At 44.7% G+C, this 60,948-nt stretch overlaps 3 pseudogenes across 2 annotated transcripts; 1 reads left to right on the forward strand and 2 right to left on the reverse strand.

Moving 5' to 3' along the window:
- Nucleotides 1-15,391: 15,391 nt before the first annotated feature.
- LOC143683445 (zinc finger protein 268-like) lies at nucleotides 15,392-54,046 on the reverse strand (annotated as a pseudogene). The gene is made up of 4 exons (XR_013175432.1): nucleotides 53,802-54,046; nucleotides 44,478-44,679; nucleotides 30,552-30,622; nucleotides 15,392-15,811 (listed from the first exon to the last, which is right to left on the reverse strand). The product of XR_013175432.1 is annotated as a zinc finger protein 268-like (transcript).
- Nucleotides 26,280-28,934, forward strand: LOC143683432 (intraflagellar transport protein 81 homolog pseudogene; annotated as a pseudogene). The gene is made up of 2 exons (XR_013175430.1): nucleotides 26,280-28,364; nucleotides 28,764-28,934. The product of XR_013175430.1 is annotated as an intraflagellar transport protein 81 homolog pseudogene (transcript).
- On the reverse strand, nucleotides 46,933-50,637 carry LOC143683441 (MICOS complex subunit MIC60 pseudogene; annotated as a pseudogene).
- Nucleotides 54,047-60,948: the final 6,902 nt, after the last annotated feature.

Consider the following 60,948-nt stretch of genomic DNA (forward strand, 5'->3'; position numbering starts at 1 on the left):
TTCAGCAGCCAATGCCACATTTTGATGGCCATCTCCCCAGCCATCACCCTCTCTCCCTTCCCTTCCAGAGGTCTCCTGACCCACCCAGCCATTAATTTGCAAATAGATCAGTTTCTGCTTCAAAGGGAAGATATTTTTTTCCCTGAGATCTACCATTTTTAAGTATTCTCAAATTATTCTCCGGAGTCAATCTGAGATTTAAGTGTTTGGTGCCTGTTGAGTGTGGATTCTCCACTTCCATGTTCATTTCCACTCACAGCCCGGCAGGCTGCCCCGCCCGCCCACATCCCCACCCAGACCCTTTCGTTTCTCATCAGGCTGCTGAGTTTGGCAGGGGTGTGGAGGTGTGGGGTGGTTCAGGGGAGAGCCAGGACCTTGGTACACCCCCTGAAACTCTCAGGAAGGGGGGGATGGGGGACGGGTGGATCACGTTTCTCCACCATCCACCCACCCTCCTAGGTTGGGAGGAGATATTTATAGACAAACCCCGAGCCAGCAGTCAATGGTTGTGCAGAGCCCCTGGGCCAAGCGAGGAGAGCCTAAAAATCATCTCAGGTCAGGAGGGGCTTAGATATCAGTAGTGGCAGGCGCGCTAACGGTGATGGTGATGGGGCTAACAACAATAACACATCTACCATCTAGTGTTTGTGTTCCTTGCATGACTTTAAAAACCATTTTCAAGCCCATCAGATCCTTTACACCAGCTCAGGAGGAGATCAGGGGAGAATTCTCATCTCTGTTTGCAGCCAGGAAATCAAGGTCCAGAGAGTCCGCTGCATTTGCCCAAGGTCTTGAAGGATAAGTGGGTGGGTGGATAGAGAGGTGATGGGGTGCGGTGGGTGGCAAGATGGGTGGCTAGGGGATTAGGTGGTGGGTAGATGGTGGGCAGTTAGAAAGGCGGATAGTTAGTTAGGCAGATAGTAAGATATGGTGAGGTTAAGGGATCATAAGGTGGATGGGTAGGTAACTGAGTGGGAGGGAGGTTGGTCAGAGAGGTTGGCAGAAAGACCACACAACTTCAGCCTGTATCTTGTCTGTCCACTTCTGGCCACTCTTAGCAGTAATCACTGGGCTCAGAGGATCCAGTTAGCTGTATTTTAAATTAAGCCAGTGCCATTCCTTAATTATTCCCTGTGGTTCTCACAGCCTCCACGGCAAAAGAAAGGGCTTCTCCTCTGTCTTTAGCATGACATGACTGTGTTTTTGGAGCTAAACCTCAGGACATCTGGTGTGACTCCTCGGATGGAGAAGCAACATCAGGCAGGCCCAGGAACCAATGCTAAGCTTTGGCTGCTGTCCCACTGGACTGGGACATGCTGGCACTCTAGCCATGGCGGCTAGCACTGGGGGGAGGGGGACTGCACGGATGCAAGGACAGACCTGCCCTTCCTCTCAGCTCTCTAGGATGTCCTCGAGCTCCAAGGGGAGAGCACAGCCTGCGTCCCCTCCCCCAGACTTGGTTGTTAGTTCCGGCATGTTCCCCCTCACCTAGGCCCCCCAGCCAAGGTTGCCTGGAAAGTTCCACTGGGAACATGTACAGGACACCTTGGGTCTAATGTAACATTGAATGGCCGAATCTCCTCCAGCCCCCTGTGTTAATACGAAGCTATTTCACTGGTTCTAACCGGTCTCACTACTAATGACTGCAGGGCCGAGTATGGACAGGAAGAAGTAACAAAGGAGCCAATGGCGGCCCACACTTGGGTGGCCAGAGGTCAGCCTGTGACCTCAGAGGGCAAGGCCCCATTGTGTCCTCCTGGAAGCCTACCACAGGGTCTCACCCAGGGCAGCACTTAAGCCACAGTGGCTGAGTGCATGGATGAATGACCGGCTACTCTGCTTGGGATTTAGGGGCCTTGGGGGCAAATGGTTCCTGAATGACCTGCAAAGACAAACATGGACCTCTTCCCTGTCCCCCAGCAGGTCCCACTAAGAGTCAGGGCCTCATTCACTGCCTTCCTGACCTTCCCAGCCCATCAGACGTGGTGTGAAACCTTCTAGCTGTATCAGCCAGAACCTGCCCAAGGCAGTGTGACGGCTCCTTCTGTACTGCACCTCAGAGCTCCAGGGGTGGGGCGGTTTGGCGGGGGGGGGGGGGGGGGGGGAGCCACCTGGAGAAGCCTATGAAGATGGTCAGGCAGGGAGAGACCCTAGGGAGCCTAGCATGGCCCTTGACCCCAAAGCCCTTGTAAAGGTTGGGAGAAGACAGCCAACCGTGCCAGAGAAAATAAGGTCTGGCTCTGCCTCTGGGCAGCTGCGCAGCCTTTCAGGAGTCCCTTTGCTTCTCTGAGCCTCAGTTTTCTCATCCGTAAAATGAAGGGAAGGTCTAGAGAGTCCCTGAGGCCCTTGGCAGCTGGCATCCCAAGGGCAGTGGCTGCTGGGCCCACACGGTGGAGGCAATTTCCCAGATCACTGAGTCCCACCAGGCCACATTGTGTGAGGGCCTACCCTGGGCATTAACCATCTGGAAACACTGCCATTCATCTTTTTGAATATCTGGTTAAAACACTCACCTAATCCAAACCTAATCCTTTCAGCTGGGGAGAGAATTGAAGGAAAAAACGCAAGCAGCCTGAAGCCGGAATGCTAACAGATGGGTAAAAAGTAGGTATAAATTGCACCCACTGTTGTCAATTCAAGCTCTCCAGATAAAGTGATATGAAAGGTGTTTCATTTATAGGAGAAATTAATCGCCAGCTGTAGGACTGGCTGGTGCAAAGAAACCACAACCACACAATGTGTTCCATACGTTTTCCTGTGGAATCCAGCCCCTTCCATGCCAGGGGCTCCTGCCTGTCTCCAGACCTGCAGGCATCAAGGTAAAGCTGAGCCTGAACAAGCCACTGTCAAGTGGGGATGCTGCCAGGGAAGCAGCAAGCAAGGCAAGGGGCCCAGGGAATTGGGAGGTAGAATGCTGACTCCTCTCCGTACCAGCCCGCCCAGCCCTGACCTCGTAGGCCTCAGTTTTCCCATCTGTCAGGGCAGCTGCTTGTGATGAGGCTCTTGTATCTGTGATTGTCCTGTCAGCACCCTGGGCACAGGTCCACACCATAGTCCTCTTTGTACCCTCCTCCTTGCCAATCACCCCACAATGGACACTCAGGTCCAGTGTCAGTGGGGAGCACTGATAACTGGACAACATTCACATCATTTACTGTGTGACCAACTCACTCTGTGCCTAAAGTCACCCGCTCCATCTCTCAGCCTCATTCTCTGCATCTGTAAAGTGAGAGGCGTGACCAAGCAGGCCGCAGGTCCCTTGTAATGTTGAGGTTATTTCTGCCTGTGTCATTGCCTGTGGAGAGCGTCTCGGCAGGGAGACAGGATAAGGACTAGCTCTCCCACGCTGCACCCGGCCCTCACCAGAGACCATTGCGTGGGGGAAGGAGGAGTGCGCCCAGGAAGAGGGAGCTGCTCCGAGGCCTCACCTTGGTCCACAGGGCACAAGATGGGGCTTGGAAGGAGAAAGGGGTGATGGCAGGCTAAGACAGTTTGCACCCCTATCGCCCCAGTTTCTGTGTGCCTAGCAGTGACCTCCCCCCACTGCCCCACCTCTACCGGTCCCCGGCTCATTTGGCAAAATGGCCTTTACCCCAGAAAACATTTTTGAGAAGGGCAGCTCTCAAATCACCCGAGCTGTGCACTCTCGGGAACTGAGCGCCGCGCTTGTTTCCCCAGCCCCTGCTAGCAGGGTGTGCCGGAGTTGGGATGGCTGGGCAGCCTCCAGCATCGGAGAGTTTGTCTCTGGTTCCTGCCTTCCTCACTTTTGGTCTACTTTCCTTCTTGGGTGGAAGGGCACGGGGTGGGGCCTGCGGTCAGAGGGTTGATCTAGGGTCCAAGCAGTCACTGCTAGTGGCATGTGCACACCGTGTCTCCTGCCTGGCCCCCAGCCCCAATGCGTGCACCCGCTCTGCCAGCTGCTTGCCAGGCCTGCGGCATCTTTGCATTCTGGGGGGAACATAGGGGAGTAGGGGGCAGGTGGAAGGATTTCCATCCTATGCCCCTCCCCAAGCATTTATCAGAACTATTAAGACAATGAGCTAATATTCTGTTCAGATTTAAATAATAAATTAATCTGCATTATCCTGAGGAGGCCTGAGAGAGACTTAATTATCTGGTGTACTTTAGGGTGGAAATGAAGGTTGGGAATCGCACTGGGAATAGACAATGTCACCCATGCTCACACTGAGGCAGCAGTTAGGTGTCAGGCCCCTGGGCAGAGGTGGGGAGGCGTCCCACATCCCTCTAGCCCCAGAAACTCCCTCTGACCTGGTGGGGAGGGAGCCTCCATTTCTGCCCATCCCTTGGGGAGCCTGAGGAGTGGGTGAACTGGCTCCTCCTGGCACACCTCGTTCTCCAGAGCCCAGCACGGGGCAGGTGGCAGCTCATGGTGTGAGCACCTGGATGTGTGGGGTGTGAGAGGCCGGGGACCCTTTACAGCCTGAGTGCTTTGCTGGGGAAGTGCAGGGGCTGGGTGTCTCCAGCAGTCAAATGGGATAATAGGTTGCTTCCTGGAAAACAGAGGTCAGCAGCCCCGGCACCCGCCCCGCCCTCTGCCCTCCTCTCTGTGGGAGCCTGGGTGGCCTAACTCATTGTCTGAGCCTCATTTTCCACATCTGTGAAATGAGCTTGATAATATCACCTGTGCCCAGGGTCACGGGAGGATTAGATGCCCAAAGGTGTGGAATTTTTAGCATGGTCCTGGTGCAGCAGGAAGAACCCTGCAGGAGTGGGAGCTGTCCTGGTGCCAGCTGCAAGTGAGAACTTGGCTGCAGGAGGTTGCGAGGCCGGCGCTGGCTCCAGGGGCGAGGCCGTGGGCACCGCGGGGCTGCGGGATCCAGCGGTGAGAGCAGGTGGGAGGGGTCACGCCTGCTCCCTCCAGCTGGGCGGGCAGCCGCAGGCTTCCAGCTCACTTTTCTCCCCTGCTGTTTCCTGCCGCTCCCTGGGAGAGTTGCTTTTCACACCCTGAACCAGCCTGCCAGAGAGAGGACTATTTTCAGCCACAAAGATGTGAAGTCATTCCCGCTGCCTCCACCCCGCCCACCTGTCCAACCCCACCGCAAGGGGCGAGCCCGAGGCGGGGGGAGCCTGCAGCTGGTGGTTCTGCAGCATCCACACCGCTGGTCCGCACCACCCCTCCTCGGCCATCCTGGCACGCCAGCGGGGCCTGGGCCCCTTTCCTTAGTGCCACCAGTTTTCTCACGGGGACGCTGAAAGAAGTCTCCCCAAAATCCTGCCTACCCCCACCCCCCCGCAGGTGCTCTCCAGGTTTGGGGAGGAACTCTGCGGGAGAGTGAGGTCTCTCCTGGGTTGTGTCCCTCTGTAAGACACCCCGGGATGAGCTGGAGTGCCAGGCACTAGGGATGTCCATGGAGGGTGCAGCCTCCTCCGCCTGGGAGCTGCCTGGAAGCCTGTGCCCAGGCCCGTGTGACAGTGGGGGCCAGGTGGCGGAAAGTGAGTGATGAGTCCCCACAGGGAGCCTGGGCTCGGAGAGCTGTCTAATTTGCTTAGTTCAAAACACGAGAGGTTGTCTCAGTCAGAGCTGCAAAGAAAGCTGAGAATAGGGGACCGTCCTCAAAGGAGAGAAAAACTTAGTGGTCAAGCTGTGTTGGCATCCTGGGCAGGAGAGCAGGGGACAGCAGGTGAGAAGGGATGCCCAAGGAGCCGCTGCCGGCTGTGGGAGGAGCAGGCGAGCTGAACCCTGCGACCTCACCCCCGACCCCAACCCCAACTGGAGACAGCGGGCAGAGAGGGTGACAGGCACATACGCACCAGCCAGGTCTGGGAATTGGGCGTGTGCTGGTAACCTGTGAGCCAAACAAGGCACAGTCTCTGGGGTTTGCAGAGGCTCATGTTCTTCTCTTGGCTTTGAGGAAAGTTCAGCTGGAAAAACTCCAGCTTGTCTCCCCTAAGCTAAAAAGGGGGTTTGTTCTCAGGATGCTGAGGTCAGAGTCCTAAGATGGTGGGGAAGGCTGCCCCTCCCCAGCCCTTAAAGGAAACCCAGGGAAGCCCAGGGGCTGAGAGAGAAGAGGGCATTAGGATGGAGGGCAGAGACTGTGGTGCCTGTCACCACCACCCCTGGAATTGTCCCTCCTGTGGACTCGTTCCTCTCCCCTGCCCCAGGTTTGGAGGAGGTGGGCTGAAGATCTGAAGTCCACACCCACCCCCCACTGAGTGCCATTCTTCTGCTGAGAAGGTGGGGAATAGCAAAGGACACCAGATGGGAAGAGAGGGGGAGGGGGGGGAGTTCAAGTTTAGGGGCTGCATCCCAGCCAGGCCTGGGGGAGATATGGGCAACTGGAGGGCGTGCAGGACCTCCTTTCCACCCCCTCTGTTAGGAGGGCACATACAGATTAGTGGTGTCAGTGTTCACGGATTGCCACCAGAGTCTCCTGGCATCCACAGACCAGACCTGGAAGTGCCAGCAGGACACAGTGCCTGAAGGGCCCCAGCTCCTGGTCCTGTTGGTCCTGCGGTGCTGTTGACCCACTGGAGAGGAAGGCCAACCTCACCCAGAGGAGGAAAGGGCAGGGGGAACCAGGGCAGAGCCCCCTGTTTTGTCAGCTTCTTCCCTTGGAGACAGGGGCTGTAGCCACCTTCCCCACCTGAAGGGGGCTGATGGCAACTCTGCCCTCCCCAGTTGGGCATCAGGGCTAATTCCTGGCTCTAGGAGGATTGGTGGATTCTTTTGGATGGTCCTTGAAAGTCAAACCCCAGTTGTCACAACTGCAGTTAGTAGACTGTAAAGGCCAGAACCCAGCCTTCAGGGCCCCCCGCGAGCCTGCTGCCTGAGTGGGTGCGCCCTCTTCCAGTAGCCCGAGGCCTTGCTGTCTGCACCCCTCATTGGGCAGCTAATCGGGGATGGCCTTGAAACATCAGTCGCTTCTCTTTTCATTCTGAGCTGTTAGTTAGCTCTCGCATTATTAGCTTACTTTCTATGGCCTATGTTTTAGAGTTTATGTGCAGCTTCTCTTCTCTCCAACAAAACTATAGCTCATTGAGGCCAGACACTAACCTGTTTTTCTCGGTCTCACCCTTGGCACCTAGCACCCAGCACCTTATGTGCGGTGAGTACTCAATGAAGACTTCTTGGTTAAAAAACCACAAAACTCTGCCTCTTGCAGGAATTTCCAGTTCTGATGGAGAGAACCCATCACAAAGACTAATTTCAACAAAGCAAGCCATCTTCCAGGGACTCCAGATGTGTGCTGTCTGTTTCTCCTTTTGGTCTCAGAGTTACAGAATTCTAAGAGAAGAATAAAATCGTGTGGTCCAGCCTCATACCCACCATGGGACCTCCTCTTGCCAGCCTTTCTTACAGTCTTTGCTTGTACACACTTGCTGGCAGGGAACATCCCCCTGGCCAGGTGGACCACCCCATTGGTGGTCAGTGCTCACAAGACTTTCCCAGGCAAATTTGGTCATGGCTACAACACCCCATTTGGAGATAATTTCCAAAAACAGAGGTTCAGATAAATCGGACCTTATGTTACTAGCACTATAATTTGCCTGCTGTGTGCTCTGACCTGCTGGACACTCTCGAGTCCCAGACTAAACTTCACATGTGACCATTGTCCTCAAGCAGCATTCAGTCTAGAAGGGGTCCAGACAAGTGTGCAATAGAAAATCAACGGCCCACACAAAGGAGAAAACATCAACTGCTAAATTGCTACATTGCACTGGCAAGAGCACGGGACTTCATGTCACAGGGCTTGGGTCTTGTCACTGGTTACCTCTAACCACTGGGTGGTCTGGAGTCGCTCCTTCCCTAGGCAGGTCCACAGTCTCTTCAACTACAGAAGAAAGGGTGGGCTCAGATGATCTATAAAGCCCTCTCTGGCTCTCACCTTCCTACAAGCACAGTCACTCTTGGGGTACAGGAGATCAGTGTGTGAGGCGCTGAACTGGAGAAGTGCAGGGGGTGGTCTCCCGCCCAGAGGCAGTCCCAACCACAGTTTATATCCCTCTGCACCTCTGGCAGCCTGTTCCCCCAAGTCAGCACAGACTGGTTCTGTATAAGTGTTGGAAACAGGTGATTGTGGAATGCAATACCTGTCTTGTGCATACCAAGAATTGAACCAGGAAATGGACATACCAGGAAAATGGACGTTAGAAAGATGCTTGGCTGTACTTACAAGCTCATTTCTAAGCTGGAGCAAATCAAAAGTGCATAAAACACAGAATATGAAAGGACATAGTTAAGAAAATCATTAGCAGTCTGGGGCAATCGAAGAAGCCTTCCTTAAAAGGAGGGAATAAAACTGTAAGTGTGAGGGGATGGCTGTGTTATGAGGCAGCAGAATCAATCTATTTCACAGGGGCTTCGTGGAGGGGCAGCAGGACGCACATGGATTCTAGTGACTGTTCTCTAGGGGCCACAACAGGAGCCATGTAAGTCCCTTGCTTTAATAATACCAGTCACCAGGAAACATTAGATGGGTCCTGTGGTTCTCAGGGATGAAATGGACACAGTGTGAGCCTCTTTGTACAGAACATATGAATTTTTTACCAAAAAAAATTTATTTTACCAAACCATATGAATAAGAATAAGTTTTGTTCTCCCTGGCATCTTTCATTTTAAATAGGTTTGCTTAGCATCTTACAGCTCTTCCCAATCACTCTACTGCTGGAATTTCCTTTGCATGGTCCTGGGTGGGGCAGCAACAGTCCAGGTGTGTAGGCCGGGAACAGTTCAGGTGGGTAGGCTAGGAACAGTTCAGGTAGACCTTTGTTGACTTTCTTTGTTGTTTAAAAAGTTGGAGGCAGGTGAAACCTGCCACAATTTATTCATTGTTCTCTCATTTCACTTTTCAAATAAGTAGGAGAACAAATGCCATGTTTCCCCCCCCCCCCACTTCCTACTCCCCCTTCCAAGCCCAGGCAACATTGGCTGGGAGGTGACAGGGACTCTTTTAGGGCAGGGGCCAGGCCTGGGGAAGCTCTAGAATCTGTGCTTAACACCCCCCCCTGCCCCCACTGCCTGACCCCATCATTGTCAGGTGACCCTATAATACACCTATCTGTTGTACAGATAAGAAGGTGAGGTCCTCCTGGGAGCTGGACTCCATAGAGTGACTCCAGGCTGCTCCTCAACCACTGTGGCCTGGAGTTTGGGCACCAGACAGGAATCAGCCCAAAGAGAGGACCAGAGGGACTCAAGGTATAGGAGGCTGTGCTGCCTGGCCTCCCTGTCCTGTGGCTCCCATGTCCCATAGCCTCCCAGCCCAGGTCTCATCCCAAAGACAGTAACAGACAGGCATCCTTCATGCCCTTACTTTTCACAATTGGTGGAAAATTCAATGTTCAAGGTGCAGTGTCCTATGTCAGACTTTTACAGCTTTTCCACAGAATGGAAATCTCAGACTCAGGAGGCCTAATTATGTGAGTGTGGACAAGTGCATACTGGGACCTCAGTCTCCTCATCTGTAGAGTGGGCATGATGGTACCTGCCCAGACAGCCTTGTGAATGTGTTAGGAGGATGAGACGAGAGAATAAAGGGATTCTTTGAAAAGTGTGAAGTGCTGTGCTCACCTGCCAGGGAAGTTTAATAATGCAATCTTATTGTGGTGGCAGGGGCTTCCTGAGGTTTCACATAATTTAAGGGAGTGAAAGCAGCTGCATAATAGAAAAGGAATACAGAAATCAGACGGGGACGATATGCCTACCAGGGAAAGAACTACTTGCTGTCAGTGTAATGACTTTGTAATCAATGAATTGGCCATTTTCAGGTGGGCATGAACCAAGTGGTAGGGGTGACAAAGGAGGTGGAGGAGGGTGGGGAGGGCCCCAAAACCCATGGCCACTCCTGGCACATGGCCTGCCCATGATACCCCAACCAGAGTGGAATCTGGAGTCCCTTACCCCGTTCTCCCTTTGCTTGGCCCAGAACCCCTGCCTGACCCAACTGCACAGGCATCCAGCAGTCAGGCTTAGGCTGTTTCCCAGGAATGAGAGAGGAAGCTGTAACAGGAAGGGGGGTGCAGGAGGGAGGCAGCCTGACCCAGAGACACCTGCATTTATAAAAAGTGGCTGGCCCCACCTTCTGGCCAAGTGAGATCTGCTAATGTGAGCATCCTGCCAAGATCCCCTAGGAGTGAGGAGAAGCCAACGAACACTTTCCCTGGGGAGTGCGGGCTGAGAGGGCAGTGCCCAAGAGCAGGCCATGGGAGAGGGCATCCTGGATGGAGAGCACAATTTTGCTCACCCCTCAGAGTTGGGAACTGGAGGGGACCTGACAGACAATCCCTCATCTTCCTGGAGGAGGCTGAGGCCAGAAGGGGACGTCTTGCAGCTCTTCCAGGGTACTGTGAAGACAGGTAAACAGGGCCCTGGGCTCCCTGCTGAGGGCCCCTCCCTTCTCTTCCCCTGCTATCTCCAGAATTCTCACCCCACCCAGAAGGACTGATCCCAGTAGGTTCTAGATGCAGGCACTGCCTCTTCCGTCTCTTGCTTGCCAACCATACCCTAAACCATAGTTATGGGGATCAGGTTCTGTGCAGGGTTGAGTTTGGTGCTTGGCTTTAGGTTTTGTTTTAAACCCTAGCAAGCCTGAACTGGTTGGAGATGGCTATACACCATCTTTGGTGGCTCCAAACCTCCTCCCTCTGAGTTGTGTGCGGGGTGGAAGTGGGGGAACCCACTGCAATGTTGTTACAGTATTTGCATTTATATGCAGCACAGACCCCAAGTCTCCAGGTCTCTGGGTGCCTCTACAACCCTGAGTATACGTAATTTATTTTTATTGCTATTTAATCAGTCTCGTGTTGAGATGAAAAGTTTCCAAGGGCCCCCAGGTCATTATGGAACTTTCAATTCCTCCCTCATTGACTGAGTAGAGGAGGCCCCAGCCTCCGCTGCATAGGTGGGGAAGGGGGTGCACTGGGTGGTAGTGGGTGTGGCTCCTGCCCAGGAAGCAAGCTAAGCCACTGAGGCCAGGGTGGCTGGAGGCAGGGTGCAATGCTAGGGTCCATCTCCAGTGGAGGTGGTGGCCAGGAGGGGAGTGAGCAGTGAGGCCCACACAGTCTCTGGGGAGAGATGCTGAAGGAGGAGGGGACTGAGATGAAGTTCAAAGACTTAGGCACGGGGAGGAACTGGCTGGCCCAGGTTTTAGAGCTAGGGGACCGAGGGCCTGGCCAGGGAGGCCAGTGAGCTAAGTGGGGAGGCAGGAACTGCAGGTGGGTGCCTGCTTCTGGAGCCCAAGGAGGAAAGGATGAGGTCCACGAGTGCTATCTTCAGTAGCGATCTGGGCCAAAGCGGAGAGGGAGGCTGTTCTGGGTTCCTTAAATAAGCCTCAGAGGAAAGTTTCCACACATGGCCAAAGGGGAGCCCCCGGCTAACCAACATATCCACCTCAAATCATTTTTAAAACATGGTGGGTTATAAATAAATAACCAAACAAACAGACAGTGGTGTGAACAGTTCTTGCCTCTGTTTGATAGAGGTGAGAGTCTAGCCACTGCATGGGGTGGCACTGCCCACATGGAAATTCCAGCAGCCCTGATGTACACACTCAGCAGATGCACACACAGGTATACACATACAAGCAGCCACACGTATGCATACGAAGACACACAGACACCCACTCTCAAACATGCACACACAGACATGTATAAACACCCACAGACACACAAGCACAAAGACGCACACACAGACACAAATACAGATATTCCCAGACACACTAACACACAGGCACACACACATCCATACTCCATCCGTCAGGCTTCCCTTTGTGGCTGGTCACACCCATGGAGTGCATGTGACAAGAGGAGGTTGGACAGAGAGTGTGGGAGTGGGAAGTGTGAACAAATGTGTTCTCCCTGCAAAGCATATGGTCAGGAGTCATAGCTGTCCAGATGGCAAGGTAGAGAGTACTGCTTCAGAGCAAATACTCAGAAGAAACACCCATTCAGCCAGTGCCATCCCCCGCCCCTTTTATAAAGCAAGCAACCAGAGGGCATTAGGACAGTCTTGTCCTGAAGGAAAAGCGGGCTCACTCTCCATGCTGTGGTGTGAGTCTGGAACAGACCCAAGAATGTCTTCATGACTGTCACCAAAGCTGGTTTCTGGTGAGTACTGCCACACACAGAGACACACAGGCGCCCGTGCCTCCTAGAGGACACACTGGCTAAGGAAGGCCTTCAGCCAGCATTTCCTGTGAGCCACCATCCATGCCCCTGGTGGGATCAGGTGACTTCAGCAAGCCCTTTGCTGCATGCTTGCCATGTTTCCGACATGGTGGAGGAAGACAGAGAAAAGCAAGGCATGTCTCAGCCACCATGGGGCCCCAGGCAGGAGAGAGCCGGCCACTCCCTCCCCATTGCTGCCCCTGCAGACCACGTGGGGAACCTGCTTCAGGATCTCAGTCAGGCTCTCTTTCTTCACCTAGCCGTAACGCAGCCGACCTTCTTGCTTTGAGAGTAGATTTAAATTGTGTACAGCGCTGAGATTTTTGGGAATTAGATGATCCTTTTCATCAGGGGTTGGCAGTGGCTATGGTTTGGGAAGACTAAAAGCAGTCCTTAGAAAGGTTTATGTGCCCCATTAGCTGTACAGGAATTGGCAAAGTTCCTTTGGATGTGTGAGTTCCACCAGAATGCTGGAAGAGAGCTCCCAAGAGCCCCTTCCTCTCACGGACCTCGGCCTCCATGCTAAGGTGGGGCCAAGGAGGACCTGGTGACTGCGAAGCCGCCCAGCTGCTTGATTAGCCCCATTGAGTGCAAATCCCTGCAGGGGCAGCAGCTGTGCTCAGCAGGCGTGTGGGGGTGGGGTGGGGGAAGGAGGCGAAGTCTGTGCTCAGAGCCAATTCCCCCAATCCCCAAGCACTGCTGCCCCTGCCGTGAGGGTGGGCGTGGGGTGAGGGTGCGGGTGGGGGTGGGGGGGGTGGGCCTAGGGGACACGCTCACCTGCACTCGCTGGAGGGATCGCGGACGCCCACGCACGGCGGGTCCACCCATGTCCCGCGTGTGGCGCCCAAGGGGGTAGCGGGGCCCGGCGGCCGCGCTAGTCCTGGGGCTTCGCAGAGCACAAGTTCACGGACACAAGTACCGGAAATTCCCGGACGGTGCCGCAGGCCGAGCCGGGGCTGCCTGACAATGACCACTTTTAAAAGAAAAAAAAAACAGGCAGTTTAGGGTCCCCAGCTCTAGGGAGAGACTCAGGAATGGGGCAGCGTCCCAGTGGGAAAGCAGAGGGAGGGCGGAGGGGGATTCTGTAGGGCAGGGCGCGCGGTGCGGAGCTGTCGGGGTGGCGGGCCTGACCGTTTCGGGGTCCACAGGGCGGGTCTTGCTCCGGGCGCCGCAGGTCGCAGCGGCTGAAAAGCGCGAGTCCGCAGAACGCAACTGTCTTCGCGAGTCCCGTCCTCTTCGGAAAAGACCCTGCTCTCTTGGCTTGAGGATTGATTCCAACATCTTTTTTTGGTCCCTTAAATATGTAAAGTATGCAGGAAATGTTTCTATTAAGGAAAAAAGAGTACTTTTTCCTCTACAATAAAATCACTGATTGTTGCAGAATGAGCAACAGAAATGTGCAGGACAAAATAGATGGGCATAGAAAGTTGTAGAAATCTTGTTGGAAGTCAACTTTATGGGTTGGGGTTAAGATTAGCTAAGATTTTTAAGGCTTTATAAGAATTTTACTAATTTTCTTATCAGGTGTATCTTCATGCAAAACCGGAATTTGGTTTTCACTCAGTTAAAAGAACAACGTTTTCTTGAATTCCTCGTTGTTAGTGAGAAGGTGTAAAAGGTTTTTAACCATCAGGAAAAGAAATATTTTTTCCCGGTAAGGTTAATTGTTCAAAAAGGTATTAAAGAAGCCCAGATTTGGAGAAAAGACAAAAGAAGATGCCGCCGAGTCTGGGAAAGGGGGCCGCTACCGCGACTCCCGCGCCCTCCCTTCCCAGAACAGAGGGACCTCCGCCCTCGCCCCTCGGGGGTCCCGCCCCTCAGGCAGCCCCAGGGCCCCCCGGCCGCCCCTCCGGAGCCCTTCTCTGCCCACCGCGCATCCTGCCAGCGCGGGGAGTGGTGACCTGCGTTCCAGTGGGGCTGTCCTGGGGTGGCGCACCGAGGACCGGCCCCGAAGCCATCTCCGAGGGAGGGTCTTCGCTACTGGCTGAGAGCCTGGGCGGACCCACCAGTGTCCTCGGGCCAGCCCCGCTCACGGCCCGCCTTTGCGACTCGGGTTTTAACGGGAAGGCGGTCACCGTCTTGGACGCCCAGTCGCGGGCAGCTTTTCTGCCACCGCGTGGCGCCCCAGCCTGAAGTGTTCACTCTCTGGCCGCCCCGGGCTGGACGTTGGAGCTGCCCCGGACCTGGGGAAGGGGCCAGCGTGCCGCGAGCCTCCCGGGCGCGTGGGGAAGGGGCGGCCCGTGGGCAATCCGGCTCAGGACACGGAGGTAAGCGGGGCGCTGAGTCGGCACCGGGAGCCCCGCTGGGCGCTGGGCCTGCCCGAGGGCGCGGCGGGGACTGCGAGGTGGGTCTCACGGGGTGGACCCTTCAGGCGCGCCCACCTTCCCGCCTCGGGCCTCGGGCGGGTGCTCGTGGGGCAACCTGGCCTCGTGCACTAAGGAAGGGAGAGGCTGCCTGCTGGGCGCAGGGAGCGCGATGCTGACAGTGCCTGGGGGTCCCTGCAGCCCACGGCAGGCTGGAGGTCGGGTCTCCCGCTGTCGCGAGGAGAGTGTCCCGGGGGTCCCTGTAGCCCACCTCAGACCGGAGGCTGGGTTTTGCGCTGCCCCGAAACAAGGGGGGCGCAAACCCGTCGCTGCCAAGTTCACGCAGGGCGGTGCCTTTAATTCTTCTGGCCCCATCCTCAGACCCCGGCCTCTATCTGAATTTCTGCCCCACTCCCCGTACCCTGTGCTTTTATAAACAGCCTTGAAGTGTTTGGTTTTAAACTCTTAAGATGTGGGATTGCATTCCTTTCCCACCCAAAACACTGAGGGTCCTCCCAGGACATCGGGGTTAGGCTGCATAGCACAGGGCTGGCCACAAAGTAGGTGGACATGGGGAGACCTCTTCCTCGTCTGGGTCAGAAAGAGATGCCCAGAGACCCCAAACCCAATCTTGCCCTTACCCTCCCTTGCCTGCACGCGCCGACCTCGTGCTCGCCACCTGCTGGGGAGAAAGGGTAAATGCAGGCAGGCTGACTCCCTATCTTTCTACGTTTTTATTGTATCTTATTTTCCTAACATTCCATTTTCTTTTTCCCATTTTTAAAATACATTTTTTATTTATAGTATAATTATTTTTTATTTTATATCTTTTCATTTTTATAGAAATGTTATCTTTTTATCTTTTTATTATTTTTTGTTTCTTAATTTACTGTTATTATTGGATACAGATCTTGTATTCTTTTGCCTGAAGCGCTCAATGACCAATTCCTGAGACGCCCGGGTTTCAAAGAGAGAAAGAATTTATTACTATTCGTGTAGCAGGAAAGCAGACAGCCTAACGGCCTCAAATCTGTCTCCCCGACTTTCGGGGGGTTCGAAGTTTTTAAGGACTTTAGCGAGGGGGGGGGGTGAGGACATTTCGGACAGTAAGTTCAAAGCAGAAAAGAAGACACTGTAAAGGAGGAAGGCAGCGCCATGGTCCATTGCAGAGCCTAGCAGAAGTGGTTTACAAACATGAGGCCTGAGGCTAGTGTCCTCACCGAGACCAGGGCGGACAGGAAGTGACCAGGTAACGGGCGGTCAGCTCTCACAGTCACAGAGGCGCCAGAAAGGAGACTAGGGCTCTCACAACCCTTTCAGAGATCCAGAGGCTCAATTAGAGCTTAGGCTTCCGGGTATTCGCCTCTGTCCACAGCAACACCCTAAAAGCAAAAGGAACATGTCTGTAATGATTCAGCAATCAAAATTCCCCTTAAACCCTGATTTCTGGGTTACAGCCCTGACTCCACGTGGGGACCCTGGACACGGACCACCTGCTCCCGCACGGAGCAGGGGTCAACCCCGGGGCCGTCAGCTCGGCCGCCACCAGGTGGCACCAGAGCGCAGGTCTGTTGGCAGGGTCTGCGCTCCTCCCAGGGGCACGGGGTGAGGGGTGGGGGGTCCTTGGTGAGTGGAGGTCCATGAAGCTGAGCCCATGCATAACCCCCATCCCTACCACCATGACCACTTTGTTCATGAGCCCGTTGGGCAATGGCCGGAGTGGCTGGGAAAAGAGGCTGACCAGCATCCACAGAACGGGTCATCTCATCCACTGGATTATTAAAACCTTCCCTGCTGACATCACCCTCTGGCGCGCATTCACGTGGGGCACAAAGAGCTTCATGTTTTTAGCCCACTCAGAAAGGCCTGGCCACACAGCTCTTCCCCAGACCTCTTTGTCACCAATTTTCCCATCATGCCGAGGCAGTTTACAAGTTCAACCTCAGTATTTTTGTATTACCTCATGAATTCCTGTGTACCACTTCAGTATTATTGTTGTGTAACTTTATGAATTTACGTGTATTCGTAAATGAATTATGAATTTATGCATGACTATGTATTCCTGAAGTATGTAAATAGTAGGGAGTAGATCAAAATGTCTGCGGCATCTGTCTCCTTGGGTCACGTCTGCAGACCAGGGGTCCTCTGTACATCTCAGACAAAAGAAAGTTCCTACCTTTCCAGTGTTTACTGCCTGCTCCCATAGCGACTCCCGCTTTGCTCACTAGCCTGTGAAATCTGGAAACCCAGAATATTTGGGGCCCAGACTTTGGACAATGAGTCCTCTGGGTCTGCCAGACATAAAGTTGAGGCCACTTATCGAGGCTCAGGTGTGTTCTCGGGAAAAAGGAGTTTTCATTACTTCAATGCTCCTTCCAAGTCCCTGACTGTCCAGCCAAACCAGTAGCAACAGCCCATGAGTCAGTATACAAATGCACCCCTGGCCAGTCCTTCTTCCGAGCAAAATGAACAACCAGCTGCACTACTCAAAGTTCTGCACCACTGGGAGGATTTCCCCTCACCACTGTCCTTCAGAGACATCCTGGAAAGGGGTTGTAGTGCTGCAGCTGTCCACTTTCGAGTGGTACCTGCATATCATGCCGAACCATCTGTAAACCAGGCCCGAGTTTTCTCTTCCTCAATCAATTCACTGTAAGGAACTCCCCAAGAGGCCATAGCTCTGGTCTGGGAAAGAGAAGGTAACACGGCAGGAGTGGAGACCATGGGCATTTGGGCCACTTCCTCTGTAACTTACTTATGCCTTCAGGACCTGCTCTAGCCATATCTCGTACATACCATTTCCATTTTCCTATCTCATATATACCATTTCCATTTCTATGGTAACTTGGTGGCCCATGATTAGCATTCAATCTCTACTAAGGCCTAGTACCAAGTCAAAGGCTGTTTCTCCAACAGAAAGTAGTTATCTGCAGCAGATGATAAGGCTTTTCTCCAAAATTTAAGGATCTGCATTGTGATTCTCTTATAGAGGCCTGCCAAAGTCTCCAGACAGCATCTCTAGTTGCCACTGACACTTCCAGCACCACTGGACCTGCTGGATCACGTGGTCCAAGTGGCAGAGCAGCGTGTATAGCAGCCTGGACCTGTTGCAGAGCCTCTTGTTGTTCCAGCCCCTGCTCAAAACTAGCAATTTTTCTGGCCACTTGGTAAGTGGGCTGAGTAGCACACCCAAATGAGGAATGAGTTGTCTCCAAAATCCAAAGAGGCCAACTAGGCATTGTGCCTCTTTTTGTTCATAGGAGAGGCTAGATGCAGCAACTTGTCCTTCACCTTGGAAGGGATATCTCGACATGCCCCACACCCTGCACCTAGAAATGTCACTGAGGTGGAAGGCCCCTGTACTTTTGTTGGATTTATCTCCCATCCCCTGACATGCAAATGCCTTACCAACAAGTCTAGAGTGCTGCTCTACTTGCTCCAATCATGATAATATCATCAGTATAATGGACCAGTGCATGTCTTGTGAGAGGGGGAGATGATCAAGTTTCTTGCAGACAAGATTATGACATAGGGCTGGAGAGTTGATACACCCCTGAGGTAAGACAGTGATGGTATATTGCTGGCCTTGCCAGCGAATGCAAACTGTTTCTGGTGGTCCTTACTAACAGCTATTGGGCAAAAGCATTTGCCGGCTTAATAGCTGCATACCGCGTACCAGGTGATGTGCTGATTTGCTCATGCAACGTTGCCATATCTGGAACAGCAGCTGAAATCGGAGCCACCACCTGGTTAAGTTCATGGTAATCTACTGTCATCCTCCAAGACTGATCTGTTTTCTGCACAGGCCACATTGGAGCCTTGAATGGGAATGTGGTGGGAATCACCATCCCTGCATCCTTCAATTCCTTAAGAGTAGCAGTAATCTCTGCAATCCCTCCATGAATTTGGTATTGCTTCCAATTCACTATTTTGGTAAGTAGGGGCAGTTTTAATGCTTCCACTTGGCCTTTCCTACTATAACAGTCCGCAGTCCATGAGTCAGGGAACCAATGTGGATTCTGCCAGTTTCTGGGTATGTTGATTCCGATTTTGTACTCCAGAATGGGTCCAGGGACCCACCAGTCCCACTATCAGACAGACCTGAGATCACCTGACTCCATAAGTCCCTACTCTGTCTGGTGGACCAGAGTGATGTTTGGGGTGTCCTGGAGTTAGTGTCACTTCTGAACAAGTGTCTAATAATCCCCCAAACATATGATCATTTCCTTTTCACCACTGCACAGTCACCCTGGCCAAAGGTCTCCTTGGGGAAGGCTGGGAGGAAGGTTAACAGTGTAAATTTTGAGCGGTATAACAGGATCCTTCCTCAAGGGGGTACCCAGCCCTCCCCTTGTCAAGGAGCTCTGGGTCTGTAAACTGTTTCATCTGGAAATTGATTACGGGACTCTGTTTTTGTAATTCAAGTTAGACTTCTGTTCACTTGACCTAGAATTCTTCTGCTTATACAGCTCAAATAAGAATTTAGTAGACTGTCCATCTATTGTACTTCTAGATACCCCATGATGTACTAGCCAATGCCATAAATCTCTGTGGGCCAGATTATTTTGACTGCTGCTTTGAGTCTGCTGTCCATTGTGGTGGCCATGCCCACCTTGTCTATGGTGATTAACTGTCACACATGGCTTCTGGCAACTTGGGATCTGACCATCCCCATTGCATTTAAGGAATCCAGCTCAGTGACAGCAGTTCCCACAGTAATATCTGACCTACAGAGAAGGGCAACTACAGAGCTTGTCAGGATGATGGTGCTAGTCTCACAAATTTATTTCTCAAAGTTCTGATGAAAGATGTGTCCTCTGGACATTCATGAGTATGTGAGCAGGTCTTCCATGATAAATCTGGGGAATGTGTGCGGGAATGGATATTAAGGGTGTGAGATAATGGAAGGAATATAAAGTTAGGTCAAGCTGAATTTATTGATGTGGGCCCACTAAGCAGAGATTCTGCATTCAATGTTGCCACTCAAGGGGTTAGAAAAGGCATTAAGAGTTTGTCTGGATGGTTGACTGAAACATGGATCAAAAGGTGGCTGACATTACCTGAGGTTGAAATGCCAGTACTTCCCTGGTATAATAAGATGAGGGAATCCAGAGGCTTAGAGAGATGGGAATATTAGAGTGGATTTATCATGCAAAGCCTGCTCTTACATCCCAGGGTGGACATGGCTATTTTAATAGACAACAAACTCAAAGCAGGAGTCAAAATAATCTGACTCACAGAGACTTGTGACGTTGGCTAGTAGATCATGGGGTACCTAGAAGTAAAATAGATGGGCAGTCTACTAAATTCTTGTTTGAGCTACATAAACACATGAGTTCTAGGTCAAGTGAACAGAAGCCTAACTTGAATTAAAAAAATGGAGAGCTGTGGTGACATAGTTACAAGTTTAACCTCAGTATTATTGTATAACTTTATGAATTTATGTGTATCACTTCATGCATTCATGCATATGACTCTGTGTATTTATGTGCATCACTATAAATTGATGCGCTCATGAAGGTATATATATATATGTATATGTATGTATATAATTCTTTCTTGAAGGAAGAAAAGCAGAATGTCTGCAGTACTGTAAATCACATCCAGGCTTACTCAAGCCTGTCTGAAGCTATTGATGTGCAAAGAGGGAGGCTGCCAGGCTGGTTTCTTGTCACGTCCAGAAGCTGCCCTTATGCTGGACAAAGGAGTTCAGCTAAAGGCCAGACCATAACTCCCACCCTGCAAGTTCTGTCTCTGTCCTTTTCCAGCGTTTACCACCCATTCCCAAGTAACTCCAGCCTTGCTCACTTGCCTACATAATCTAGAAACAAAGAAAATCCAGGGCTCAGACTTTGGTCAAAGGGTCCTCTGGTCAGCCAGCAATAAAGTTCTGGCCACTTCTCAGCGGCTCAGTTGCTTTCTTGGGAAAATGGAGTTTCCACTACTTCAGTGACCCCTTAATTCCTAGACTAGAGACAATTTACAGACCCAGAGCCCCTCAAATGAAGGGAGGATTGGGTACCCTTGAGGAAGGACCCTTTTTTACACTGCCCAAAATTTACACTGAGATCTACAGCCTTTACAGGGTGACTGTGCATTGGGGAAAAGGAAATGATCAGATATTTTGGGGATTATTAGACACTGTTTCAGAAGTGACGTTAATTCCAGGGGATCCAAAACGTCACTGTGGTCCACCAGTCAGAGTGGGGGCTTATGGACGTCAGGTGATTGATGGAGTTTTAGCTCAGTTCCATCACACAGTGGGTCCAGTGGGCCCCTGAACCCATTCTGTAGTTATTGCCCCAGTTCCAGAATGCATAATTGGAATCGACATACTGAGCAACTGGCAGAATCCCCACATTGGCTCTCTAGCTCATGCAGTGAGGGCTATTATGGTGGGAAAGGTCAAGCGGAAGCCACTAGAACTGCCCTACCTAGCAAAATAGTAAATCAGAAGCAATACTGGACTCCTGAAGGGATTTGCAGAGATAAATGCCACTCTTAAGGACTTGAAGGATGCAGGGGTGGTGATTCCCACCACATCCCATGCCACTCTCCTGTTTGGCCTATGCAGAAAACAGATGGGTCTTGGAGGATGACAGTGGATTATTGTAAGCTCAACCAGGCATTAACTCCAATTTCAGCTGCTGTTATGGATGTAATATTGCTTGTGCTAATCAGTATATCTCCTGGTACCTGGTATGCAGCTATTGATTTGCAAATGCTTTTTTCTCAAAAGCTGTCAGTAAGGACCACCAGAAACAGTTTGCTTTCAGTTGGCAAGGCCAGCGGTATACCTTCACTGTCCTACCTCAGGGGTATATCAACTCTCCAGCCCTATGTCATAATCTTGTTCGCAGAGACCTTGATCGTTTCTGCCTCCCACAAGACATCACACTGGTCCATTATATTGATGATATAATGTTGATTAGACCTAGTGAGCAAGAAGTAGCTCTTCTACTTTTACTCTAGACTTATTGGTAAGGCATTTGCATGTCAGGGGATGGGAGATAAATCCAACAAAACTACAGGGGACTTCCATCTCAGTGAAATTTCTAGGTGTCCAGTGGTGTGGGGCATGTCAAGATATCCCTTCTAAAATGAAGGATAAGTTGCTGCATCTGGCCCCTCCTACAATCAAAAAAAGAGGCACAATGCTTAATTGGCCTCTTTGGATTTCGGAGACAACATATTCCTCATTTGGGTGTGCTACTCTGGCCCATTTACTGAATGACCAGAAAAGCTGCTAATTTTGAGTGGGGACCTGAACAAGAGGAGGCTCTGCGACAGGTCCAGGCTGCTGTACAAGCTGCTCTGCCACTTGAACCATATGATCCAGCAGATCCAATGGTGCTGGAACTGTCAGTGGTAAATAGAGACACTGTTTGGAGTCTTTGGCAGGCCCCTATAGGAGAATCACAACGCAGACCCTTAGGATTTTGGAGCAAAGCCTTACCATCTGCTGCAGATAACTACTCTCCTTTTGAGAAACAGCTTTTGGCCTGCTACTGGGCCTTAGTGGAGACTGAATGCTTATCCATGGGCCACCAAGTTACCATGAGACCTGAATTGCCTATCATAAGCTGGGTGTTGTCTGACCCACCAAGCCATAAAGTTGGGCATGCGCAGCAGCACTCCATCATAAAATGGAAATGGTCTATGTCCCCTACTTCTGCCGCACTACCTTCTCTTTCCCAACCAGAGCTAAGGCCTCTTGGGGAGTTCCTCAGTTGACTGAGGAAGAGAAAACTTGGGCCTGGTTTACAGATGGTTCTGCATGATATGCAGGGACCACCCGAAAGTGGACAGCTGCAGCACTACTACCCTTTTCCAGGATGTTCGTAAAGAACATTGTGAGGGTTAATCCTCCCAGTGGGTAGAACTTAAAGCAGTGCACATGCTTGTTTATTTTGCTTGGAAAGAGAAATGGCCAGAGATGTGTTTGTATACTCACTTATGAGCTATTGCTAATGGTTTGGCTGGATGGTCAAGGACATGGAAGGAGCATGATTGGAAAATTGGTGACAAAGAGGTCTGGGGAAGAGGTATGTGGATAGACCTTTCTGAGTGGGCTAAAAACATGAAGATATTTGTGTCCCACGTGAGTGTTCAGCCGAGGGTGACTTCAGCAGAGGAAGGTCTTAATAATCAAGTGGATAAGATGACCTGTCCTGTGGATACAAGTCATCCTCTTGCCCCAGCCACTCCTACCATTGACCAATGGGCTCATGAACAAAGTGGGCATGGCAGTAGGGATGGAGATTTGCATGGGCTCAGCAACATGGACTTCCACTCAGCAAGGGCAACCTGGTGAATGCTCAATCTGCACACAGCAACAGAGACCCACACTCACTCCCCAATAGGGCACCATTCCCCAAGGTGATCAGCCTGTTACCTGTGGCAGATTGATTACACTGGACCACTTCCATCATGGAAGGGGCAGCACCTTGTTTTAACTGGAATAGATACATACTCCAGATATGGGTTTGCCTTCCATGTCCACCCAAACTACCATCCATAGACTTATGAAATGCCTTGCCTACTATCATGGTATTCCATATGGCATTGCTTCTGATCAAGGAACTCACTTCATGGCAAATGAAGTGCAGAAATGGGCACAAGTTCATGGAATTCTCTGGTCTTACCATGTTCCCCATCATCCAGAGGCAGCTGGATTGATAGAATGGTGGAATGGCCTTTTGAAGTCCCAATTACAATGCCAACTAGGAGCAATACTTTGCAGGGCTTGGGTAATGTTCTCCAGGAGGCTGTGTATGCTCTGAATCAGTATCCACTGTATGGTGCTGTTTCTCTCATAGCCAGGATTCATGGGTCCAGGAATCAAGGGGTGGAAATGGGAGTGGCACCACTCACTATGTCCCCTAGTGACCCACTAGAAAAATTTTTGCTTCCTGTTCCTGTGACCCTGAGCTCTGCTGGTCTGTAGTTCATAGTCCCAAAAGGAGTAGTGCTCCTACCAGAATACACAACAATGATTCCATTGAACTGGAAGCTCAGACGGCCACCTGGACACTTTGGGCTTCTCTTGCCTCTGAACCAACAGGCAGGGAAGGGACTACTGCACTATCAACAGGAAATAGGATAGAAACTTCCCAGTGGAAGTTAAGGGTTTTCCTAGAACACAGGAGACCCCCTAGGGCTCCTCTTAGTGCTACCATGCCCTGTGATTGAAGTCAATGGAAAATTGCAACAACCCAATCTAGACAGAACCACCAATGGCCAGAAACTTCAGGATTGAAGGTTTGCCACCCAGCAAAGAACCACGGCCAACTGAAGTGCTCAATAAGGGTAAAGGGACATGGAATGGATAGTAAAAAAAGGCAGTGATAAATATGCACCACAAGCATGTGGCCAGTTACAGAAATGAGGACTGTGATGGTATGACTATTTCCTCCTTGTTGTGTTATGAGTATGTTTGTATTCATACATAAAGAAAATACCTTGTTTTCTTCTTATCATATGACTAAGTTGTATTGTTCATGTTAGAGTATTTAAGTTATAGGATATCAAGTTTGAGAGTGAATGTTATCTAAGGACTTGCACCTTATTCTGGAGAGAATTAGTGTTCTTCCAGTTGTATGCAGGACAGCTGAGTATTGTTAGGTGAAACATATGTCTGTTACTGTATTTTACTTAGAAATTAAGCATGTTTCAAGGTGATGTGCACAGCTGCCAAGTAGACTAGTGATGGACTGTGATGGATGGGTTCTGGTGTCAACTTGCCTGGTGATGTGCCCAGGGATTTCATCAGACAAGCACTGGTCTCGTTGCTGCAAGGATATTTCATGGCTGATTGATAAACCAGAAAGCTGGTTTGTTAAACCATCAGTCAGTTGATTGCAGCTGTGGCTGATTACACTTACAATCAAGTAAGGGCATACCTCCCTCAAATGAGATAATCTAATCAGTTGGATTTGATCTGATCAGCTGAAGACTTTTAAGGAAAAAGACAGAATTTTCACTGCTTCTTCTTCAGCCAGTGAGTCTCTCCTGTGGAATCATCGAGACCCTTCATTGCAGTTGCCAGCTTCACTGTCTGCCATATGATTTTGGACTCGTGCATTCCTACAGTTGCATAAGACATCTTTATAAATCTCATATTTACAGGTCTCTCCTATTGGTTCTGTTTGTCTAGAGAACACTGACTAATACAGGGCCCATTTAGGGGTTGGCATTGACAGCAAGTGAGGGTAGTGCGTGATTTGATGACAGGAGATTCAAACTTGGATTTTTTTCTCTGTTTCGGAAGGATTAAAGAATACTTTTATGAAAGCAGTAATGAAAAGCAAGTCCAGTGGTAGGAGTGTGTGTGGAAAAGGAACAACCACCACATGTAATGGAAGCAGGGACCTCAGGGAAGGTTGGGTCTCCAGTAAAGAAGGGTTCCTCACTCTTGGCACTGTTAAAACTTTGTGCTGAGCACTGCAGGAGGTTAGCAGTATCCCTGACTTCTACCTACCTACTAGATGCCAGCAGCATCTCCTCCCACCAAGCCCAACTGTTCACAGCTAAAAATGCCTCCAGATAGGCCAAATGTCTCCTTGGAGCAAAACTGCCCTAGATTGACAGCCACTACCTCATTGCATAAAGTTGATGGAACATTCAGAGGCCAAGTTGAATATAAAGGATATTTTGCTGACAACAAACCACAAATCCAGAGGAAGCCAATTTGTGCCATGGTATGAAGTTTGGACATGGATTAGGATGCCAGTCATTGGAAAAATGAGAAAGACAAAGTAAAACCCAGAAATTCAGGAACCAAGGAATTAAGATTAGAGCAGAACTAGCAGCAGGAATATCTGAATACTGAGCTCATAAACTTCTGATCTATAGCTCTCCGTACCTATCTCAAAAGCAAAAACACTGGTCCAAGAGTCTGGCAGAGGTCTGCCTACAGTTAAGGGCCAAGCGTCTAAATTAAGATGGGTGTTGGACAGAACATTACATTAGGAGAGATACATGTCAGTGCAAACAGAATGAGTCACTTCCGCATTCACACCAACTGAGGAAGTAAGAAAAAGCAGTACTTGAAATACATCTAAATAAAAAACAGTTTTAGCATGAACACTCATAAAATATATATATGCCATGTGTTCTTAAGTGACCTGAGTAATGAACACAGATTAATCCAAAATTGTCACATCAAGATAAAAAACAGGTTAATATAATTTACAATTAAATTATACTAAAAAAATTAACTACAAATGGATCACTGACTTACACATAAAACAAAACTATAAACTTCTAGAAGAAAATAATAGGAGAAAATTTAGGGGACCTTGGATTTGGCAATGAGCTTTTTTTAGATACATAAAAACACGATCCATTAAAGGAATATTAAGTTGGACTCTATTAAAACTTAAAACTTCTGTTCTCTGAAAGACACTATTAACAAAATGAAGACAAACCACAGAGAGGAATATTTGCAGAATATATATCTAAGAGATGTATCAAAAATATACAAATAATTATTAAAACCCAATAATACCATCAACAGAAGAGTGGCTAAACAAACTGTGGTATATACATACGATGGAATATTATGCAGCTTTAAGACAAGATAAACTTATGAACCATGTAATAACATGGATGGACCTAGAGAATATTATGCTGAGTGAATCCAGCCAAAAACTAAAGGACAAATACTGTATGGTCCCACTGATGTGAACGGACATTCGAGAATAAACTTGAAATATGTCATTGGTAACAGAGTTCAGCAGGAGTTAGAAACAGGGTAAGACAATGGGTAATTGAAGCTGAAGGGATACAGACTGTGCAACAGGACTAGATACAAAAACTCAAAAATGGACAGAACCGTTGCCAAGGAGCTGGTCTCTAGGAATCCAATTGAGCCGGGTTCCTCCTGGGGGGGAAAAGTGGTTTCGTGGAGAGAATCTGAGTAGTGAAGTTATAAGACCTAATTATGAGTGAGCAAATCAAATTCATTGTGGACAAGCTCAATAAGGAGCCTTTTAGGAAGAACTATAATTTAATCACATTTGATTCCCTGGAGCCAATGCAGCTATTACAAGTTCTGAATGATGTTCTGGCTGAGATTGACCCAAAGCAAGTTGTTGATATCAGAGAGGAGATGCCAGAGCAGACAGCCAAACGGATGTTGAGCCTTCTTGGCATTCTTAAATACAAACCACCAGGAAATGCTACAGACATGAGTACCTTTCGTCAGGGTCTGGTGATTGGAAGTAAACCTGTAATTTACCCAGTGCTCCACTGGCTTCTACAGAGGACAAATGAACTGAAGAAAAGGGCATATTTAGCTCGTTTTTTAATAAAACTTGAAGTACCAAGTGAGTTTCTTCAGGATGAAACTGTGGCTGACACTAATAAGCAGTATGAAGAATTGATGGAAGCCTTTAAAACTTTGCATAAAGAATGTGAGCAGCTCAAGACATCTGGATTCTCTACAGCAGAAATAAGAAGGGATATCAGTGCAATGGAGGAAGAAAAGGATCAGCTCATTAAGAGAGTTGAACGTTTGAAGAAAAGGGTGGAGACAGTTCAGAATCATCAACGGATGCTTCAAATAGCAAGGCAACTTAGAGTTGAAAAAGAAAGGGAAGAATTTCTTGGACAACAGAAACAGGAACAAAAGAATCAGCTATTTCATGCAGTGCAGAGACTACAAAGAGTACAAAACCAGCTGAAAAGTATGCGCCATGCAGCATCAGATGCAAAGCCTGAAAGTTTAATGAAGAGGCTAGAGGAGGAGATAAAGTTTAATTCATATATGGTAACTGAAAAATTTCCTAAAGAATTAGAGAACAAGAAAAAAGAATTACATTTTTTACAAAAAGTGGTTTCAGAGCCAGCTATGGGCCATTCTGATCTTCTTGAACTTGAATCTAAGATAAATGAAATAAACACACAGATCAATCAGTTGATTGAAAAGAAAATGATGAGAAATGAGCCAATTGAAGGCAAACTGTCACTATATAGACAACAGGCATCCATCATTTCTCGTAAAAAAGAAGCCAAAGCTGAGGAACTTCAGGAGGCAAAGGAGAAGCTAGCCAGCCTAGAGAGAGAAGCATCAGTAAAGACAAATCAGACTCGTGAATTTGATGGCACTGAAGTGCTGAAGGGAGACGAGTTTAAACGATATGTCAGTAAACTCCGAGGCAAGAGTACAGTTTTCAAGAAGAAGCATCAGATAATAGCTGAATTTAAAGCTGAATTCGGTCTCTTACAGAGGACAGAAGAACTTCTTAAGCAACGTCATGAAAATATTCAGCATCAACTGCAAACTATTGAAGAGAAAAAGGGTATATCTGGATATAGTTATACCCAAGAAGAACTAGAAAGAGTATCTGCACTGAAGAGTGAAGTAGATGAAATGAAAGGACGAACACTGGATGACATGTCTGAAATGGTGAAAAAACTGAATTCACTGGTATCTGAAAAGAAGTCAGCTCTAGCCCCAGTTATAAAAGAACTACGACAGTTACGTCAGAAATGTCAGGAACTAACTCAGGAATGTGAGGAAAAGAAATTCCAGTATGATAGCTGTGCAGCGGGTCTTGAAAGCAATCGGTCCAAATTAGAACAGGAAGTCAGAGGACTGCGTGAAGAATGTCTTCAAGAAGAAAGCAGATACCATTATACAAATTGCATGATTAAGAACTTAGAAGTACAACTTCGTCGTGCTACTGATGAAATGAAGGCATATGTCTCCTCTGATCAACAAGAAAAAAGAAAAGCTATTAGGGAACAGTATACCAAAATATTGCTGAACAAGAGAACCTTGGAAAGAAACTCCGAGAAAAGCAAAAGGCTGTACGAGAAAGTCATGGTCCAAATATGAAACAAGCAAAAATGTGGCGTGATTTTGAACAATTGATGGAATGTAAGAAACAGTGCTTTCTGAAACAGCAAAGCCAAACTTCCATTGGTCAGGTAATTCAGGAGGGAGGAGAGGACCGGCTGATACTCTGAATTCATGTGTCATCATTTTGAGCTTTTAATTGATACTACTAGCTACAAGCATAAGCCCATGATGTATTTCTTTTCTTGAAAGTGATTTGTACAACAATTTGCTTCCAGATTAGCCATTCCTTATTATGTTTCCTTAGAAAATAATATGAAGGTAGATTTAGGTTTAAATTTTTTTTTAATATAAAAAGGCTTTTATTGTTTTACTTATCTAAGACATCAGGTGTCTTCTGAATTTTATGAGACGGGACACTAAGTTTACTATCTATAAATGTAAACATATATCCATTAAAAAACATGTAGATTTTTTTTAAGTAATAACCCAATGGATTAATGTTTTTCTTAATCTTTTTTTAACTTTAGAGGAATCATTTAGGAACTAGTATCTCTTGTTTTGAAGAAACATTTATCTGAAGTTCAGCAGTTTCTACAGTTTTACTTCAGTTTCTTTTTCTTCTGTTAATTCAAGAAAATCTAACATTTTGAATAATATATTTGTTGTATTTGTGTAATTTAAAGGCAAATAAAACTCGATATACCTAAAAAAAAAAAAAAAAAATGGACAGCACAATAATACCTAATTGTAAAGTAATCATGTTAAAATACTGAATGAAGCTGCATCTGAGCTATAGGGTTTTTTTTGTTTTTGTTTGCTTGTTGGTTTGTTTGTTGTTGTTGTTTTTTACTATTATTACTACTTTTATTTCTTTTCTTTATATTAACATTTTATATCTTTTTCTGTTGTGTTGCTAGTTCCTCTAAACCGATGCAAATGTACTAAGAAACAATGATCATGCATCTATGTGATGATGTTAAGAATTACTGAGTGCATATGTAGAATGGTATGATTTCTAAATGTTGTGTTAATTTCTTTTTTTTTTTCTTTCCGTTAATAAAAAAATTAAAAAAAAAAAACCCAATAATAAAGCACCCAATTGAGCATAGTATATCTAAACAGACACTTGACCAAAAATATATATATGCCAAATAAACATATGAAAACATGCTCGACATCACTTGTAATTAGGGAATTGTAAACTGAAACAATGAGATATGATTATATGCCTATTAGAATGGGCAAATTTAAAAAAAATAAAAATTGTAAATACACTCAAGGATGTGGAGGAACAGGAAATCTTTTTTTTATTTTTTGAACATCTTTTTTTTCATCGAATAGCTGGATATTCATCATCATGAACATTTCTTAGAACATTTGCAACAATTCAGAAAAAGAAATAAAAAGAAAACAGGAAAAAATTCATACATACCATACCCCTTACCCCTCCCCTTTCTTTGATCACTAGCATTTCAATCTGCTAAATTTATTTTAACATTTGTTCCCCCTATTATTTATTTATTTTTAATCTATATGTTTTACTCATCTGTCCATAAGATAGATAAAAGAAGCATCAGACACAAAGTTTTCACAATCACACAGTCACACTGCGAAAGCTATATCATTATACAATCATCTTCAAGAAACATGGCTACTGGAACACAGCTCTACATTTTCAGGTACTTTCCTCCAGCCTCTCCATTACATCAAGACTAACAAGGTGATATCTATTTAATGCATAAGAATAACCTCCAGGATAACCTCTCGATTCTGTTTGGACTCTCTCAGCCATTGACACTTTATTTTGTCTCATTTCTCTCTTCCCTCTTTTGGTTGAGAAGGTTTTCTCAATCCCTTGGTGCTGAGTCCCAGCTCATTCTAGGATTTCTGTCCCACGTTGCCAGGAAGGTCCACATCCCTGCGAGTCATGTCCTACATAAACGGGGGAGGGCAGTGAGTTTGCTTGTTGTTTTGGCTGAGAGAGAGAGAGAGGACACATCTGAGCAACAAAAGAGGTTCTCTTGGGGGTGACTCTTAGGCCTAATTTTAAGTAGGCTTAACCTATCCTTTGCAGGGTTAAGTTCATATGAACAAACCCCAAGACTGGCGACTCAGCCTGTTGCGTTGGCTGTCCACACTGCTTGCGAGAATATCAAGAATTCCCCACTTGGGTAAGCTGAATTTTCCCCTTCTCTTTGCAAATACTTTTTATTCACTAGCAACAGGAAATCTTATCATAGATGGTGGGAATGCAAAATGGTTTCATCACTTTGGAAAATAGTTTAGAAATTTCTTACAAAGCTAAATTTTCTTACCATAGCACCCAAAAATCATACTCTTAGACACATCATCCGACTGGTATGAAAATTGATGTCTTCACAACAACCTGCACGTAAATGTTTACAGAAGCTTTATTCACAATCACCAATAACTGGAAGCAAACCAATATCCTTCAATAGGTGAATGGTTAAACAATCTATTGTACATTCATACAATGGGAAATCAATCATCAATGAAAATAAATGAGCTCTGAAGACACGAAAAGACATATCAGATCCTTAAGTACAAAAGGCCAGTCTGAAAGGGCTACAAATCATATATTATATGATATTCTGGAAAAGGCAACTCTATAGAGGCTGTAAAAGATCAGTGATTTCCAATGGGTTGGGGTAGAGGGGGAGAGGGTTGAATATTTGAAGCACGGGGAATTTTTATAGTGCTGAATCTACTTTGTATGAAACTGTAATGGTGGGTATATGACATGTATTTGTGAAGACTAATACAATTTCACAGTACAAAGAGTCAATCTCAATGAACACAAAATTTTTATTTTGCATGGGCAGGCATTAACCAGCATGGTAGGCAAGAACTCTGCCACCTCACCACCAGTGCACAGACCGACACAAAATTTTAAAAATCACTTTGGGGATTGGGAAATAAACTCCAAGAAGAAATGCAGACCACAACAAGAGAATCTAATTGAATCACAAATATATGAAACAACTTTACTAAAAGAGGTAAGGAGGAAGTTGCTTGCCTTTGGAAATTAATGGAGTCTGTAAGACAAAAGTCAAAAGGACAAGCACATATGCACTCTACTCTGGATGATAAGATTGTTTCCCAAGGTGCTATTGGCTGACAATTGCGATGCTGCTATATACATTTTATAAATGCATATATATATATATATATATATATATATATATATATATATATTTACTTAATTAAGCAATTAAGTAAATGAATGGCAGAAGGTGGTAGATAGTTTTCTCATTGTGGGAGTGGGAACATCAGGAAAGCAGGAAGCTGGAATTACCCACGTGTTAATAAATTAGAATTGGAGACATCAGTAAGAGCTCATGTTTAGCTTATTATAGATGCATATGGTGACAGAGAAATATTTATAAACCAGTGTGGGGCCTGATTCTGGGAAAATTCACGGTCTTGGTTGCATGTTCAGCCCTTTTCTCCTGGGGCTACCCACTGCTGCAGTCACAGAGGAGATGATGGCAGAGAGGGGAACCCCTCGGAGACACGCCTTGTTTGATGGTCCTTTCCCAAGGCACTCACCTTGTGCCACAGTAGGCACAATTCAGCATCTGATAACTATCATGAAATTCAAAACAATAAATACCCTCCCATGTATGCATGTATCCCTGACAGGAATTTAATTTTAGTTTTTACAATTATCTTGCTACTACTTTTATTAAAGTAGGCCCACCCATCTGTATAATCTAGTCACACCTAATTTGAAATGAACTGTTTAATTATATAGCTAATAACAATAGCTAACACTTACTGAGACTTTACCAGTGCCATTTCAGTTAATATTCACAACTCTGTGAAGTAGGTAGCAATATTGTGCCTATCTTGCAGATGAGGAAAGTGGGGCACACAGAGTAGCTAAGTGTGTTGGTTTGAAGCTGCTGTGCAGGCCAGAAAAGCCATGTTATTTTAATCCAATCTTGTGGGGACAGACCTATTGCTGGGTGGGACTTCTTGATTAGGCTGCTTCCATGGAGCTGTGACCCCATCCATTCAAGGTAGGACTTGCTTCACTTACTGGAGTCCTTTAAGAGGGAGACATTTTAATGTAAGCATTTTCTTGGGTATTTGGATGGCTGCTTTATAGCTGAGGATGGCTAGATGATTTCATTTGGGTTTGTGTTTATTGATGATCAATGAAAACTACTTTAACTTTCATGAGCTAGGCACAGTGGACTGAATAAATGCTGCATTATTAACACAGTAAAGGTAAAATGCACTGCAGACTGCAGAAAGAATACATATTTTGCAATATTTTGAATACAGGGAAGTCTTCAGGGAATTACACCATCTCCAAGAATAGAGCCGTGGAAACCTGCCAGAGGAAATCAAAAGATGGTGGAGCAGATGGCAAGCTAATCACATGGTGGGGTGAAGTCTACTTTCACTGCTAATGATTTTAATTATATGGATTTCATTATTTTGTTTTTTATAATAAAATAATTTGATTTTATAATTGTATGAGTGTATTTATATTTTTATATAATTATAGTAAATATGCTCAACACAGTTAAATTTAAAAAGAGTTAACTAATCTGAAGTCTCTCATTCACATACATAGTGTGTTTCTTAATGAACCTCACTCTTCCTCTGAAATCTTCTTGAATTACAACAAAGTGGCACAGTGGAAAAATTTCACTGGGCTAAATCATGACAAAAGCTGGACCACATGTTGTCCCACACCTTGATGGCATAAAATATAGTCTGGAACAGTCTAACACTTAGACTTTTCCCAATAGTATAATTGTCTATAACTTCTGAACATGAGGTTTCATTACGTTCATAACTAGCATCTTAGTAATTTAGAAAATAGAAATTGTGACATTGATTCAATTTGTTCATTCATTCAACCAACATTTATTAAGTATACAAGACATAGTACTAGGCTGTGGGGAAACAAGGCTGATTTTTGAAACATCACATGATCTCTGCCGTCATGGAGCACATGCTCTATAGAGGAAAGAGCTATTAATCAAAAAGTCACACAGCTAGAGAGTAATAAGCAACGATGGTAAGTGCTCTGAAGTAACCCAGTGCCATGAGAAAGTCCTACAGCTAACCATGTCAAGTTTAGTCAACTCAACATCCTATTCCACAATAGGGGTTCTTGCTCTGATCCGGAAGTTGATGTAGACCAGCTTTCTAGATGTCAACACAAAGAACACAACCTTGGAAATCATATAAGCCACACTCTTCATAATTGTATGTTAAAACCAACCAGATGTTCAGGGGCATACGTGACCTGATACTTTCATTAGTGGAAAAAAATTCCTGACCTCAGAAGAAGTAGGAGGAGGAGAGGAAGAAAATGGAGAAGAATAGGAAGGGGGGAAGGAGGATGTAAGGATGGGAGGATGGGAGGATGGGAGGGAGGGAGGGAGGAAGCAAGGAAGGAAGCAAGGAAGGAAGGGAAGAAAAGTGAGATATACAAGTAGAGAAAGCTAGCCTCCATTCCTTATCACCCTCCACCCTCGCCGTGGACCACATCTCACATAAAGCAAATCCCAAAGTCCTTAGAGAAACCAACATGGTCTAAGTGAGTGGCTCTTCCACCTGGCCCAGTCCCACCACCCTCCAACCCTTAACCCAACCTCCCTGCTGACTAAGTACTCCCTTGATCTCCAGCCCCACTGCTCCCTGGGTCATCTCTTGAACACATCAGGAACTCACTCCCATATTTAGGCTTTTGGAAGAACGCTCATTCCAGCCCCCCCAAAAAATATATGCACATCTCACATCTGCTTACTTCAAGTATTTGCTCAAGTGACCTCATCTCAGTGATGCTCTCTGTGACAACATTTAAAATAAATTCCCCTCCCCCAAAACTCCCCACATCTACTATCTTGTTCTCACTTTGGTTCCATAGCATTCTCACCTTATGTATTAAATCATGTACAATTACTATACATATCCCACCTCCACCTAGAATATAGTCTCCTTCAGGGCTAGGATTGTCTCATGTTTTAGCCATTGCTCTGTTGCCACCAAAGGAATTATGTCTGGTACATGATAAGCCAATCACAATACTTCTGGAGTAAATGAATGAATGGCAACATCCCCACCATGACACCACAAGGGGAACCCTGTGTTATGTTTCTCCAGGAAGATCAATGACAATACAACAATGCACACATAATTATTTTAAAAGTTTTAAAAAACAAAATTATCACATACCATGGCCGGGCACTGAGCTAGGTGCTGTATGTTATTTATTCCTTTAATGGTCTCTACAACCCAGCCAGGGGTCATCATACCTGTGCCGGTTTGAAACTGTTGTGAACCCCAGAAAAGCCATTTCCTTCAATCCTCATTCAATATTCCTGGGTGGGATCTTTTTTGTGGTTTCCATGGAGATGTGACCCACTCAACAGTGAGTGATAACTTTGGATTAGATGGTGTGCTGGTTTGAAATATTATGTACACCAGAAAAGCCATGGTTTAACCCTGGTTCAATCTTGTCAAGGTAACTGTTTCTTTTAATCACAATTTAATACTGTCGGTTGGAATCTTTTGATCAGATTATTTCCATGGAGCTGTGACATGCCCAATTGTGGGTGTGACCTTCGATTAGATGGAGATATGACCCCAACCATTCCAAGTGGGTCTTATTAGTTTACTAGAATCCTTTAAAAGAGGAAACATTTTGGAGAGGGTCAGAATTGGCAGAAGTCTCAGGGTTTACAGAAACTTCACAGAGCTGACACAGATGTGGACATATGGAGAACAGTGACACAGATATCGGGAGATGCTTGGAGCCCAGCAGACATTGCCATGAGATGCTAAGCAAGCCAGAATCTGGAGAGAGCCAAGGGAGGTCAAGAGATGAAAGCCAGCCCTGGGTAAGTAAAGTGAGGGACCCCCACAGGAAGAGAAACTGAAAGCAACTGAGCCCAGGAGCAAGGGACCAGGAGATGCCAGCCATATGACTACCCAGCTGACAGAGGTGCCCCTGACACATCAGCTTTCCTTGAGTGAAGGTAAACTAAGGTGCCTTAGTTTGGATACTTTCACTTCCTTGGAAATGTAAATGTGTAATTTATTAAATTCCCTTTATAAAAGCTGTTCCATTTCTGGTATATCACATTCCAGAAGCTTGCAAATTAACACAGGTGGTTTCCATGGAGATGTGTCTCCACCCATTCAAGGTGGAGTTGCTTACTGGTGCCCTTTAAGAGGGAAACATTTTAGAAAAAGCTTCACTGCTGACAGAGCCCACAGGGCCAGAGATTTGGAGATGCAGAAGGAAAATGCCTCTGGGGAAGCTTTGTGAAACGAGAAGACACCATGTGTCCTTCCAGCTGAAAGAAAAATCCCGAACTTCATCAACCTTTCTTTGGAATTAAGGCAGTCTTTCTCTGGATGCCTTAATTTGGACATTTTTCATGCCTTAGAACTGCAAACTTGCATTCTGGCAGCTTACCCATTGGGCTGTCACAAATGTCAGTCTACAAAAGACCACAGTAACGTAGGGAGTGTGGGCAGCAATCCAGAAGCCTGCCTGGTTTAAGATGGAATTTTAGAGGTTCCAGGAAAATCAGACAACAGATGGACTGCCTCACCTTTCTTGTACAATAACAACAATGACAAAGAGGGGAAAGCTGATGAGGATGGTGGCGAGAGAGAAGATCCATCATTTATTGAAGTATTACCAAGTGATGTGCTAAGCTGCCTTGCTTCAGACAAATTATTAGTTGTAGATTTTGATAAATAATGGCCAGTAGAGCATCTGGGGTTGCTCTGATAACTTCTGAAAGTAGAAATTACATGTTGCAAATTAATAACAGGTCCCCAGGCTTCGCTCTTTAGTTAGGCTCAGTTACAGAATGTAGGGTAAGCTAAAATGTGCATGAACAGAAGACAATTGCCTCCTGATGGCCAGGAGAGTGGCTAGAGACAGGGTTGTACCTTCTCCAGGAGAGAATTCTAGGTCCACTTCAACCACAGACAAATGGACAAGTGGAGGCCATTAAGGACAAGGGTTCCCACACTAATTCTCATCGGGCAAGTTATTTAAATGAATTTTACCAATTGCTAGGTGTGCTTTTAAAATTCTAATAATAATAATAATAATAATAATAATAAAGCACTTAGTAAAGGGCCAGAAATGTCTTTAAGCATTTTTACTCTCAAACACTTAAAATAAATTGAGGCAACTCAAGCAGAAGTGGTTAGCAAGGAGCCTTTAAAATAACAGACAGCTAGTTACTGATAATAAAACCATATCACTGCATATGGGACCTTGCTTTCCATTCCATTTTCTACAACTAAAAACACGCACCACCTCAAGTGAGGAAAATGCTAGGATAAAATGTGAGAATAACATGACCAAATGATAAGAGCTGCTCAGTGCCTGGCTGCAGGCCTGACGCTGTCACAGTATTAGGGATACAATCAGGAATTAAAACCCTATTCCCTTCATGAAGACACTTGAAATCCTTATGGAGGAAATAGTCTTAAAAATTCACTATTACATTATAAACCAGTAAATTCAACATTGAGAGGGAAGCAGAGGAAAACACAGAGGGAAAGACCAATTCTTACGGGGGAGTCACAAATCTAAAAGAATAAGGGAATTTTCCAATATGAGAAAGAGGAGAGAGGAGCAAACAAAATATTGACGAAAAAGGAGTTGAGTGTCATAACCTACACAAATCCCGTTACCTTCGTGTGGGAAGAAACTCCTTGGCAGTAGGTAGAAGAAATAAATATGCAATAGGACCTCTGGGAATTAATTCACAAATTCTGACTACTAAAAATAGGCCCCCAGCTCAGCTGAATCTGGTCAAAGGGAGGTTGCTGATTTTTGCCCCAGCACCAACGGAGCAGGGACGATGGGAAAAGAAAAAAGAAAAAGAAACAGAGGTTTTTTTTGATTGGATAGCACATAATACTTGAAAGGGTCTGGGACCTGAAGGAAAAGAGGGGGCACATAGGATCTGAAGGCACACAAAGCAACACACCAACTTATGCTCTTGATTGGCAAAACTGAGGAACGGGGGTGCTGCTCTGAGAAGGATTTCTCTCTTTTTTTTTTTTGTGGCTGTATTTCTACAAAGGTTGGACTGCTTTTAGATACAGCAGCAGGGCTTCTCAGGCTGCAACTGCCCCAGGCATAGGCAGAAACAAGTTTGTTTAAGGGCTTGTCTGCAGGCTGTGTCTTCCCCAGGAGAGGGGTGGGGCCCAGCTCAAGTGGATTCCCTCCCTCAAGGAATTCAGACTCCAGGGTTTGGAAATTTGAAGCAATTAAAGCCAGCCTACAACCTCACCTCTGTCTCTACCATACCCCTAGCAGGGAGAGTCTGCTTAAGTTAAAGGTACCACATCACCTTATGCTGGTGGGACCTGCAGGCAGAAAAGTGCCATGTACTGGGTTGGATAGGAAAAACACAGAGTCCAGACAATTCACAGGAAAGTCTTCCAACCTCCTGGGTCTCACCCTCAGGGAAAACTGACGCAGGTGACTCTTTCCTTCTGACAGGAGGCCAGTTTGGTCTTGGAAAATCTGGCTGGGTTCTATAATACCTAAAGAGAGCCTCCTAAGGGTGGGGAGGAGGGGAAGGCTCCGTATAGGCAGGGTAAGTAACAAGAAAACAAGAACTGAAAATTTATGTTCTGTTAAACAAAACTAAGCTAGTGGTCCAGAATAAACTGAACTGAATGTCAAAGAACAAATAGACAACAAAGTCATCTAGCAAGAAAATCCTAGGTAAAAAAAGTGAAAATAATCTCCAGAATAAGCTAATTAAGGTAATTAAATGCCTAGATGCCAGCAAAAAAAAATGAATCACACTACGAAAATTGAAGATATGGCCCAGTCAAAGGAACAAACCAACAATTCAAATAAGATACAGGCATTGAAAGAATTGATTCAGAATGTTCAAACAGACATGGAAAACCTCATCAAAAATCAAATCAATGAATTGAGGGGGGATATAAAGAAGGCAAGGAATGAACAAAAAGAAGAAATTGAAAGTCTGAAAAAACAAATCCAGAAATTATGGGAATGAGACCCAGTACAAGAGATGAAAAATATAATGGAAACCTACTATGTCAGATTTCAAGAGGCAGAAGATAGGATTATTGCACTGGAGGACAGGATATCTGAAATCTGACAAGCAGAAGAAAATATAGGGAAAAGAATGGAAAAATATGAGCAGGGATTCAGGGAGTTGAATGACAACATGAAGCACATGAATATATGTGTTGTGGGTGTCCCAGAAGGAGAAAAGAAGGGAAAAGGAGGAGAAAAACTAGTGGAGGAAATTATCACTGAAAATTTCCCAACTCTTATGAAAGACTTAAAATTGCAGATCCAAGAAGTTCAGCACACCCCAAAGAGAATATACCCAAATAGATGTACTCCAAGACACTTACTAATCAGAATGTCAGATGTCAAAGAGAAAGAGAGAATCTTGAAAGCAGCAAGAGAAAAGCAATCCATTACATAGAAGGGAAGTCCAATAAGACTATGTGTAGATTTCTCAGCAGAAACCATGGAGGTGAGAAGACAGTGGGATGATATACTTAAATTACTAAAAGAGAAAAACTGCCAACTAAGAATTCTATATCCAGCAAAATTGTCCTTCAAAATTGAGGGAGAAATGAAAACATTTTCAGACAAAAAATCACTGAGAGAATTTGTGACCAAGAGACAGGCTCTGCACAAAATACTAAAGGGAGCACTGGAGGCATATGTGAAAATACAGGAGAGAGAGGTGTGGAGAAGAGTGTAGCAATGAAGACGATGAGTAAAGGTAAAAAGAAGAAAAATTAGATATGACATATAAAGTCCAAAAGGCAAAATGGTAGAAGAAAGTACTACTCATACAGTAATAACACTAAATGTTAATGGATTAAATTCCCCAATCAAAAGACATAGACTGGCAGAATAGATTAAAAAACAGGACCCATCTATATGCTGTATACAGGAAACACATCTTAGAACCAAGGATAAACATAGGTTGAAAGTGAAGGGTTTGGAAAAGATATTTCATGCAAATAACAATCAAAAAAGAGCAGAAGTAGTATACTAATATCCAACAAATTAGATTTCAAATGTAAAACAGTTAAAAGAGACAAAGAAGGATACTATGTATTAACAAAAGGAAAAATTCAACAAGAAGACATAACAATCATAAATATTTATGCACCGAACCAGAATGCTCCAAAATACATGAGGCAAACACTGAAAACACTGAAAGGAGAAATAGACACATCTACCATAATAGTTGGAGACTTCAATTCCCCACTCTGATCAATGGACAGAACATCTGGACAGAGGATCAATAAAGAAACAGAGAATTTGAATAATACAATAAATGAGCTAGGCTTAACAGACATTTATAGAACGTTACACCCCACAACAGCAGGATACACCTTTTTCTTAGGTGCTCATGGATTATTCTCAAGTATAGACCATATGCTGGGTCACAAAGCAAGTCTCAATAAATATAAAAATATTGAAATCATACAAAACAGTTTCTCAGATCATAAAGGAATGAAGTTGGAAATCAATAATAGGCAGAGTGCCAGAAAATTCACAAATATGTGGAGGCTCAACAACACACTCTTAAACAACCAGTGGGTCAAAGAAGAAATTACAAGAGAAATCAGTAAACATCTCGAGGCAAATGAAAATGAAAACACAACATATCAAAACCTATGGGATGCAGCAAAGGCAGTGCTAAGACGGAAATTTATTGCCCTAAATGCCTATATCAAAAAAGAAGAAAAGGCAAAAATTCAGGAATTAACTGTCCACTTGGAAGAACTGGAGAAAGAACAGCAAACTAACCCCAAAGCAAGCAAAAGGAAAGAAATGACAAAGATTAGAGCAGAAATAAATGAAATTGAGAACATGAAAACAATTGAGAAAATCAACAAAACCAGAAGTCGGTTCTATGAGAAAATCAACAAGATTGATGGGTCCTTAGCAAGATTGGCAAAAAGAAGAAGAGAGAGGACACAAATAAATAGGATCAGAAATGGAAGAGGAGACATAACCACTGACCTCACAGAAATAAAGGAGATAATAACAGGATACTATGAACAACTTTATGCTAATAAATACAACAATGTAGATGAAATGGACAAGTTCCTAGAAAGGCATGAACAACCAACTTTGACTCAAGAAGAAATAGATGACCTCAACAAACCACTCACAAGTAAAGAAATTGAATCAGTCATTCAAAAGCTTCCCAAAAAGAAAAGTCCAGGACCAGACGGCTTCACATGTGAATTCTACCAAACATTCCAGAAAGAATTAGTACCAATCCTGCTCAAACGCTTCAAAAAAATTGAAGAGGAGGGAAAGCTGCCTAACTCATTCTATGAAGCCAACATCACCCTTATACCAAAGCCAGCAAAAACATTACAAAAAAAGAAAACTACAGACCAATCTCTCTTATTAATACAGATGCAAAAACGCTCAACAGAATTCTAGCAAATCGAATCCAGCAGTGCATTAAAAGAATTATACATCATGACCAAGTAGGATTCATCCCAGGTATGCAAGGATGGTTCAACATAAGAAATCAATTAATGTAATACACCATATCAACAAATCAAAGCAGAATACTACATGATCATCTCGATTGATGCAGAAAAGGCATTTGACAAAATTCAACATCCTTTCCTGTTGAAAACACTTCAAAGGATAGGAATAGAAGGCAACTTCCTCAAAATGATAAAGGGAATATATGCAAAACCCAGAGCTAGCATCATCCTCAATGGGGAAAAACTGAAAACTTTCCCTCTAAGATCAGGAACAAGACAAGGATGTCCACTATCACCATTTTTATTCAACATTGTGTGGGAAGTTCTAGCCAGAACAATTAGACAAGAAAAAGGAATACAAGGCATAAAAATTGGAAAGGAAGACGTAAAACTCTCACTGTTTGCAGATGATATGATTCTATAGGTCAAAAATCCAAAAAAATACACAGCAAAACTACTAGAGCTAATAAATGAGTACAGCAAAATGGCTTACAAGATCAACACTCAAAAATTTGCAGTGTTTCTATACACTAGTAATGAACAATATGAGGAGAAAATCAAGAAAAAAATTCCATTTACAATTGCAACCAAAAGAATAAAATATTTAGGAATAAATTTAACTAAAGAGACAAAAGACCTATATAATGAAAACTACAAGAAACTGTTAAATCACAGAAGACCTAAATAGATGGAAGGGCATACCATGTTCATGGATTGGAAGACTAAATATAATTAAGGTGTCAATTCTACCTAAATTGATTTACAGATTCAATGCAGTACCAATTAAAATCCTAGCAACTTACTTTTCAGAAATAGAAAAACCAATAACCAAATTTATCTGGAAGGGCAGGGTGCCCTGAATAGCTAAAAGTATCCTGAGGAAAAAAAGGTGAAGTTGGAGGTCTCACACTACCTGACTATAAGGCATATTATGAAGCTACAGTGGTCAAAACAGCATGGTACAGGCATAAAGACAGATATATTGACCAATGGAATCAATAGAGTGCTCAGATATAGACCCTCTCATCTATAGACAATGGATAAGGCAATCAAGCTAACTCACCTGGGACAGAACAATCTCTTCAATGAATGGTGCCTAGAGAACTGGATATCCATATGCAAAAGAATGAAAGAGGAGCTGTATCTCACACCCTATACAAAAATTAACTCAAAATGAATCAAAGACCTAAACATTAGATCTAAGACCATAAAACTGTTAGAAGAAAATGTAGGGAAATACCTTATAAATCTTATAGTAGGAGGCAGTTTCTTAGACCTTACACCCAAAGCACAAGCACTGAAGAAAGAAACAAATAAATGGGAACTCCTCAAAATTAAACACTTTTGTGCATCAAAGAACTTCATCAAGAAAGTAAAAAGACAGCCTACACAATGGGAGACAATATTTGGAAATGATATATCAGATAAAGGTCTAGTATCCAGAATATATAAAGAGATTGTTCAACTCAACAACAAAAAAAACAGACAACCCAATTACAAAATGAGCAAAAGACTTGAACAGACATTTCTCAGAAGAGGAAATACAAATGGCCAAAAGGCACATGAAAAGATGCTCAATGTCCCTGGCCATTAGAGAAATGCAAATCAAAACCACAATGAGATATCATCTCACACCCACCAGAATGGCCATTATCAACAAAACAGAAAATGACAAGTGCTGGAGAGGATATGGAGAAAGAGGCACACTTATCCACTGTTGGTGGGAATGTCAAATGGTGCAACCACTGTGGAAGGCAGTTTGGTGGTTCCTCAAAAAGCTGAATATAGAATTGCCATATGACCCAGCAATACCATTGCTAGGTATCTACTCAGAGGACTTAAGGGCAAAGACACAAACGGACATTTGCACACCAATGTTTATAGCAGCATTATTTGCAACTGCAAAGAGATGGAAACAGCCAAACTGTCTATCAACAGACGAGCGGCTAAACAAACTGTGGTATATACATACGATGGAATATTATGCAGCTTTAAGACAGAATAAACTTATGAAGCATGTAATAACATGGATGGACCTAGAGAACATTATGCTGAGTGAGACTAGCCAAAAAACTAAAGGACAAATACTGTATGATGTGAACCGACATTACAGAATAAACTTGGAATATAGCATTGGTAACAGAGACCATCAGGAGATAGAAATAGGGTAAGATAATGGGTAATTGGAGCTGAAGGGATACAGACTGCAACAAGACTGGATACAAAAACTCAGAAATGGACAGCACAATATTACCTAATTGTAATGTAATTAAGTTAAAACACTGAATGAAGCTGCATCTGAGGTATAGTTTTTTTTAATTTATTTTTTTATTTTTATTTTTTCTCTCTATTATCGTTTTATTTTTCTGTTGTCTTTCTATTTCTTTTTCTGAATTGATGCAAATGTACTAAGAAATGATGAATATGCATCTATGTGATGATATTAAGAATTACTGATTGTATATGTAGAATGAAATGATTTCTAAATGTTGTGTTAGTTAATTTTTTTAATTAATAAAAAAAACCCATAGTATTGTACAACATAAACAGTAAACCCCAAGGTAAATTAAAATGATGGACTATGGTTAGTAGCATAATTATAATAATATTTTTCATCAGCTGTAAAAGTAGTACTACACTAACATGAAGTGTTAGTAATAGGATGGGTATATAGGAACGCTGTATTTTCTGCATGATTTTTCTGTAAACCTACAACTTCTCTAATAAAAAAATACATGTTAAAAAAAAAAACTGCCAAAGACCTAAACAGACATTTCACCAACCTTAAACAGAAAGCAACTATGCATCTGAAAAGATACCAGCAATATTTGCCATTAGGGAAATGAAAATGAAAATCACAATGACATATCTTTACAAACCTATTACAATGTCAACATTAAAAAAAATAATAACAAATACTGGCAAGGATGTTGAGCAATAAGAACTGTCAGTTATTGCTGGTGGAACTGCAAACTGGTACAACCACCTTGGAAGACATTGGCTATTTCTGACAAAGTTAAACATAGTTTTATCATACCACCCAGCAACTGTACATGTAAGTATTTAGCCAATTAATTTGAAAACTTATGTCCACATAAAAACCTAAATGTGTGTGCCAAAAACTGGAAACCACTGGATATCAAGACTTACTATAACTGAAGGTAGTGTGGTACTGGCAGAAGGACAGATAAACCAATCAATGGAAAAGAGTAAAGACTTATGAAGCCAAACCATACATACATCATACACCTAAAATGGCAAAAGTCAAACATTCAATGGGGCTGGGACAGTTAGATAACAGTATGAAAAAATAATTAAATCTTAGGGTGCTATAAGAGCACCCAACATAGGAGGGACCTGGAAAGACTTTGCTAAGAAATGACATTAAAGCACCTGACTGAAGGCTGGGTTCGAGAAAGTACAGAAAATGTTATAGGCATAGGAAAAGGGATGATACAATATAATAAGGTATACATACACACACATTCCTTTAACATAAATAAAAAATATACACACAGCAACCAGAAATATATTTGTAAATATACATAAACAAAAAGATATACATAAAACAGAAAACAACACTGGGGAGTGGAGAAGGAAAAGGAAATGGAGTATGGGGAAATACAGGTATAATGAATAATAATAGATAAGGGCCTTACACAAACCAGTAGGAAGTGAGAAAAATAAAATGAGTGACTCACCTGGGACTTGGTGGTTTTTGGCTGCTCCTGGGAAATGAACAGCCACTCCAGGACTTGCTCAGTCCTGCCATTTGTAAGCCTCTGCCCGCGTACTCCAGGGGGGCCTCCAGACAGCGATCCCCTGACCCAGGATGGATTCCTGGCCTTGGAGGGCTCTGATCCTTATGTCATATGCGCTTTCTTTTTCCTGAACAGGTGGGACCTGTGACTCATGAGAAAGCTCACTTTAGCATGTTTTCCTTTGGACCCAATCTTGGTCTTCTGCTGAAATGATGCTCACATAGAGGCCGGTCAGTGCTACCACAGGGGAGAAATGAGGCAAAGTGCATATGGGGACCTAGCAGACATGCTGACACAGTCCACCCACAGACTCTGCATGGGATCCAGAAATCCCAAAAGTACAATGAGTACACCGAAAGTATCTGAGATTCACTCGATATTTACTCTAAAACTGGGCAGCCAGTTACTTAGAGCATAGTTCCAGATGCTAAGGAGTAACACTCAGTTTTAGGCAGGGCATACAGGAGCACAAGATTTTAAATAAACCAGTCTGCATTTCCATTCTCCCCACCTGCACGCCCTGGGACAACTCATCTGACCTCTTTCTTTTGAGTCTTATTTTTCGTTGTTGCTATTAAAATGGTATGATGGTACTGTGCAGCTTTTTAATCACCTCAAAACACCCAATGGAAAAATAAAGAGGATAAAGAACAAAGCCCATGGATATCTTTTAAAAAAAAAAAACATAACCTCGGTGACAGGGTCTTCACATGACTCCCAGAACATGGGCAGATCTGACCAAACCTGAGAGAGGAACAGGAAGGGCACACAGACAGTTTTTAAGCAGAGAGCGTGGTGGGAGGTGAGAGGAAGTGCTGACAGGCCACAACTGCAGGATCTCCAAGTCTCCAACAAATATACCATCCCCCCAATCAGGAAAGCACCCTCACCTGAGTGAAAATTTGGGAAGCAAATCAAACTACAAAGAGAAGAACTGGGAGAACTCCTTTCTGGCTCAGACCTTCACATGACTGCACACGACCTATTCTGAAAGTCATTAAGGTATTCAACAGTAGGGTGGCTATCAAAGGCCATGAGGAGCTGAGGCCACACAGCAAATACTCCCATCAAAGAAGCGGAGCATCATCTGAAGAACTGACAGAAACAGAAACCTAACTGATAAGTGCAGGAGGAAAAAGGTTCCGAGACTGAGAGGGAAGGATCAGTGAGTGGGAAGGGAGAGGGAAGGTTCCCACAGCAGGAGGTTAGGAAGGGGGACAATCCAGACGATAAAGGAAAGGGAGAGAAGACTTAAATAATAAGAAGGAAGGATCCAGAGGAAGCATATTCCAGGCATTTTATCTTAACTAGCAAAATTCAACATCTGAACATGAAAGAAACACTAGAAGACAAGGCATGTCCACTTCTCAGAAACACAACGCTCAAGGCAGTCCGTTCATGCCTAGAAGCCTTTATGAGAACACAAGGCAGGAGTCTCAGCTGGTGACGTGACTGGCCACCACTGTCTCCAAACCTGACAGCCGCCTCGCCCCACACAGAATGCCAGGAAAGTCTACCTCATTTAAACCTGGGAGAAACAAAACATATTAACACCATGATGAAAAAATAATGAAATTAACCCAAATGAGGCTCTGACAATAAAACACATTTGAAATATTAGGTCACACGCACACAAATGTAAACCATCATTTCAAAAGAGCTAAAAGAAATTAGAAAAACAACTGAAACTCTGAGGTTAGCAATATCAAAAATAAAATAACCATAAACTAAATGCTGAGACAGCAGGAGAAAGTGAAATGAGAAATGCCAGAACCAAGAATAAAAACATATCTATACAAAAACTTGTACACAGATGTTCATAACAGCATTATTCATAATAGCCAAAAAATTGAAACAGTTCAAATATCTATCAATTGATGAATAGATAAATAAAATGTGGTTGTGTTAGTTTCCCTTTCATTACAACAAATACCATGCAATGAGTTGGATTAAACAACCCATTGCATGGTATGGGAATTTCTTGGCTCACAGTTTTGAAGCAAAAAGAAGTCCTAAATCAAGGTGTGGCCAAAGCCTGCTACCTGATGGCAAGCTGATTACACTGGACCACTTCCACCATGGAAGGGGCAGTGATTTGTTCTAACTGGAATAGACACATACTCTGGATATGAGTTTGCCTTCCCTGCACACAAGGCTTCTGTAAAAACTACCATCCATTGGGGCGGGCCGCGGTGGCTCAGCGGGCAAAGTGCTTGCCTGCTATGCCGGAGGACCTCGGTTCGATTCCCGGCCCCAGCCCATGTAACAAAAACGGAGAAACAGAATACAATAAAACAAGAAAATGTTTAAAAATGTTTCCCTTTCTTCCTTCCTTCCTTCCTTCTATCCTTCCTTCCTTCTCTCTGTCTTTCCTTTAAAAAAAAAAAAAAAAAAACTACCATCCGTGGACTTACGGAATGCCTTATCCACCATCATGGTATCCCACACAGTTTTGCTTCTGATCAAGGAACCCACTTCATAGCAAATGAAATGCAGGAATGGGAACATGCTCATGGAATTCTCTGGTCTTGCCATGATCCCCTTCATTCAGAGGCAGCTGGGTAGAGTATGGTACAATGGCCTTTTTTTTCATCTTGTTGCTTTATTGGGTTTGCTTCAAGGCAAAATCAATAGTAGTATGGATCACAAACATTTTGACTGGCTCACAAGCCAATCAGTAAAACCTGAAAAATGGAAAATGTTACACAAGTTGCAAAGAAAACACTCCTGGAGTTCACTGACATGATAGCAAATGGGAATAGTATAAATGCAACAGGTGCTAACATTTAGAACAGTATCTGTAACCTGCTCATTTATAGACAATTTGGGGGCCCTTTGTTGCAACCCTTCATATATCACTGATTTCCTTTGACATGAAATACGACTTTACAAAAGCTCTTTCTAGACCTTACTCTTGCTGCACTTGAGTGGCTCCTATTCCTATGGCGCTGGCATATGCTGTCAGAATTTCAACTACCGGCTTAGTTTCCAGGGTCATTCGGGCTTCATTCAGCCAGTCGTGCCACTTGTCTGGACTCCCCTTTTAGCTGATTGACAAACTTGGCTGCCAGCTCCAAATCACCATGCTCAATGATGACAATAATTTAAATGTGTTCACATCCCCAGGGCCAAGCTCTGCTGGTGGTTTCAGTTGCTGAGGCGGAAACAGGAGCAGAGATTGCAAGTAGGAGAGGAAACACTGGTATAAGCTATTTCTCGTTTCATCAATCATTGCTACCCTTCGAGCCAGTTTTTGGACAGTACAGAAACAGGCTCTAAGGGTCTCTTCACTGTACACCCCTCGGGTCAGGGACTGTGAAGGGATAGCTGCGGTTAAAGTCTGGGCAAATTCATTATCAGAACAGTTGACTTTAATGGCCTCGACAGCACTGCCCAGTACAACAGTTGGCAAATCTGCCGACGCTGTCTTCATGCTGTACTTTAAAGCCTCAATCAAAAGCCATAGTTGGTGGGCTTTCCTGGCCTCCTCTTCGGCAACCGAATGACTCTGAACAGCCTGTTCGATTCCTCTCAGTCTGGCATAGGCAGTGTTTATATCCAGGGTAAAGTTGTCAACTTGCTCTTGACTAAGACATCGAAACTGTAATTCTTGGTCAGCAAGTTTCTCTGACAGGTCCCGCTCAAATTCATATTTCAGTTCCTGCTCTTGTACCCTAAGAACATTTCGTAAGCGATCAGTATGTGCAGCAGCCTGTCGGCAGAGCTGGGTTCTCATTTCAATCTCCATCGCATCTCTGACTTCCTCTACCTTTTTGTCCTGTTCAGCCTGTATTTCACTTCTATGACGTTCTAATGCTTTTGCCACTGCAGAATCAAATGCCTGCTTTTCTTCCAGCTTTTGTTTCTCCAAGGCTAACGCAATGTGCTGCTTCTCTATGGCTTTCTGCTCTGCCAGCTCCCTGTTGAGCTGGTCGATGCGATGATGGGCATGAGCAATCAAGGAGTTCAGATCATCGAGAGACAGCTTGTCAGCTAGGTCAGAAATGCTCCTCCCTTTCCACCCAGGCAGTACTTCTGGAGTAATACTATCCAGTTCTCGTTTAAAGTCATGCTGAACTGCAGGGGCTGGTACCCACAGTGTGTCACCTGCTGTTGTTGAAGTTGGAGTGTCTCCCTTTTGTTTTTGGAGTTGTGAGGCAGGCTGCTTAGGTTCTTTCATTACTTCTGATACACTAGAGATTTTTAGTGGACCAGACTGAATCTGCTTCTTTGGCAATGGAACATTATAAGGTGCAGAACCAAGAACCATCTCAAAGAATTTGTCTGAATAAAGTATGGTTTTCTCCATGCTTTCCCGGAAATGGGAATCCCATTTGGCATACAGGATAGTGCCACCAATACCTCCATCAATAAATAAAAGACCAGCTCCAGCAATTTTGCCAGCAGTCAGCCCGGAACTGCCTGAAGTAGAGTATCTACGGCATGGTCGCAAAGGACTGAGAACCAACTTCGCACAAAGACAATTCTGGGCGGCGGCTGTCACGCCGGACAATTGACAGGCCCACAGCAGCTCGTTGGCCAGGTGAACAGCGCGGCTCGAGTACTAGACAGCTATCGGGGCAGTGCGCCTAAGGGAAGGCGTGGTACAATGGCCTTTTGAAGACCCAATTATGGTACCAACTAGGTGGCAATACCTTGCAGGGCTGGGGCAGTGTTCTCTAGGAGGCTGTGTCTGCTTTGAATCAGCATCCACTGTATGGTGCTGTTTCTCCCATAGCAGGACTCACAGGTCCAGGAATCAAGGGGTAGAAATGGGAGTGGTATCACTCACCATTACCTCTAGTGATCCACTAGGAAAATTTGTGCTTCCTGTCCATGAAACCTTAAGCTCTGCTGGTCTACAGGTTTTAGTTCCAGAAGGGGGAGTGCTCCTACCAGGAGACACAACAGTGATTCCACTGAACTGGGAGTCAGGACTGCCAACTTGTCATTTTAGGCTTCTCATGCCACCGAATCAACAGGCACGAAAGGGGATACCTATTCTGTCTGGGGTGACTGATCCTGACTATCAAGGGGAAATAGCACTGCAACTACACAATGGAGGTAAAGGAGAGTTTTCCTGGAATACAGGAGATCCCCTAGGGTGTTTCTTAGAAATACCATGCCCTGCAATTAAAGTTAATGGAAAAACGCAACAACCCAATCCAGGGAGGACTACCAATGGGCTAGAAGCTTTAGGAATGAAGGTCTGGGTCACTGCACCAGGCAAAGACCACGACCAACTGAAGTGCTGGTTGAGGGTAAAGAGAACATGGAATGGGCAGTAGAAGAAGGTAGTGATAATTATGAACTACGACCATGTGATCAGTTATAGAAACAAGGACTGTGACTATTTCCTCCCTGTTTTGATATGAGTATGTTTGCATTTGTACATTAGCAAATATCTTGTTTTCCTCTTATAAATTGTATTGTTCATGTTATAGTATTTAAGTTATAGGATATGAAGTTTAAGAGTGAATGTTGGAGTTCCAGGAAGATGGCTGAAAAGGGTAGATTGAGCTCAGCCCTGCTCCAAGGAAAAGTTAGAGAACAGAGAGAGGAGCAACGGAGATGGCAATTCAAGAGTACAGCTGACCTGGGAGAGCCTTCTGCACCACACAGGCCAGCCCTGGTTGCAGAGGCTGAGGAACTGAGAGGCAGAGAACTGAACCCTAACATGGAAGTGCAGAGTCTACAGGAGTGCTCGGACCGGGAGGCGGGAACGAGGAAGTAAGCCATATATATATCTATTCACAACACAGGTGTAAGGAAGACAGTGTCTATATTTTAGAACCACATATACTCTTTGAGACCAAAGGAAGAAAGGTTCATTTGGTCTGGAACTGAAATTTTTTGTAGCGCATAATCTAACTCAATCTATAGCTCATTTGAACAACTGAAACACAGGGAGCCCTGAATAAGAAAGAGGTCCTTGAATCCTGTATAGACTATTGTAATGCCTGGATACATCCTAGAGTATATTAAGCAGATAATCAAAAAGTATTGGCAGGGCGGGCCACGGTGGCTCAGCAGGTAAGAATGCTTGCCTGCCATGCCCGAGGACCCGGATTCGATTCCCGGTGCCTGCCCATGTAAAAAAAAAAAAAAAAAAAGTATTGGCAAAGTCCCTGGAGGGATGGGAGAAAAAACACAGAATTATTAAACCTTACCATCAGGGAATCCACTGATACTGTGTCAAACTTTAGGGACACCCAAATCAATAGGCCATGCCCTTGATCCTGAGGCTTACTCCTGTGAAGCTTTTGTAGGTAGTGGAGAAGCTTAACCTACCTATAGACATGCCTAAGAGTTACTTCTGGAGAACCTCTTTTGTTGCTCAGATGTGGCCTCACTCTAAGCCCAACTCTGCAAGTGAAATCACTGCCATCCCCCCTACATGGCACATGACATCCAGGGGTGATAGCTTCCCTGGTGATGTGGGAGATGACTCCCAGGGATAAATCTGGCCCTGGCACCGTGGGATCAACAATTCCATCCTGATCAAAAAGGGGATAAGAAGTATAACTAATAAACTATGTGGCAGAGAGAGTTCAAATAGAGTCAAGAGGCTACTCTGGAGGTTGCTCTTACACAAGCTTCAGTTAGTCCTTGCTACCTATCATAACCTGCCAAACCCCAACCAGGACCATTCCAGCCAATTCTAAAGAACACCTATGGCAATATATAAGATTCCACAAGGGTTCCATGCCCTAGAGTAACTTTCCAGAAACCTAGAACCTCCAGATAGGTCCCTAGCCCAGAGAAGTCCTGAAACTTAGAGGGCCCAGCCTCTTCAGAACATCAGATAGTTTCATCTCCCTACCCCATATTAGTGACAGATCCTTTCAATATGAAAAATTTAGAATAGCCATAGCCCAAACAACCTTAAAGAGAGGGACAGAAAGATCAAAGGTGATGGTGGAGTTATACAATGAAGATAGGATTTAACAAATAAATATGATTACTGAATCATTAAACTGATATCTCTTTTAGTCTTCAGGATCTTAGAGCATCTAGAAGTAAAAACCTAAAATTGTGGAATTGTAACCCATGTTAAATTCAGAAATATTTTCTACAACTAATTGTGGTGCTGTGCTTTGAAATTTATTGCTTTTTTTGTACATATGCTATTTTTCACGAAAAAAAAAGTTGACTGTGATTATAAATAAATATTTAAGCCTTCTAGCCTCCTATATTCTGGAGCAGCTAGAAGGAAAAAAATCTAAGAGGATCATATGATAGCCCATGACAAACTCTGGGATTTGCTCTGTAACTACTTGTTGAAGAGTGCTCTGAAAACCATTGCTTTTTTATTTCCTTGCTTTGTATATATGTTATACTAAACAACAATAACGTTTTAAAAAAAAGTGAATGTTACCTAAGGATTTGCGCCCTATTATGAAAAGATGTAGTGCATTTCTTGTCATAGGCAAGACAGCTGAGTATTGTTAGACGAAACGTATGTCTGTTATTATGCTCTATTTGGAAATTAAGCATGTTTCAAGGTCATGTGTATAGCTGCCAAGTTGACAATGGGTGGACTGCACAGTTATCTGGTCAGGCAAACAGACAAAAATTGGCCTGACCATTGCTGCAAGGGTATTTTGTGGATGGTTGATAAACCAGAAGGCTGGTGTATTAAATCATCAGTCAGATGAATGCAGCTGCGGTTGATCACATCTGCGATCAACTAAGGCATGTCTCCCACTAATGAGATAATCCAATCAGCTGAAGATTATTCAGAAAGAAGAGAGACTTTTTCACTGCTTCTTCAGCAGGTAAATCTCTCCTGTGGAGTTCATCCAGACACTCTGTCAGGGCTGCCAGCCTCACAGCCGGCCCTACAGATCTGGGACCCTTCCATTCCCACGGTTGCATGAGCTACCCTTACAAACTCATATTTAAGATATCTCCTGTTGGTTCTGTTTTTCTAGAGAACCCTGACTAAAACAAATAGATATTGTTTGTGAGTATGAAAGCTATGGACTTTTGGGTGATTTATACCTAGCTACCTTACAGCAACTTCCTCAAGCAACCTTTCACTTCTTATCACATCCTCCCTGGCAAAAGACTGCACTGCTGGTGTTCACTGCCCTACTTCTCATTTCTGCAGCCAACTGTCATTCCCATAACCTCACCCCTTCATCAAGTCAAGCCTTCTACTCCCCTGCCCAATACACAAACACTCGCCTTGGAAATATAACCAGCAATCACCACCACCACCATCAAACACAATTTAAACTTTTATAACCTAACATTACTTGGCCTTCCTGGAATATTTCACTTGGGAACCATTTTTAAGGTTTGCTTCTCTTCACTCGCTCCTTACCTTTTCCCACCTCTTCTGGACACCATCTTTAACCTCCAGCCCCTGCTGTTTGGCCCCTTAGTTGTCATTTCCCTGAGCACTGTCCTCAGTCCTCCTCTCACAGAACACACTCTCCCTGAGCTAACTCTGGCACACTTCATCCGTGTAACCCATCCACACTTTTCTCTTGAAATATAAACCTACCTCCTGCCCACCAATACCTCCATTTGGCGGGCCCAATGTATATAAATGTGAAATTTTCATCCCAAATAACAACTCTGACAGACAATTCCTGACTCAAGGAATGGTTCTATCCCAACCCAGGCCCACACAGCAAAACTCCAGCTGTCATCTCTGGCTCTTTCCCCTTCAGCACCCAATCAATTTACTTAGTTCCATTCTTCTGTTTCTTTACCTCCTCTGGGATCTACCTTCTTCCTCTCCTTTCTCAAAACCACTAGTTTATTTAAACCCTTGTCTTCTCTTGCCTGCTGGCTGACTATCCCATCCAAAACCTCCTTGTGAAAACACTTCAGTAATTATTCCTGCCTTATAGGATAAAGTCCAAATTTGCAATCTGGTGCTCAAATCTCTCTACCATCAGGTCTTTGTCTACAGCTCTGGCTTCATTTCTTAATCAGCTCCATCACCCAGTCATTAAACCCTGAAACTCTACATTCTAGCCATCTTAAAGCACAAAGACACTAAGAAGGATGAGTGGATGATTTTCCCTTGTTTCTCTCGAAGTTCAGGATACAAATTTGGGAGGGAAGAGAAGCTGAAGGAAGGGACAAATGAAAATTATCATGGCAAGCACTTCCGAAAGTCTAACATACTCAAAAAAGGCCCAGTGGCTTGGAAGGCGGATGGACACAGAGAGCTCAAGGGAAGCTCAGATCCCGGAATGGAGAGTATGGGCACACCTCCGCGTTCAGTACTGAAGGAAAACTGCTTACCCAGATGGAAGCTGTCCGGATCCTGGTGGCCATTCCAACGGTCGGTTTCATCTGCTCCGCCCGGGGTGGCAGCACACAAGGGCTGCAGAAGAGAAGCGTGAGAGAACCAACTGGTCTCCCTGTTAGTCCCCTGACCCCCACCCCGGGGGGTGATGCTTCCGGCCCCAAGGAGGAGGGGTCAGCGAGCGCCAGGCTCAGCCTGTCCTTCCTAGAACTGATACCCCTTTCGCTCCGCAGACGCAGTCCCCCACCTCCGCACACGCGCGAGCGCGCACGCTCGGGTTAGGCAACCGCTCGGGGTCTGGAGTAGGAGGTAGGGAGGCTAGATTGTTCTGTGCCGTGCTGACGTCGGTGACTCGGGCCAGTCCGGCTCGGTCCGACCCCTGGATGGGCAACAGGGGAACCCCGAAGGGAATGGCTGCCTCTAGTCGGAGCAAGGCACGCCAGTCCGGCTCCGTCCCCGCTCTGACTCTGCGGCACCTGCTGCGCGGACCCTTCGGCAAGCGGCCCCAAAGCCAGACCAGGTCTGTCCGCTTCTATCTGGCCACCGAAGCTGGTGACACAAGCCGGACCGGGAAAGGGGTCTGCCGGCGCGCACAGAGCAACGGCGGCGTTTGGATGCACAAGAGATGCGTCAGCGCGTCGGCACGGAAGGAACTACAACTCCCGGCAGGCCGCGCGGCAAGGCTCTGCTGGGCTGGCCACGCCCGTGGGCGGGGATGGGAGCGGCTCTCCACCGCAGGCCTAGGGTTCCGGGGCTCACCCACTCGCGTGCACCCTTCAGATCTCAGGGCCCTAAGAACAGGACACCTGCTAAACTTGTGCATGCAGCTGTCTTTACTGCTCAGTCACTCTTACTATGAAGTCCTCAGCCTCCTTTTCGGTACAGTCTGCCAGGCGTAGGGGGGAGGGTCTCTGCAAACATTGCAGAGGACTCCTGGCTTTCCTAGTTGAAAATCGACTGACTTTAGCCTGTCATACTCTTTCTTTTGCGTATCCAAGGCAGTTAAAGCAAGACACCCCCACAGTCCTTGTCATTACTATGGCTCAGATACCATTCATGTGACAGAAATACTGCAAACTCAATGATTTCTATTCCATCTGTGCTGCCTACCAATCTATCCGTATAGTTCGTTAAGCTGCAGGAATGAAATATACCAGAAATGGAACGCCTTTTAAAACCGGGATTTAGTAAGTTTCAAGTTTACCATTCTAGTGTCAAGAAAATGTCCAAATTAAGGCATTCAGAAAAGACTGATATCCTCAGGAACAGCTCCGTCAGCTGGACAGTCACCTGCGGGGATCTGTTCCTGGGCTCCTTTGCTTTCAGCCTCTGTTGCCTATGGGGCTGCATGGTAGTTTGCTAACTGCCAGAATGCAACACCCCAGAGATGGATTGGCTTTTAATAAAAGGGGATTTATTTAGTTATAGTTCTTCAGAGGGAAGGCGGGTAACTTTCAACTAAGGTTCTTTCTTACATAGGAAGGCACAGGGTGATCTCTGCTGGCCTTCTCTCCAGGCCTCTGGGTTCCAACAACTTTCCCCGGGGTAATTCCTTTCTGCATCTCCGAAGGCCTGGGCTGAGCTGCGAGTGCTGAGATAAGGTATGCTGAGCTGCTCAGGCTGTGCTACGATGACCTCTCTCATTTAATCACCAGCCAATTAAATCAAACATCATTCATTACAGCAGACATGCCTCTTAGCCGACTGCAGATGTAATCAGGAACAGATGAGGTTCACGTGCAATTGATTCATGTCTACAGCAATAGAACTAGACACTTTCACCTAGCCAAGTTGACACCTGAACCTAACTAACACAGAGTGTCTCACTTGACATCTGTGGGTCTTTACTTAGCCCCTTTGGGACACAACTCTGGGTTCTGGCTTGCTTAGCATCTCATGGGAAGGCACATGGCCATAGCTGCTGGGCCTTCCATCTCCAAACATCTGGGTCTCAAGTTGGCTCTGTCAGTTCTGACATTGGCTCTCTCCAAAATGTTTCCTCTTAAAGGACTTCAGTAAACTAATCAAGAACCACCTGGATTGGGTTGTCACATCTCCATCTAATCAAAGGGTCACACCCACAATTGGGCGCACCACATATCCATGGAGATAATCTAATCAACAGTTCTCACAAGCACAGGTGAAAATCTTGATAATAGTGATGTTACAGCAAACCAGGAATTATCATCACTCCGCTTACCACCAGCAATGGGATATTTGTTGCCATTCAACCTGATGAACATTGCATCCTGGAGATCTGTTTTGTAGGACTACTTCCTGAACCAACAGCTTTAGTTTGGGATCCTCTGAAAACAGAGCCTAAGACAAAAACTTGAACACAGGAAGTTTACTAGAAAGTTGTGAGAAAAGCTGAAGCACAGTACCAATGAAAGTGATGTAGGGAAGGAGCAAAAACCAACACAGGGTTACATTGTCAAAGTCACTACTGTGGGTAGTGTGGGCTCATTCCCCCTGAAACTTCTAAAAAGCAATAGAAGCCTCCTAAAATAGCCCAACAGAAGATTGGAAGGTGGATATATTTATCCATGGCTATCTCCGTATGGTTTTGGTTTGTCCCAGAGGCATTAACTCTCCCTCATATCTGTTTTACACTTAAATACTAGACAAATAAACTCATGTGGCATTGGAGAAACCCCTGGGGAAGAAAGTGGAAAAAAGCAGGGTAGGACTTAAAATTGTATGTTATCAGTGGCAAATGAGTATAAGCTGCACAGAATTGTCTACCACAACTGTGGCTCAGATCATAAGAGGACCAGGGAATGCAGCATGGAACAATATCAAAATTCTATCCATGTTCTAAAGTCAAAAGTATTTTCAGGGAAATCTGACTCACACCCTTCCACTTCCACTCCGTTCCCTCTCTCTCCCTAGAGGTGACTATGTTCTATTACTTTACTATAAAAACTACCAGTATATCTATATAGACCAAAATGCTGAAACATCGTGTTTTATAAGAATAATTGCACAGCAGCATATTACTTATATGTTTATATAACTCAATAGATTATGTATATGTGTGTGTATGCATTTATAAAACACCTGGAAGGATTTATCTCCAAGTGATTGATAGAGGTTATCTCCAAAGAAGAAAGTAAGATTTAGGAGTATGTTGGAGAAGAACTTTAATGTTTTACTATAAATACCACTGTACGATTTAAATCTGTATAATTATTATATATTATTTTATAATTTTAAGAAACAAAAAGTAGATCAACACATGCAAAAGAATAAAGGCTCGTTCCCCTACCTCTCAACTATACAAAAATAACCCAAAATGGATCATAAACCTACATGCAAGAGCTAAAACTATAACACTCTCAAAAGAAATTTTAGGTATAGATCTTCATGGCCTTAGGTTTGACAATGGTTTCTTATCACACAAGTGAGAGAAACAAAAACTAGATAAATTGCACTTCATTAAAATGACAAACTTTCGTGCTTCAAATGAAAGCATGAATAAAGTGAGAAAACAACCCACATAATGATTAGAGACTGGTACAAGAATATATAAAATCACTTACAATGTTAAGTATAAAAAGACAAATAACACAATGAAAATAGGCAAAGGATCTGAATAGACAGTACTCCACAGAAAATACACAAATGACTCCTAAGCACATGAAATGATGCTCAGCATTGTTAATCATTAGGGAAATAATACAGGTGGGCTATAATTTTTTTAAAACCAGACAATAACAATTTTTGGTGAAGATGTGGACAGATTAGAACTCTCATATATGGCTGATGGGAACAGAAAATGGTACAGCCACTTTGGAAAATAGTTTGGCAGTTCCTCAAAACATTAAACATAAAGTTACAATTAACTCAGCAATTCCAACCCCAGGTAATATTCAAAAGAATTGAAAGAACCCAAAAACTTTTCCACAAATGCCCACAGCAGTAGGAGTCATAGTATCAAAAAAGTGAAAACAACTCAAATGCTCTTCAGTTGATGAAGGAATAAATAAAATTTTGTATATGCATGTAATAGAACATTACTTAGCCATAAAAAGAAGGAAGTTTTGATACATGGTGTAATGTAGATGAACTTTGAAAACACTATGCTAAGTGAAATAAGCCAGTCAAAAAGAATCACACTTATGGCACCATTTATATGAAAAGCTCAGAGCAGGAAAATCTAGAGATAGAAAGTGGATTAGAGGTGTCAGGGGCTGTGGGGAGAAGGAAATGGCTATGGGAGTTTCTTTTTCTGGTGACAACTGTTTTCTAAAATTAGATGCACAATGCTGTAAATATACTAAAACCCACTGAATTTTACACTTTAACAAATGACGTTTATAATATGCAATTTATATCTCAATAATGCTGTTACCAAAAAAAGTTGTAGTAATTTTTTGCATATATGTAGAGTTACCAGTACTATCCCTTCCTTTGAGCTAGCGAAAAGTAGACGCATCATGGAAAAGAAGAATGGAACTGAAAATTTTGTAGATGACTGTCATGGTCAGGTTCATGTGTCAACTTGGCCAGGTGGTGGTACCTGTTTGTCTGGTTAGGCAAGTGCTGGCCTGTCTTTTGCTATGAGGACATTTCATAGAATTAAATCATGGTCATGTTGGCTACATCCACAGCTGATTCCATTTGTAATCAGCCAAGGGAATGTCTTCTGCAATGAGTGATGCTTAATTTAATCACTGGAAGCCTTTTAAGGAGGATTCAGAAGAGATTTGTTCTCTTTCTGCTTTGGCCAGTAAGCCTCTCCTGTGGAGTTCATCCAGACCCTCCACTGGAATCGTCCGCTTCACAGCCCACCCTACAGATTTTGGACTCTACATTCCCATGGTTACGTGAGACACTTTCATGAATTTCATATTTGCAAATATTTCCCGTTGATTCTGTTTCTCTAGAGAACCCTAACTAATACAACTTGGTACCAGAAGTGATTCTTAAGAAATAGAATCTTAAAAATGAGTTTTTATGAATGGTTTTCTAAACTGACTGGACTCAAAGGCACTAAGGACTCTGATTCCCATAATCAGAATGACATTGCCAATCCATGGAGTGAGTTGGCAAAAGAGATAGTCAAAATATCACCAATTTGATTCTTCTAATGCTTTGCTTGTACAAATGCCAGGCTCTGGGGGATAATGTTTTTGACACCTTTACGGAGTGTTGTGGAGAGATGTTGGCTGGTTGTTGTTAGATACACTGTATACATTAATGAGTGAAAGGGATGGGCTTAAGGCTTCAAATGAGAAGCTTAAGTGCCATCTGACAGAAGTAGACGTTTCTATGAGGGTCCTGAAGGAAAATCTTTTCTGTAGCCATAGACTTGAGATCTCTGAAAATCAGACTCAGAATCTTATTGCTAGAGTAGCAACTTTACAACGTAAACTGAAATCTCAATCTTGCATGGTGTCTGCCATTAAAGTGAGGGGATTGATTGGAAAGGAGTGGGACCCTGAAAACTGGGATGATGATATATGGATATATAGGGTTTCAGAGGTCATGCTGAGTTTTCTCTAGAAAACCCTGTAATAGTCTGTCCTGAGGACATAGCCACCCCACCTCCAGTCTGCCTTGAGGAGTTGGCCACCCAACCTCCACCTGAAGGGACTAGCCCTAGAGTGACTAATCCTGTTTCGCCAGATGAAACTGCAAATGAATGCCCTGAGGCAGATGGCTTGGAAGGTACTTCTAATTCTTTTCATGACTGAGCCCAACCACCCCTCATTTTTTCCAGACCTATAACTAAAGTCCCAACAAGCCTCTAAAGGTGAGGTACAAAGTATCATACATGAGGAGGTATGTTATACTCCAAGGGAACTGTGTGAGTTTTCCAATTTATATAGACAGAAATCAGGGGAATATGTGTGGCAATGGATTTTAAGGGTATGGGATAATAAGGCTGGATCAGGCTGAATTTATTGATATGGGCCCACTAAGCAGAGATTCTGCAGTTAATGTTATAGCTCAAGGGGTTAGAAAAGGCATTAACAGTTTGTTTGGATGAATGGTTAAAACATGGATGAAAGGGTGGCCGCCATTACCTGAGGTTGAAATGCCAGAACTGCCCTGGTATAATGTAGATGAGGGGATCCAGAGGCTTAGAGAGATTGGAATGTCAGAGTGGATTTATCATGCAAAGGCTGCTCTTACACCCCAGGAATGTCCAGAGGATGCGCCTTTTACCAGAACTGTGAGAAACAAATTTGAGACTAGCACAATCAGCCCTGAAAAGCTCTGTAGTTGCACTTCTCTGTAGGTCAGATATTACTGTGGGAACGGATGTCACTGAGCTGAAATCATTAAACACAATGGGGACTGGATCCTGAGTTGGCAGAAGCCAAGTGGCAGTACTTAATCGCCAAAGACAGGGTGGATGTGACTATTAACATGGACAGCAAACTCAAAGCAGGAGTCAAAATAATCTGATTCACAGAAATTTGTGGTATTGGCTAGTAAATCATGGGGTACCTAGAAATACAATAATGGGCCGTCTACTGTTGGAGCTGTATAAACAAAAGAGTTCTAGGTTAAGTGAACAGAAGCCTAATTTGAATCACAAAAAGACAGAGTCATGGCCCCTTAATCAAATTCCAGATTGAGACAGTTTTACAGACCCAGAGCCCCTAGAATGAAGGAGAGGCCAAGTCCCTTTGGGGGAGAATCCTGTTACACTGCCACAAATGTATACTGTTAATTTTCCTCCAAGCTTTCCCCAAGGAGACTGACAGCCTTTTACCAGGGTAACTGTGCACTGGGGAAAAGGAAGTATCAGCTATTTTGGGGATTGTTAGACACTGGTTCAGAAGTGACATTAATTCCAGGGGACCCAAAACGTCAAGCTTGTCCTCCAGTCAGAGTGGGGGCTTATGGATGTCAGGTGATTGATGGAGTTTTAGCTCAGGTCCCATCTGACAGTGGGTCCAGTGGGGCCCCAAACCCATTCTGTTGTTATTTCCCCAGTTCCAGAATGCATAATTGGAATCAACATACTGAGCAACTGGCAGAATCCCCACATTGGCTCTCTAACTCATGCAGTGAGGGCTACTATGGTGGGAAAAGCCAAGTGGAAGCCACAAGAACTGTCCCTACCTAGGAAAATAGTAAATCAGAAGCAGTACTGGATTCGTGGAGGGATTGCAGAGATTACTGCCA

This window comes from Tamandua tetradactyla, chromosome 5 (assembly GCF_023851605.1).
Source record: "Tamandua tetradactyla isolate mTamTet1 chromosome 5, mTamTet1.pri, whole genome shotgun sequence".
NCBI classification, from domain to species: Eukaryota; Metazoa; Chordata; class Mammalia; order Pilosa; family Myrmecophagidae; genus Tamandua; species Tamandua tetradactyla.